Source organism: Onychostruthus taczanowskii, unplaced genomic scaffold (assembly GCF_017590055.1).
Source record: "Onychostruthus taczanowskii isolate IOZ18803 unplaced genomic scaffold, ASM1759005v1 scaffold103, whole genome shotgun sequence".
Taxonomy (NCBI): domain Eukaryota; kingdom Metazoa; phylum Chordata; class Aves; order Passeriformes; family Passeridae; genus Onychostruthus; species Onychostruthus taczanowskii.
Window position 1 is genome coordinate 691,391 of NW_024496858.1, and position 70,808 is coordinate 762,198.

Sequence of the window (70,808 nt, forward strand, 5' to 3'; positions counted from 1 at the left end):
TTTATCTATTATATAGTAATAAATATATATACTTGCAGGAGAAATGCAAAAGTGGGTTTTTTTGAAAAAAATAAAGAAATAATAGCTCAGAAATAGCTCAAAAATAGCTCCATATTGGGAACTATCCTCTTTTCCAATCGGAAAGGTCATTTCCACATTGCCATATGCAATGTAATATTAATTTATGTATTGTATCTATTATATATTAATAAATATATATACTCGCAGGAGAAATGCAAAAGGGTTTTTTTGAAAAAAAAAAAAAGAAATGATTTAAAAAATAGGGGTAATAATTTTTAAAATAGCTCAAAAATAGCTCCAAATTGGGAACTATCCTCTTTTTCAACAGGAAAGGTCATTTCCACATTGCCATATGCAATGTAATATTCATTTATGGATTGTATCTATTATATATTAATAAATATATATACTCGCAGGAGAAATGCAAAAGGGTTTTTTTGAAAAAAAAAAAAAAGAAATGATTTAAAAAATAGGGGAAATAATTTTTAAAATAGCTCAAAACTAGCTCCAAATTGGGAGCTCTTTTCCAATCGGAAAGGTCTTTTGCACAGTGCCATATGCAATGTAATATTCATTTATGGATTGTATCTATTATATATTAATAAATATATATACTCGCAGGAGAAATGCAAAAGGGAGTTTTTTTTTTAAAAATTAAGAAATTATTTAAAAAATAGGGATAGTAATTTTAAAAATAGCTCAAAAATAGCTCCAAATTGGGAGCTCTTTTCCAATAGGAAAGGTCTTTTGCACAGTGCCACGCGCTGATCTGAAATAAACAGGCAGCTCTGGAAGAGAGCAAACCTGGCTGAGAGCGGGGTCACAACAAAAATATCCCAAGGAGTGGGAATATCTGGGGTCGGGAGCTCGGTCAGGACCAAGCCCCACTTGGTATTCAATTGACTTTCCAACTCGGGAGACAGGACTTTCCATCTTCAAATAGCGGGAATAGATTGCATTCCTGGCCCTTCCCTTTGAACGGCTGGGGAGAATAAACGGGCAGCCCGGCCGTGTTCTGGTGATCTCCCTAATCTCGGTTGCACTTTGTCAGGACGAGGTAACTGGTAGTTAAGTGAAATACCTTAGATCAAAGGGGGATTAATCGCCAACTGAATCCTTGCTGAATAAACCTGTCATTCAAGAAAATTATTTCCACTGAACTTAGCAGAGGATTGAAGGTATTTGCATAACAGGGACCCCACCGTACTTCAGCCAGGTTAAAAGGTTCAGAATTCAGGCAGTGTTTGGCTTTTTGGCTCCTTTTCCTTTCAGCGGCCCTGTACAATGGTTTTTAATCTGATAATGCAGCTAACTATCTAAATGATGTCAGAACAGGAAAGTATTGCAAAGTTTGGCTGAGGGATGGATCAATTTCACTTTCAGTAACTCCTAAATCTGATTTGTTGGAATTTAAGATGTAATCCTTAAAAAAAAAAAAAAAGAAAAAAAAAAAGAAGGAAAAAAGGCCCTTTAAATGGAGGGCTGTTTATTAACATCCTTTTTTTATTTGACCTTTGTCTTAGGAACACCAGGTCTCGCCTGCTGCCATTCCTGGGGCTCTTTGGGATGATTTTGGGGCAGGTCTAGACCAAAAGTGATGCCCACGGATCCGTGTGCCCAAGGTCAGGTGGATCTGGGCAAACACACCAACAGATTTTCAGATTTTTCTCTTTTTTCTTTTTTTTTTTCCCTTTCTAAGCCCAGCTTTCTGAGGTCACGCTGAATTTGAATGTAAGTGAGAGGGAGATAATTAAATAACAGGTCCCTATAGGCTCCCATCATTTTCTAGGATCAGCCCTTGAAGGATATTTAAGCACCACAGCCTCGCTCAGGGTTTGTTGTGGGGTTGTGGCAATAATTTTAAACCTCATGAATTATCCCTGTTTTTAAGGCAGGTGCTTTTGGCAGTCACTTTTCATTGGGAATTCATTTCTCCAAGAGTGAAGAGAGGCCCTTCCAAGACTGGAAGGCTTCTTAATCTGTGCTATAAAAATTGGGAAAAGCTGTTAAAAATATATCTATTTCTGGAGAATGCTTTGTGCCATCTCCCTCCCCAGCCTTCCTGGGGTTCATTTGCAAGAGCTTCCACCTCTCCTTCCTCTGGGGCATGTGGAATGATGTCAAGCTAGATGGAGGACATCAGGTTTCATAATCAGATTTTGACAATAAATGGAATTTAGGCACTTCTGCATCCAGCCCGAGCCCGACACCATTCATTCTTTCGGTGGGCGCAGTTCATATTCATCACAAACTCAAAGCATCTTTCAAGTTAAAAAAATCACAAAGAATGGTTATCAAAGAAAATGAATAAAATCCATATTGAGATAATTTTTTAGAAAATGATTGAAGTTTTAACCCAAGAAAGGACTCTTAGAGTTTCTTATAGCTTAGAATAAGAACATGTCAATCACGATTAAGCTTCTGGAATTGGAATCCCTTTGAAATGCAGCTGTTTCTTCTTTAATTGTGGCAGCAGACTCAAAAGAAAAGAAAGGTCCAGCCTTAAAGATGAGTAAGGAATACAAAATAGCTCAGGATTAGTTGTGGAGTTCAAAGGTCGCTAATTACACTAAGGAGTTCCCAGACACAGGGAAAACATTAAACAGGTCACCTACCAAACGGGAAACAGACTTTGACTTCAAAAAAATAAAGAAAAAGGAAAAAGAAAGGTCCTGAAGAGATAGGTTTCTAGAGAAAATCAAATGTGACCAGCTGATCTCATTGGGGACAAAATGGGTTGGGTTTAGTTCTCTGCTGTTACGTGTCTCTCCAAATGGCATCAGGCTTTCAAAAAATTGTCTAGAGCTCGACCAGGTTTCTTGGAGGCCTCATAAATGCAAGAAGGAGAAAAGGGGGCAGGCTTAAAATATCTGATTTTCAGTTGCACTGTGGGTCAGGAGTCCTTAGGAAAAAAGCATCCCTGAGGGGTGAGATCTCCCTGTAGTGTTTGGCTTGATTTGTTGAGGGTGTGGCATCCTGGGGGACAGGTGCATCTTTAATGGGAAGCCTTTGGAAGAGCCCTCTGCCCCCTCTGAGGACAGTGAGGTTTGGCTGGGGGAGCAATGGGCCATCCCAGTCCCTGGGAGAAGCACAGCTCCTCTGCTTTCCAGCTCCTCCCTGGCCCCCTTGACTTGGGATGGAGTGGTGGCACTGCTGTCCTCCTCACATGCAGCACTGCAGTTCCAGGGATGCTGCTTTCCTGGGAAAGCCTCTTGGGAATACTGGCTGGGTGTCTTGCCTGCTGCAGGGCTGCAGTAACGACCCCACAGTCCTTTGGATCTGGGTGTGGGTGGAGAGAGACACTGCTTTAATGCCAGCTTGCTCACAGGAGAGAGAATCCCCATTTTTAGGGGAAAAGAGCCTTTTTTACTCTCAGGTCCTGCTCACCTGCAGGGAGAATTACCACCTTAATGAATTACCACCTTAATGAATTACCACCTTATTGAATTATCACCTTAATGAGTTATCACCTTATTGAGTTACCACCTCATTCCTGCAAAAATCAGCAGACTGGTGGTGCATCTTAGGGCAACAGGAGATTTGGGGAAATAAGGAGGAGGAATTTTAGGTGGTCAATGCGTGGCACCTGTCCCCATGCTGGGGGTCCCCAGGATGTCCAGGGGAGTCACAGTCAGAGTTAAGTCTCTGTTCCCTGCACCTGAATTGTTGTATTGGGTTTGTGTGGCAAGATTTTGGTAGCAAGAAGGGAATACAGGCATGAGAATGAAATTTAGAAACAATCCCAAAGTGCCCCTGTGGGATTCCCACTGGAAGCCATATAGAGCTGCAGCAGCTTTTCCAGGGAAACTTGCACTTTCCAAACTGGGATCAACAAGATTCTCACCTAATGTCTCATTTGGGGTCGAGGGCTGCAGGGATTTCCCACCATGGTGCTCTCAGGATGCATTCAGCTTTGTGTGGGCTTCGTTTTCCCCACTGTAAAAGTGGGGAAATAAAAGGTGTTGAAAAGGTGTTAAAAATAAAAACCTTTCATTTTGTCTGTCCCCTAAGGATGAAAGAACAGGGAGGTGGTGGTGAGGGAGTCAGCAAAAGTAGTGAGGGACAAACATGGACTTACAAACTCTCTTCTGGCTTGAGTCTCAGCAGGGCTTGTACAAATAGGACAAAGTGTGGCCAATTCCTGGGACAGCATGAATAAACTGGGGACAGCCATGGAATGTTTAGTGCCTCGTTGTTTCAGTGTTTACTGTAACAAATGGCCACAGCAGTTAATGCTGGTAAAAACACTGAAAAAATGCAGAGATGGGAAGGGCTGAATTACATGAAAAAAGTGATGACTTCCAAATTATCTAAAGGAACAGGATTTACCCCAAAGTTCTTGAGGAACTGGCATAAACCACCTTGGAGCTGTCAATAAATACCTTTGGGGAGAAAAGGGCTTCCAGAAAATTGGAAAACTATCAAATTACTCAGTAGTGATCAGTGACAGATTTGACAACATGGGACTGTGTCAGGGGGACTCATTCCCCTCTGTGGTGAGAGGAAGAGGAATTGCAGCTTCTCAGCCTCTGGGAACCTCAGTGCAAATTCCCCATTTCCCTCCACACCTTCCACAAGTGTTAAACAAAACGTGTTTGATGAGGGTTTCCCAACACCACTGGATTTGGAAACCTCAGCCATTTTACTGTTTAGTGGGTTATACATGGATTTTGCATTATGTTAATTTCTGAGAGGTCTGTTACATCAATTCTCATTGTCAACTAATGTTCAGTCTCACCTCAAAAGCTTTGACAGTGTGTTTGCTTTAAATTAATTTTAATCACTGTTTCTTACATTACTCCCAAATTTTAATGAAATGAAACAAATTAATTTCACTAATGATGTGAGTTCCATGTTTAATCCTTAATATTTATACCCAGGTTTTTTGTTTTTTTTTTGGGGGGGGGGGGGAATGTCAGGTTTGCAACCCATTGTTTAAGTCCTTACATTTATTGATTTCAGTTCTTTGCATCTTAGTTTTCTTCTGGCTCTCTGAAACACAATACAAAGTCTGGAGACCTCTTTGGCCACTTCTTTTGGAAAGTCTTTGTGCAAAGTTACCTTCACAAAGATTTCATATCATCTATGCCTGTGACAAAATTATAAATAGAAGCACTTCATGCAGCAAAGACTCTGGTAGAAGAAACAGCACTCTGTACCAAAATAATTTTTTTTGTTTTTTCCCGTCAGGCTTGCAACCCATTGTTTAAGTCCTTACATTTATTGATTTCAGTTCTTTGCATCTTAGTTTTCTTCTGGCTCTCTGAAACACAATACAAAGTCTGGAGACCTCTTTGGCCACTTCTTTTGGAAAGTCTTTGTGCAAAGTTACCTTCACAAAGATCTCATATAATCTATGCCTGTGACAAAATGATAAATAGAAGCACTTAATGCAGCAAAGACTCTGGTAGAAGAAACAGCACTCTGTACCAAAATAATTTTTTTTTGTTTTTTCCCTTGAACACATTTTTAAGCAAACTGTTGTATTAAAAACTTGTTTATTTTATTAAAGAGCTAAAGGAATGCCACTGAACTTGATCACTTTTAGAGCCCACCAGAACCTCTGTTAGGTACCAGCTCTGCCCTGGGTGTCCTCAGGCTCGTGTGAGCTCTACATCAGATCTTCCTGATTTAGGGTTTGAAGGGCTTTTCTCCTTTCATCAAACAGGACAAGTGGTCAAAGCACATCAAGAAACAGTGAAATTATCTGGGCAACTACAGAGGGAACAGAGAAACACAGAAAGGTTTAATCATTTGTAACTCCTTGAACTCTTCCCACGTTATCTACCCAGTGTCCCCTAACTCAGTGAGTTTACTAAGCTGACTTTACTACTTTCCTACCTCATTAATATTTAGGAAGGATCCATGAGCATGAAGGATCCATTTGGGCCCTTCTAAAGGCCAGGAGGAGCTCCCCCTCTGGCTTCTCCCCAGCGTGGGTGTCCCACAGGGGTTGCACGATGCTGGGTGAAGCTCTGTGCCTTTAACCTGCTGTGTTTTGCTGCCTTTCCCATGCCTGGTGCTTCCCAAAGAACTGGGTGTGCTGCACACTCACAGCTGCACAGAGATCTCTGCCACTCTTACAAAGGCAGGCAGGGCTCCTTCCCCCCACTTTTCTCACTGCTGAGCTGTCCCTGAGCAGAGCACTGCAGCAATTACAGAGCAAACCCTGATAACAAATCAAAACAGGTGATGGCTGATGTGAGGTTGTGAAAAACTGCCCAGGGCTAGGAGGGAAACATCACCTGCCCACTCCTTCCCTCCCTCCAAACCTGCCCTGCTGACAGTGTGCAAAGCAGTTCATAAACCCAGTTCATAATTTCCATTCACTACATTCAGCTTCTGTAAAATCAAAGGCATTTTTAGCTTACCAAAGCCAGAACCCTCCATTCCTGAGCACCTCAACTCCTCTAGGCATGAGAGAGTCATGGGCGAGAGGGAAACACAAAGGATCAGGACACCGTGATATTTTTATGAAAAATCCTTTGCCAGCATTTTATCCTGAGAAGCCTCAGAAAAGAAATGTAAACAATAAGTATCTGATGGCTGTGGAATGTGGTCTGGAGATGGTTTACCAGCAGGTGGATCTGTGATTGGTCTCATGTGAGTTGTTTTTACTTGGTGACCAATCATGGTCCAGCTGTGTCGGACTCTCTGTCTGTCACCAGTTTTTATTATTCATTCTTTTCCTTTCCTAGCCTTCTGATGAAATATTTTCTTCTATTCTTTTAGCATAGCTTTAGTATAGCATTTTTAATATAGTATCATAATATAATAAATCAGCCTTGTAAGAAATATGGAGTCAGATTCATCTCTTCCCTCGTCCTGGGACCTGTGAACACAATGACAGATCAGGATTCAGAAGAATCCCTTTTTATTAAGTGCAAAGAATCTCCTAAAATACCACTAATTTAGGCAGTGCCATTGCTTCCCAGAATTTACTGGGAGGTGTTTGAGTAAGAACAGCCATTCCTGCAGAGTGCTGCTGTGCAGAGCAGAGTTCCCACCTTTCTCATGGGTAGGTGGAAGCCAAACCCCGTGGCCTGGTGTCCAGAACAGGCTCTAAACCTTTCCAGCATAGAGAGCTCCTCTTCCCACTCACACCGTGGTGTCCAGGCACGTGGACAACTCCAGCAGGGAGGGGCTGGGTCCTGGGCAAAATCACAAACTCACTTTGCAGCTAAACAAAGCAGACACATCATCTGTGTGAAGCAGGGCATAGCTCTAAGTTTGCACAGCAGTTTCAGCTCAACAGTGTCTCACAAGAAGGAATCCACCCTCTAGAACATTTAACCAACTCGTCAGATTACTCTATCAATCTAAGTATTTTTCAGATTATAGCTTAAAACTTCCCTCCTTGCACAATCCCTGATCTGAGTTACCCCACAGAGCACAGTGAAACATGAGGCAGGGCAGGAGCAGCTCTGTTAGGAATCAGCATCCTCTGCTCTGCTGCTCTCCAGCTTCTGGCACCTCCTCACCAGCCCTTCCCTTCAGAACCTGCACATTTCCTGATAACTCTCCTAAAGTCCATTTCCTGTGTTCCTGCAGATCTCAAAATTAGAGGTTTGCATCTGTAAATTGAGACTTTTTCCACCTCATTTCCAGCTCAGCGATGGTTTCTGGAATCTCCAGCAAACTTAGCTGATTTTGCCTCCTCAGGACCAGTCTTGTGAGCTGGAAAACCCAGTTCACACCTCTGCTTCCAGAGCAAGCAGCTCACAGGCACGTGTGCAAGGGAACTCACCACTTCTGCTGGCAGAGGCAATGAAGATTCCTTCATTAAAATTGCCTCTACTTTCAGAAGTGCTGCTCATGCCATATTCTTCCTCTTGACAATCCTTGTGAATTATTGACTGGTGTGTGTTCTGTAGACATCTTGTAAAAATAACAGAACTTCTGCTTTGAACTGTTCTCTGAATCTGGAGTTTGATAAGATTCTTGTGACTTCAGGACAGGAATGCTGAAACCTTTCCCATCCTGCAATGGGAAACCAGTGAAGCAACTGGGAGTAACTGGCAATCTCAATGTCTGCACCTGTAACACCAGGAACATATTTTGTACCAATTAAAGTTAGAAGGGAAAGTAAAACCAGCCACAGTAAATACATTTAAAATTGTCTTCTCTAGGCTGAGCCAGAAAATGGTTGAGCCAGAACTCAACCATTTAAACCCAACTCATGTTTTTAAGACAAGTGACCTCTTGTTTTCCATCAACAGAAATTTTTAAGAACACAAAGAAAGCAAAAGTGCTGAAGAATATTTATTTTACTGTATCGTGACATAAATCTCATTAACACTGTGCTTTGTTTAAATATAAAAATTATTCCCAAGTACATTAATCAAGTAAGGGTTTGTACACCATAGGTGCTGGTGCTTTGGAATTCCAGATGTAGTAATCAGAAGAAATCAATTCCCGGGCTAAAGGGAAAAAACAGGCAAGAAAAAGAAGCATTACAGGGTGCCTCACAATCAGACATTCCTTCATCCAAGTTAAGTGACTACTAATCCATCCTTACCAGTTTACAGAAAAGGTATAATGGCCTCTTTAAACTGTAAGACTCTTACTATTATTTGAAAATCGTTTCTGATAATGAGACATTTAAAGTCTCAGCTTCAATTACCTTTACTAATGTATCAGTCATGAGCTTAAAATTCAAACAGAGGTTAAGTCAAAAGCAGGTGGATGGCTTGGATTTTGTTCAATGAATATAAATTGCACGCTCAATATAAAACATGAAAATGCTGCTTTTTCTGTGTTACAATTTAGGGCTGAGTGTGACCTGTCACAAAATTAACAGTGTAGACCATGCTTTTCAAAAGGCATTTACAGAGTTCTGCTACCATGACTGGCAGAAGTTGCAACAGAGAGACAGCTACAAATAAAAATGCTTTCATTAGGCAAAGCTGTTCAGGTTTAATGAGTGGTTTCTGTGTGCCATTTAGGGTATTTTTGGTGCAGGCTTGGCAGTGCTCATGTGTTAACAAAAAGCAGATTTGGGTTCTGCTTCACACATTCTGTGTAGAGCCACATCCACCAAGAGGTGCTGGTGTGGTGACACTGACAGCAGCAGTGTCACCTTGTGTGCAGGAGCTGAGTTCTGTTCCTGGGTTCTGCCAGCCCACCTGAAATGTCTCTGACAAAGGTGTCCTAAACAAGGGCCCAGGTTAGGGAGGATCATTCCCTGTGTCCTCCAATAAAGTTCTGCCCCTATGGAGAGCATAGGAACCAGCACTGGGCAGAGGGAAGAGAGCCCCAGAGAGAGACTGACTTTGTAAGAGCTCTCATTTCAAAGGGAGAAGCCTGTCCCTACTCCAGGGATGCACCAAACATCACCAAAAAAACCCCAACTCAAAAGCAGAGAACAAAAGTCCAACTTTAGTCATGTAATTTTAGTCACTGATACCCAGTTCATAACTTCAATTCAATTTTAGCAACTCACATGCAGTAATTTTGGGCTTCCCTGGAACAAAGATCTGAACAGAATGCTGGTCTACGTAACATCCAGTGAGTGTAAAGTCTGGGATCCTAAAGTACAGCTACAAAAAGAGAGGGAAAACACAATCAGATGCACATTGTCACCCTTGCTGTGCAAATCCTGGCAATCTGCGTGTGCAAGGATACTCCAAAGTGACAGGAGGTCAAATCCTCTAGGCAGGAAAACAAAACTCCATGCTGAGAAGATGAGATTTTAAATCAATGTATCTTCAACTGAAAACAATGAAGAAGTGACTACTAAGGCCTCTTTTCCCAGAGCCTGTGACTTACTTTGACATAAGCAGTGTTCCCAGTGCACACATAATCAGTCGGGTGCTCTTTGCCTGCGGTGCCAAAAGACACAGTTCCAGTCAGGGAAACCTCCAAAGATTTGGGGAACTTCTGTCCTAAAGGCAGAGACAGCATCCATTAGATGTCACACAGCTGTGCCCAGGCTGCAGAGAAGGGGCTGGGGAAGGAAGGGGGGAGGTCCTTACCAATGACCCAAACCAGGAGGCTCTTCTCCCGGGACAAATCCAGCTGGCCATAACTAACTTTGTACTCTAACTGAGCAATGGGGCCCCTAGATGGGAGAGAGGAGAAATAAAACCACTGCAATTACTATCATTCATCATTTCTTAATGCCTGTTTTGTTACAGAAAGCCAGGAAAAGCTGACAGACATTATTTATGTGCATACAGACCAATCACACCTATCTGAGCACACTGCTAATTTATGAGAAGAAATTACAGAGCAGAAGGAAATCACTGTGCTCTCAGCCCAGTAATCATAAAGGAGCTGTTGATGTTTTAGTTCACTGATAGTGTTTTACTAACACTATGATCAGCATCAGCAACTTTGTATCATTCCATCTTTGAATTTTCATGATAATTAGGTGGCAGCACGGTCGTGGCAGCTGTCAGAGAGGCTTAGATGAAAACTATCGTTTTAATTTGAAATAACTGTATTTTTGATAAGCTGATCTGTGGTTAGGATTAGCAGTCTTAAGGAACAGGTAACCCTGGGTTGGAAGTGATCTCCAGCTTAATCCACCTGGGGGATTGTGGCAGTGTTTCATGTGAGAAGATGCCACAGGGAAACAGGATGAACAACTAAGAAGTGTTTGGAATGTTACCAAATATTCTGGTATAATTCTGTATTCCACCTCATTTCACCAAGGCTGGTGCTCACTGGTAGCACTCTGATGGAGCATAATCTGTTATATTGACTCCTGACAAGCTCATTTTGGGAAGATAACAGAGAAATGGAAGAAATTTTTTAGGCTTTCTTCTTACCTGTTGAAGAAAGGTATACGAGCTTCACAGTACTCAAATGAATTCTTTATGCTTTCATGGAGCTTTAAATTAACAGTTATTTTTATCTGTGATCCCTCTTCAACGAGTTGGTAACATCCCAAAATTGGTGGAACAGGAACCTGGAAAAAACTATATTCATTCTCAAGATATATTAACACCATCATCACAAGATCGGTTACATACTGTGTTCATTGATGAAGTACTTTAAAAAAGACCCCAAACACATATTAATTAGTGACTGTGCTAAACTCTTCAGGCTGCTTGTGATAACACAGACTTGGGGGTCATGCACTTGACATCCCAGCCTGGATATCATTTCCCTAATTCAAGCTTTTAAGTGGCTGATTTAAAATAACAGCAACATTTCCAAGCAATGATATCAGCAATTCCTGAAGGTGACTCAGACAACTCAAGTCCTTAAGTGCCTTCCAAGCAGTTTATTACATAAAAACCATTTTATACAATGTTTTGCTGTCTATATTGGACTCAAACTCACTCCAGCATGCTCATGTGGGCTGATGCCCACACAGGTGTTTTCATTTCTTTTTGAATACTGGAAAAAAGCATGGCTTGGGAGTGTGCTGTTACCTGGGAAGTGTAGTAACACAGGTCGAAGGAGTCTGAAGGAGGAATGAAAGGGAATTTGTAAGGTCCATTGTACACAGAATCATGCAGGGGCTCAGCACTGGTGGACATGAGCATGGCAGGGTCCACGGAGGTCACACAGTGATGGACCACGATGTCCTGGAGCGGGGGCGCGTTCGTCGGGAGTGTCAGGCTGAGGGTGACGTTTGGTGCACATCCCTCTATGTCACACTTGGCAAAAGGAAGTCAGGACATTATTCTAAAATACCTGAATCAAGTCACAATGAGATGTTCAAAAATAAAGCACATTTTCAGCTTTAAAAATAAATAAAATCCCTACCAATTTTCAGTTGGCTTGGATCATTAGTACTAACCACCAGTACTAAGACATCAGTCTCACACCCTTGCTGACAATTTAATTAGTTAGGTTGTTTTCACAACATCCACTTAATGGATTCCAGCATGTTCTGGATGGCCTCTGTGGTCTCATGCCAGCTCTATCACAGCAGAGTGTCCCTTGTCTCATCCCCAGCAGGCCACGATCACACCTGGGCTTTCTTCTTGTGTAAGGCCATCCACCCACCCTGCAAAATGACCTGGGAATTGTCCCTCTGAGAGCAGGAAGCTGCTCACCCACACAATCCCTACCAGCATGGCAGGTGGGAAATGACCCAGGCTTTGGAAGTGCAGCATTTAGGTACAGCCTCCTTTGGAGATGAGATTCCCACTGCATGCAAATAATTAAATTAGCACTTTATTAGCAGCTCTCTGTCCTTGTAAAACACTGGCAGTTATAAATACAGTGTGCCAAGATAATATTGTGTGCTTCCTAAGCACAATTCAGAACAAATAATGCATTACAGTATGAATTACAGTTACAAATTTTAATATATTTCATAATTATTATGGATGTATTTAGTCAAAAGTCCCGAATTTGCAATATTAAACAATGAGATATTTTAACATTAAAAAATACCCAGGGAAGCCCATCTCTGGAAGTGTTCAAGGCCTGGTTAGACAGGATTTGGAGCAACCTGGGACAGTGGAAGGTGTCCCTGCCCATGGCAGGGGGGTGGAATGTGATGATCTTTAAGGTCCCTTCCAACCCAAACCATTCTGGGGTTCTACAATGAAAACCACTGTCACATACAAACCATCCAGAATAATTATACAACCAGGTTCTTTATCAACTGTTCTTATGTCATTAAACACCAGCATTTGTGGGATCAAAATGCTGATGTAGTAGTATAAGGAAGGACAGATTAAACTTTCATTTGGCAGGAAAAATCATTAAAATGCTCATGTAAAGACACTTGTAGAAGGCACTTAGACATCTCAGCCTGGATATATTTTGTCTAATTCCGGCATTTCAGTGGTTCATTTGAAGTAAGGGCAGTGTGGCCAAGCAGTCAAACGTACCAGTAACTCCTGAATGTGACTCAGGCAACAAAAATCAGGAAAATTTTCAACTCAATATATCATTTTACATCAAATGAGTATTTATTTTGCACATCAAACGCTCTCACCTTGCAGTTCACAGCTCCATAAACTTGCCACGTGTCCACCACATCCCTCTGGTCATACTGCATACACTTGACCTTCTCAGTGATGCAGACATGAACCTGGGGTTTGCCCTTGTAGCTGCTGGATCTCCAGGCTGGCTGCTCCTTATCCGCGGGCATCTCCTGGATGTCCTCGAAGGAGCTGTTCAGGCTGCGGATGTTGGTGTTCAGGGGGGTGCCCAGGGGACAGGCCTGGATCAGCAGATTCCGGAGCTGCCCCACCTTGGTGCTCAGCTCAGCCTCGTTTTTCCGGCTGGGAGACACGTAGTCCATGATGCCCAGCAAGAGAGCCAGTCCCTGCGAGAGCCCGCTGACGGTGAGGAGGGGCGGCCGTGGCTCCAGGCTGCCCTCCACCAGCGGCACGCAGGCGTAGACGAGGCCGCTCTTGTGGAAGGCCAGCACGGGCCACAGCTCCCCCGCGGCGCTGGACACGGAATGCACGCAGGAGTGGTTGATCCTGGTGCAGGTGTCCCGCTGCTCCACGAAAACGTGCTCGTCCACCAGCCTCAGCTCGAAGAGCAGGGCCTTGAGGAAGGCGCTGTCCGACGGGATGGGGACGTGCGTGGAGCCGTTGAAGGTCTGGGCGCGCAGCTCGACCGTGGGGTAGCGCCTGCGGGGAGGGAAGGGAGCGCTCAGTGCCACGTGCTGGGGGAACCCAGGGCACAGGGAATATTCCTCTGCCTGCTCTGAGGAAGGGTCCTGACTCCCAGAGAAGCACTGCTTCTCAATGCCACGTGCTGCGGGAACCCAGGGCACAGGGAATATTCCTCTGGCTGCTCTGAGGGATCCTGACTCCCAGAGAAGCACTGCTTCCCAATGCCACTTGCTGCTGGAACCCAGTGCACAGGGAATATTCCTCTGCCTGCTCTGAGGAAGGGTCCTGACTCCCAGAGAAGCACTGCTTCTCAATGCCACGTGCTGCGGGAACCCAGGGCACAGGGAATGTTCCTCTGGCTGCTCTGACGGATCCTGAGTCCTGGAGAAGCACTGCTTCCCAATGCCACGTGCTGCTGGAACCCAGGGCACAGGGAATATTCCTCTGGCTGCTCTGAGGGGTGCTGACTCCCAGAGGAGCACTGCTTCTCAATGCCACATGTGGGAATCCAGGGCACAGGGAATATTCCTCTGTCTGCTCTGAGGGATCCTGACTCTAAGAGAAGCACTGCCTTTAACCTTTGCCCACAGAGAGGGCTTCCAAGACTTTGGGATAGACTAGAGTCTGTCAGAGTGTGAAATAGATAACAGAGAATAGTGTAGTTTGTCACAGGGTGAGAAATTTAGGTTTTGGGGTTTTATAGTAACAAAGTAGATAGGAAGCAAGGTGGAGGATTTTGGGTTTCTTCTTCTTCATCTACTCCATTTGCTGCAGTGCTGGTGGCACAAAATAATTGGGTGAGGAAAGCCACAGTGCAGAGGTTATGTGGACAGAAAAAGGATGAGTTACTGGTAGAAAGGAGGAAATAAAGTATGTTTAAAGAGTTAATTGGATGAAACAACTTTAAAACACCTTGAAACTGTACATCTGTAGCCATTTTGTGGTGCTTTCCTGTGTGCTACGTCTGGTGTAGATGGCATGCCAGAAATTTTTATAAGGTAACAATAAACAAGCTGAAGACCAAAAAAAGTTCCATGCATCTCTCTAGCCTGGCACAGAATTGTTACAGGAGGGTTCCCCCATCAGGGGAGACCCCTGTGGGACCCAACAAGAGGGGCAAAACCCGTAAAGTACCTTTATGCCACCCAAAATATCATCCCAAACCACAGCTTCCAGGGGCAGAACCACCCAAGCCTTCTTCTGGCTGCAAAAGCATTATGAAAATCTTGGGATTACTGATATTGGGTTTCTCTTTGTTGTTCAAACAACTCCCCAAAACCCGCTGGGCCTAAAAATAACCTCGTGTACATGGAAGCTTGCAGCAACTTGATAGAAGCAATGGTGGGATCAGAACATAAATCATTGCCAATCAAACCATTTCATGAGTAGTTAGGATTCTTTCTTGCAAGTCTAAACTTTGAGTAAATACATTCTCATGAGTAAGTACCTATTTTTTAAACTAAAATATGAATCTGTCCATCTATGCTGGCTGTCACACAAAGGTACAGAATTTTTGTATGACGCTAAGGAATGACTCCCACCAGTGCAGAACTTCAAAATATTTCTAAGAGGTGAGATCACACTGAGGACAAGTTCTCAGATATTTAAGAAAATGGATGCTCTATGTAACAAAATGCAACTACAACAGCTTTTTGCCTAGATAGAGTATACTAGTGCTACAGCTTTGCTTCTATAACAATAACACTAACACTAATAATAACACTACTACTACTACTAATAATAATAATAATTATTCCACACTGCACATGCAATATATATGACTAAAAGCTTTTATGACTTTTTCATAATTTCATTTTATGAAGTATCTAAGATGTAATGATAATGTCATGGACAGAGGTTTTGTACAGTTTAGAATTGCTATGTTGTACCAATAGATATATTTAATTTAAAATTTTCTGGAGATAATATCTGAGGAATATTATTTAACTGTTCAAAACTATATCTGGGACTTTTTTGTCCTGCAGCAGTATTGTTTTTTAAAGGGGAGTGCGATGGATTTCTTTTCAAGGTAACCTAAATCCATCAAGAGGAACTGAGGAGTTGTCTTTTAATAAATAGCTGAGAAAAGAAGAAAATATTACCTCCATCAATGCATTGGTTTTGCCTTGGTTTGGAACTGCAGACGCTCCTGAGTGTCTCTTCCATGAAGTTTGCTGACAGTCTGCCTTTCCTACACTCTGTTTTGTGGATTCCCTCAGTAGTTATCCACAGACCCTCAAAGTGCCCCTCACAGGTCACACACATGAAATTAAATCACTTTATGGATCATCTTGTAGCAGATGTTCTCAGATGTTTGTTTGCACTCATGCTCGCACGCCAACATGGAGAAAAAAACTGCACAGATATATAAAGGCCCTCATTTGGTGTCCTTTTTTTACCACCTTTTTAAGGACACATTGGCAGTCTGCTTCCTAAATTGCCATGGAATTTGCAACCCCAGCAACGTGGGACTTTGTTATATCTATGACCTCCATCTGCAGCACTTCCCTCCTGCTCCTGAGCACTTCATGGATCTTATCCTGTTGCCTCTAAGTCCCACCTACATCATCTTCTCTTAACTGAGTAGCTGCAGGCAGCCACATTTCCTCAGGCTTATTTTCAGTGACTGTGCTTTTTTTTTTTTCTTTGATTCCTAATCAGGCATCAAGGGCTTTTGGGGTTTTTTTTTTTTTTTTTTTTTTTTTTTTTTTTTTTTTTGGTAAGGGAAAAGCAAACATAGAGCAAAGCCAGAGCTACAAAACTTGTAAACAGGATACAGATGAGAGCAAAATACCTCCCTGTGGTCTCACATTTTGCTCTGAAGAGCAAAGAAACAATATGGGTTTACAGCTCTAAAATTTATGAGGCTTTGCAGAGCCAGGGTGTTGATAAGAGGCTATGTGTAACCTTGGTGAGCAGTTCTTATTTTTGGCCAACATTTCCAAAACAAGGGAAGAGGAGATATTTCAGTCTGGTTTTGTCTTAGCCAAGTCCCAGTCTCTCTGCTCCATTTGCTGAAGCTGTCCCCACACCACAGCAGCCTCCTCCTCCTCCCACTGAATTTTACCAGTTGAGTCATTAGATCACTAGTTAGCCCTTCAGATCCCAATTTTCCAGTATTCCCTTCTAAAAGTGATGCAGACTCAAAAAAAAAAAAAAAGATTAAAGTTTCCAGGGATGAATGAACTTCGGTGACTCAAGAGAGAGACCATCCTTGTTGCCTGAATTAAGTTATGATCAGCTCAAAAAAAAAGAAGAAGGGGGGGGAATGCTTTGATGTTCCTGATGTCTTCCCTGAGGTCAAAGATCAGGGCTCACGTATCTCCAGCTGAGTGCCTAAGTCCTGAAACCAACAGTTTCCATGTGATCCGGGCATTCTTTATATTGTCTGCGTGCTTTGTTGAATTTAAGGTCAGTTAGGAGGATAAACTTGGGGCTTCCACAGCCCTATTATTTCCTCTGGGAACTTGAAAGATCTAAGTCTGGAAATCACTTGAAGCATCGAGGATAGTTTGCCCTTTTCAAAGGAGTGCTACTCCTTGTCTCTGCCGCTCACTGCGTGACAAGTCACTTCAGACAGCCCTGTCACCAGCCCCCCCTGCTCCCTGGTGATTACACTCTCTGAGGTTTTGGGGACAAGACTTTCTCTTTATCTGTGTTTGTAGAGGGGAGGCCTCATCTCTAGTCCTGTAGGTAATACAAGGACCATAATACTAATCCTAAAACAATCAGAGGAGTGTCCAATGGAGAGATCTGTCTGCACCTGAAGATGGAAGATAGTCTACTTACTCTTTTTTTGGTTGTTATTTTTTTTTACTCCTAGGTTCTCTCTTTGGTTTTACTGAATTCAGACTAGGACTGTAGGTCACTTGATCCAGGGTTTTGGGTTTTTTTTCCCTCCACAAACTTTCCCTAGCCCCAGTTATTTTTCTTCTCATTGTCTGGATTTCTCTGAAGTCACAGAAGAAAAAAAAAAAGGGCAACAAATCCTGCCAGCCCAGCAAAAGTAACCTGCCTAGCCCAAAGTTTTCCTTTATACCATGTTAGGAAGCAGAAGAGCTGGGCAAAATGTTAACAGTGACAAACAAGAAAGAGGAACAGAGCAAGGAAACTCACGTGCAAAATGCAGAAGCTGTGAAAAAGCTCCCATATTTAGTTAAAAACACATTACGTGACTCTGATTCTGAACTTTGGAAAATCGGAGTCAGAAATGCACAGCATCTAGCAGCACCGGGACGAGACGAGGCATTTCTTCAGTATCAGATGGTTTTGGTGTTTTTGCATCTGCCCCACAGGGCAGCAGTGTCCCCCCAGGACACCCAGACCCCCAGAGCACCCGAACCCCCCAAGGTACGAGGATTTCCTCCAGGGCATTGAGACCCCCCCAGAGCACCAGATCCTCCCCCAGGGAACCAGGATTTCCTCCAGGACACCCTGACCGCCAGAGCACCCAAACCCCCCAGGGCACCAGGATTTCCTTCAAGACACCCAGACCCCCAGAGCATCCGCACCCCACAGAACACCAGGATTTCCTCCAGGGCTTCCAGACCCCCAGAGCACCCGATCCCTCCAGAACATCAGGATTTCCTTCAGGACACCCAGAGCACCCGAACCCCCCAAGGTTCGAGGATTTCCTCCAGGGCATTGAGACCCCCAGAGCACCCGATCCTTCCAGGATACCAGGATTTCCTCCAGGACACCCAGACCCCCAGAGCCCCCGGGCCCCGTCAGGAACATCCGCGCCCCCTGAGGGCATCCGCTCTCCGCAGGGCGCCCGGTTCCCTCCACAGCACCCGGACTCCCAAGAGCATCCACTGCCGCCAAGAACACCCGGTCCCTCCAGGGCACTCGGCTCCCTCAGAGCACTGGATCCCCTCTGGATCACCGGGACTCCCCAGGGCACCCAGCCCGACGCTCAGACCTGCCCAACCCGCCGTGTCCGCGCCCTTCCCCGGTACCGTCGCTACCTGGAGAAGAGCACGGCGCCGCCAGCTGCGGGGTCGTGCCTGAGGAGCCACAGCGCCCGCAGGGCCATGCCGATGGTGGCGGTGATGCCGATGGTGCCGATGGCAGCCGGGGAGGAGCCGCGGCCGCGCCGTGACCGCCCGGCGCAGCCCCATTTCCGGCGGGCGGAGGCGGCGCCGCGGCCGCCGCTGCTGCTGCCGGGGCGGGGGACACAATGGGCGGCAGCGGCGGGGCGGCGGCGGCGAAGGGGCGCTGAGGGGCCGCCGTCCTCCTTCGCTCCCTCCCTGCGGCCATGGCCACCACGGCCGAGCTCTTCGAGGTGGGTGCGGGCTCCGCGGGCCGGGTGCGGGAGGTGCTGGCCGGGCCGGCTCGCTGAGGGGATGCGGCGGCCTCTCCCTGGGGAAGGGCGGGCGGTGTGTGGGGCTGGGGAAGCGGCGGAGCCCCGGTGCCGCCCCGCGGGGTGCGGTGCCCGCCTTGCCCCGCTGCAGGGCCTCCCTCCCGGCCGGCTCCCGGGCGCTGGTGACAGGGCCACGCCAGGCCCGGCCCCGCGCTCCTTCTGCCGAAGGCACCGTCTCGTCTGACCCCGGCGCGGGGGTGTCAGCGGGGCTGGGATGGAATAAAGAAATGACTTTGCCCTCCCTTTACCTGCGGTGGAGGCGAGGCACGGAAGGAGAATAGCTCAGCCAAGGCCACGCAGGAGCAGGGCAGGAAGAGCAGGAGTCTGTCAGATTCTTCCGTGGCATTACAGAATGTCCTAAGTTGGAAGAGACGTGCGAGGATCATCTCCCTCCTGAAGGGAACCTGCAAGACAAATGGAGAAGGGACTGTTTACAGGAATGTGTAGTGACAGGACAGGGAGGATGGCTTCAAACTGAAAGAGAGCAGGTTTAGGTTAGACATGAGGAAGAATGATATCACCCTCTTGACTGTGAGGGTGGTGAGGCCCTGGCACAGAGAAGCTGTGGCTGCCCTGTCCCTGGCAGTGTCCAAGGCCGGGCTGGATGGGGCTTGGAGCACCCTGGGCTAGTGGAAGGTGTCCCTGCAATGGAACAGGCATGGAACGAGATGATCTTTGAGGTCTCTTCCAACCAAACCCTTCTGTGGTTCTGTGGCTTCAGCTTCTGGCCTGGACCATGAGCTCTCATGATGTGACCTGTGGCACACAGAACGTGTGTGGTGTCCCCACTTCCTCTTCGCAGGGACATGGTGACATCCCCAGGTGTCCTGTGTTTGCTCTCCAAGCCACTCAAGAGCTGGTTGTTCTTCTGGTGGGTTATCACTGGGACTTTGTCCAGCCTTCAGGAAAGGGTCTTCCTGTTTCTCTGGAAGATCCTATATCTGGGGTTTATGTAAATGCATTGTGTGCATTTGGGTTTATGAATCATTGTGATGGCACACGAGTGTTATGACTCACGTCTTTTGGTTTGTGTGGCTTTGAAAAATAGCTGGACTAAAATACTGTGCTCCTGTAGCTGGGTGCCAGGTTTTGTACCCTCCCTACTCCACTCCAGGAGCCCCTTGATTTCTCAACATGGTGACAGTGCCATTCTGTTCTTTGTGGGGTGTTGAGTGTGAGGTAATTTGAATATGGAAAGAAAACTGTGTGTTTTGGCTGCTTTGGGTCGTGCAACAACTTTTTCCATTTTGCAATAGCAATAAAGATGAAATTGCAAATTAGGTGAGACTTTTGCCTGAAGTTTGGGGCTAGAAATGATGTTTTTTCCAGCATGGAATCCAGTATTTCTGTCTCTCCTGCTTTCACTTCTCTTTCACTCCAAAGGCAAGAGAGTTTTTGTTGATGTCTGCTAATTTAATGTCGCCTACTTGGTTAGTTTGAAATTTCTGCCTTATATAAGAACACAAAAAATGTGCTTGTTATGGGAGTAGCCCTTAGCTGTTTGCTGAGGGTGGAATTTGATGGCCATATTTTCATGAGTGTGTGTTTTAAGTAAATTTCAGTACAGATATGGGAAATTGTGTAGGACAATCTGTGCTGAAAATGTGCACAACGTGGACTGAATTCTCCCTCACATAACTTAAAGCATAATTTAACAGTGGATACTTCTAAACTGGTTTTTAATCTGGCTGTGTCCAGTGTAGTTTCATTTGTAAACACCAGATCAAACCAGGTTATGACCCACTTCAGGCATATCTCTTATTAAATCAGGAGTATTGGCTGAATGGATGGGATCAGGTTAATTCATCTGGAGCCAGAGGGAAGTTCAAAGCTGAAGAAATTGACTGTTGGGGCTCATCTGATAACAGGCAAAGGACTTGCAAATGACATTTGTAATAGCTGATTTTCAGCAATTTCTGCAGAACAGGATAGGGGACTTAAAACAGGAGCTAGGCTGTCAGCTATGAGTAACCCTGTTATCAAGATAGCATTTAAAAAAGCAAATGTGTTTGGAAGGTACAAACTGAAGTGAGAACTTTTGGATCTGCAGTGGAACCTGGAAGATCATGTGTTAGAAAGACACTGTTGAACTTCATTAATTCCATATAAATCAAGTAGATTTTTAGCATACCCTCTGTGGAAAATTGGAAGAAAAAGCTCATTTTATTTCTCTGTTGATCAATATCCTCCACGTAATATCCACTCCAGTTAATATTTCTGAAATAATAAGAACAGTATTTATATGATAAAAAAACTGAAGGACAAGTATCTTGTTCTTGGGAGAACAGGTATTTTCCAGGAAGGGAGCTGCAGGTGATCTGTGTACATGTGCACCCAAGGAATGTTTAGAGGTGTATAGAGGCATGATGGGTGGAGAAAGATTGGCATTATAATATTTTTTTGGAGTTCTGAGGCATCTACATCAGATTTCCTTAGGAGAAGAGGCTTGCAGAAAAACTTTGTAAACGTTGTTTGACAAAAATGAAAAAATATTCCAAGCCATTATATGTGTGTAGGTGAATTATCTTTTAGAAGGGAGAAATGTGCAAAATGTTGTCTGCACACACAGGGTGTCAGTAAACCCTTTATTCAGGGTTCTTCCATACTTGGCTTTAGTATCCTTGTAACCAGAGTGGGGCCTCAGCTGAATTACAGGATATTCAGAGGAAAAATTGTGGATTTTCATATAAAGGAGGAGTCCTGCGAAGAGCCCTGAGGTAACTGGGAAGCTGGAGGCCTCCCCTGAAGGGAATGTTACTGCACTGAATGACTCATTTCACCTATAATTAAATTACAAAAGTGTTCCAAACTTTTAGATACCAGGGTGGCACAAGGAGGGAATTTACACTTGGCATGGAAACGTGGCATTGTGGCTTTTGATGAAAAGGATTCTTGTAAAGGCAACTTCACGTTGTGTATCAGGAAGGACTTGGTTAAAGAGATGAGTGACTTGTAGGGAAATTGTTTTTATGTGGTATCAACCAGTTATTTTTGAAGTTTAGCCAAGGAGGCTGAGCACAACATGGTTACTCAGTCAGTCTGTGCATGAGGAGTTGCTGAGTGATAAAATTTCTGCCATGTCTATCAGGATTCAACGTGTAACAAAGTATATTTTAAAACCTTTTATCTTCCTGGTTAGTGGCTGACTGGATGGGGCACAATTTGTTTCTGAGGAAACAGACCTTGAACAGGCAACATTTGCTTTTCAACCCTTGGTTTTACTTTCAAAACTAACTCTGTAATGCTGTTTTTTCTCTCCTTATTCCTTGTGACAAAGTTTGAGGCATATTGATACAGTAACCAATGTAATACCTGTTGAGATCTGTTGTTTTCTACTATTTTCATTTTTTTCCAACCAAGTTTTATCAAAAGCAGTGGTGGCATATTCAGTTGTTTCATCAAATGCTCCTATTAGCCAGAGCCACTCCCAGCTGTTTTTTGGGTTTACACTTTTAGAACTGTTGCTGCTTATAATTCAAAAGCTTTCTATAAAATCCTGGTGCTTGTGAAAATACTTTTCTTACTGGTCTTAGAAGTGCTGATGTTAGCACCTAATCACTGCTGCTGAGTAATAAATACTATTTTCATTAATGACAGAAATTGGACTGTGTTTAGGGTAATTTAGTATTAACTACGTGATAAAATGTTAGAGCTGTAAGTAGTGGCCAGCTAAAATTGGGTTTAAAAATGAGGCCTCTGCCTTCAGAAAATATTGTTGGGTGGAGAAATAATCTTAGCTCTTTACCCTTGAGTGGTGTTTTTATGGAAGAACCAGCAAATATGGAAGAAACTTGTGTAATTTTGAGTTTTAGTATCACTTATGTCTGCTTTTTCTACTTGTGGAAATCAAATTCATCCTCTGTTTTTATGCCTTTTTTCCTCATTTTTATCTGCTCTGTTTCTGCAGTTGCACTTGGGCTGCATCCAGTGGCATCTCATGCTGGATTTTTTGGGCTGGGTTTTTTGATCAGTTCTGTGTGTGATGCCATGGTGTGACAGAGAGTTGAACAACTGTAAAAACCCTTATTTTGCCACATAATTTTTGTAGGCAGATAAATTCTCTGATGTGTTTTGCTGATGGCTGGCTTGGGTGGTGTAACCTCTCAAATCAGCTGCTGGGCTCAGACACTTTGGAATGACAAGCCACAAACTCACAAATAATGACTTTAGAGCCAGCTCTTCACAGACCTGCAGCACGTCCTTTGCAAGCAGTCTGATAATATCTAAACTTGATGTTCCAACTCATCATATTAAAAGCTGTGTTCTCAACAATAAATATGTAAGCCCAAGAGGTGATGGAGCAATTGCCAACACTGTACTTTTGATTATAGTAAAGCTTCTAAACACTTTCAAAATGAGGTGTGAGCACCTGCTGAAGGAATTGTAAAGGGTTTTTCTTCTGTGGCCAGGAGCCTTTTGTGGCAGATGAATACATTGAACGGCTGGCATGGAGAACACCTGGGGGAGGTTCCAGAGGTGGAGAAGCTTTCGATCCCAAAAGGTAAAAAATCAAATTGCACAATGGTCAGAGTGAATGTATCTCTAATTGTACTGTTTTATTCCACATATAATAACAGAGCTGTGTGTCCAAGGAGGTTTTCATGTGGCAGAATTGCTAACATTTGTGACCATGAGCCGATTATTCAGAACTAATTATTCAGTAATGAGTAGGGAAAGTCACTTTCTGATTGAGACCTTTTGAATGAAGGAGAATTGGTATTGTTGGTGCTTGTCAGACAATTGCTGGATTCAAGCATAATATGAGACTTCACTGCTATGATAGTTAAGCCAATTTAATGAGATTCTTACTTTAGTTTCCTGAGCTGCCTTGTTTTAAGACTCAGCAGTTTGCAAATAAGAGACACAAAAAGGTAGAACAGCAAGAGAGGCAGCTCTGGGGATGAGATCTCGTGATAAACTAATCTGACTTACTAAAATGTCAGAAAATTAACCTGACACAGCCAAAGGACGTTAATTCTGGAGCACCTGGCTCTTTGGAGGCGTCTGAAAAGAGAAAGGATATTGTGGAATTTCTAGCAAGATGCTGAACTCTTGACATTCAGTCTGAGGCCCGTATCCTCTGCAGAGCTTTACGTGTGATTGAAGCAGGAAGAAGCCTGGAAATACACAACACTGTTCCCTGGAACTCTTTCTGTGTGCTTGTGCCCAGTATATACATTAGGGTAGTTCATGATTTGTACAAATTCCTACTTAGTTAAACAGATTTTCTGCATTTCTGCTGGTTTGCTTGGTGAACTTCTGGGAGGCACTTCCACATTTTTCAGGACAAGCAGGTGAAACACGCAACAATAAATATTTTTCTTGTGGCATCTTCTAGTATTGGGCAGGGAGCCAAAATTAATATTAAGAAAGAAATATTAAGAATATTAAAAAAGATGCTGCTTTTGTTTTGTAGAAAGAGTACTGGAGTCTGTATTTCTTATCTGTAAACCTGACTAGCAGCTGCCTCTTCTGCTTCTTTCATTTCTCAATATATTGAGCAGTGCTGCTGAATAAGTGCAGAGTTGACACAAGATCTGTTTAAAAAACAAACCCCAGCCTGAATGAGTTTGTTGAAATTAATAGAGATTGCCTGAATTTCTCTAGGCTTCTGTTTGGAAGAATGCTGTGTGTCACTGTTGTTTAAATTTGATTTTCAATATGCTTCTGTAAACTTAGATGTGTTTTTTCTGGTTTTCTGTGAAATCTGCTGCCGTGTGCAGATTGCTCTTGGGCTTCTGGCAAGCAGGGAGTGAAGGAGAGGAATCACCAACATCTGCCTCAGTCCAGTTTTCTTTAAGAAGTTGTGCCCTCAAGTAACTGACTGGACTAAAAGCCTCTTCTGACATTAAACCTGGACAGCAAAGTTCTGAAATGTTTCAGATGTTTTCAGTTCTTAGCATGAGTTTTATGGCTGTGGAGGATCTGCGAGTAATCCATTCCTTGACCAGTGACTGGGATATTTAGAAAAGAAAGAGCTGAAAATATGACTGAAATAGGACAGAATGAATAAAAACAGGAATGAGAAAGAGAGATGTTGAGAACAGAATGAAAAGAGCAGAGGGAATTCAAGAATGCATTCAGATGTACTGTGGTTTGGAGGAGTAAAATGTGAGTCTGAAAGAAAAGGTGAAGTCAGTCAGAACAACATTATGAAATGATGGCTGTGTCAGTTCCTTATTAATAATTACTCTTTGTAATGCTGATTTCCAACTTTACAGTAACATGTAGAGTAGAGAATATTCTTCTGTTGTATCCCTTACACTGAAGGGATGTAGTGGCCTAAGCTTTCTTTTTCCATGTGAGATTTGTTTAGGGAAGGTGGGGATGTAGGGATTCCTGCATCTGTGGCAGAGCCACGTTCTTGAGGGATTAATATTTTGGTGTTCCTTTCTCCTTTGGCCCACCATGCACAGAGTTTTTATGTTGTCGTAGAATGGTACACAACCAGGGTGATGCAGTTTAAATCAAAATTTTAGAAACAGAATTTGTCTAAAATATTTAATGTTAAATAGTAATCATATATAAAATATTTAAATTTAAGATTTAAATGTATTTATTTATTTAAATCTTCAATCTAGAAACATTTCTAAGTTGGACATGGTTAGATTAGCCTTGTGTGCAAGTTGCTTTTTTTTTTTTTTGAGAGGCGTTTTAAGCACTTCAGAAAACACTGTCTTTCAAACTAAAATCTGTTTTCCTGTATTTTATTCTAAATCAGATTATTGGAAGAATTTGTAAACCATATCCAAGAATTACAGGTAATGGATGAAAGAATTCAGAGGAAGGTGGAGAAGCTAGAACAACAGTGCCAGAAGGAAGCAAAGGAATTTGCCAAGAAAGTACAAGAGCTGCAGAAAAGCAACCAGGTAAATCCAAGGGCTAGAGTCAGTGGGAAGCTGTGCAAGTTTTCAGAGCATCCTGTGCTCCTTCAGCTTTTCTTGGTGCAGGGTGTTGCTGTTTGAGATAACAATAAAGAGGGTTTGATGACAATTTCTCCTGTCAAAGGAGGCTCATCTGCATGTTCCATTAAGGAGTGTTAGCAATGCTGAAAGTGGGGAGTCTTCACAATAATTTAAAGGAGTACACTAAACTTTATTTGGGTTGTGTGTAATTAATTAATTAGCAGTTCTGAAATGCAGCACCTGCATTCACTGGGCTTCTTCCTGAAGGAAATCTTGTGTTTCCTGAAGTGCACGAAATGGAAATCATGAGTTTAGTGTCTGTGTTCTCCAGGTTGCCTTCCAACATTTCCAAGAGCTGGATGAGCACATCAGCTATGTAGCAACTAAGGTCTGTCACCTTGGCGACCAGCTGGAGGGGGTAAACACGCCACGGCAACGGGCTGTGGAGGCTCAGAAGCTGATGAAATACTTTAATGAGTTTCTGGATGGAGAGCTGAAGTCTGATGTTTTTACAAACTCTGAAAAGGTAAGAGCTGTCAGCGGGATGAAAGCAGTTCAAAGCAATAAGCGGGACTGCCCTAATTACAAGCTGCTACCATGACTTACCATGGTCAGACTTCAAACCACTGAGTGACTGACTTGTTAAAGTTTCATTGTTCTGAAATGTAAATTAACAACACTGGGCTGCAGATTGCTGATAAAGCATTTGTATTCAGCGATGCTTAATGTGGCAATGTTGGCATTTTTCATTTTATGAAATTATCGGAGATTTGGGAAACGCTGGGAGGGCAACTTTGGAGTGCAATACAATATCTGCCTGTTTCCTTTGAACCCCTTGCCTCAGATCCATCCTGTAAAGCAGAACGTTTCTGAATGCAACTTCTTTGTGCAACTTTGCTCTGTTGGGTCAGTCCACTGGCCTTGGATACCTTTTTGTCACAGCATGCCTTTGGGCTTTGTGTAGTCCTGTGGTTATGTCTCCACCCTTGGAATTTAGAGGAACCAGGCAGGAAAACTTCAAAGCAATGTTCAAGCATTTTGTTTTTCTTGTGCTTCAAGAGTATGTTCATGAAGCAAATACAATCTGAGTGGTGTGACAAACAGAAATAAACTGAAGGAAAATAATCCAGCTCTAAGCAAAAGGATGCATTGGATTTCCCAATGCAGTTTAAGTAAAGTTGTTGGTTTGGGTTTGTTGGGGGTTTTTTTTAATGTGATGTATCCTGAAGAATCTTCCTTCCCTCCTTAAATTCTGTGCAGTGGTATGGTTGTAGTCAGGAAAACAATTATATGTGGAAACAGCAAACACTTGATTTGCACATTTAGCAAAAAAATATGTGCTTGAAATGCAGCTCATGGAAGACCTGAGAACAGGTTAATAGTCACCCCCTCCCCACTGAGCTGGAGGTGTCTCTCAGGGAAATGAAAAGCTAATCATTTTATATAGTTGTATTCCCAAGGAGTCACTTGCACAGTGCCTTTTGATTCATGGTCTGTGGATATATGGTAATTACTAGTTGATAGCTTGCCCTGATTCCAGAGAGAGCAGAGGAAAAACCTCCCTGATTTCCAAGGGAAACAGAAAGGTTTCAGCATAAGGGAAGTTCTTCTATGGACAGCCTTTCCCAGAGCTGCATAAATTTTTTCTTTTCTTTTTTCCTAAGGAGTAATAAAACATGCATTTTACAAATATTTACTGGCAGCATGGTGAATTACAAAACGTAAGTTAGAGAATTGTTGTCTGCTCAAGAGGCTCAAAGAATTCAACTTTCACTTTATTTGTAAATTAAAGTTTCATGATACATCCTGTTGGAGAACCAGAAAAATTTAGTAGTTAAATAGGGTGAACCTGGAAATTTGTAAACAAATGAATCTCTGTGCACCCCAAAGAATAATAAGATACTCATTCAATCTGTAGGAAGACAAATGTATAGGCCTTAACTCTTGTGCCAGTCTGCAGGAGAAGGGTGTGGGAACACAAACAAGAATTTCTGGATACAAGTTATCTTACTGAGGCTAATTTCAGCCAGGTGGAGTCTTGAACTTTTTCCCTCCTGATTTAAACAATAACTTGAAGAAGTGTTTGTAGAAGAGCCTGCCCAGACAGGAGCTGTTACATCTTAGTGAATCTTTGTACTAAAAATACTTCTAAAGTATGAGATGGTAACAAATATTCTTAAATGTAAAACCTTAGTTCTTAGTTCTTTGTCAATGTCTTCTGATCTTCAAACTGATGGGGGTTTTAGATAATGTTTTAGAGCATGTTATGATTTTTTGTGCTCTGCCAGCCCTCACAAATGTGGGCTTTTCTTTGAGACATTGAGGGGATACTGTGAAAGGAGAGGCACAAACAAGAGTATAGTACAGTTATGTTCTAATTGATACTTTTCTCAGTAGTGTCTGTTCTTAAAATCTGTTGGATTCCTTTCTTTCCCTACACTCCATTTGTTGCTTTCCACTTTCTCCCAGCCACACTGAGCAATTTCTGACTTACTTCTGTGAAGGTTTTCCTTGCTGGTTTATCCCCTTCTGTGCATTGTGTCTTCACCCTCTGAATCCTTATAATTTCCCTTGTGCTGCTAGCTAACCAGTCTAAAGATTCCTGAAGTGAGCAAATCACTCCAGCACAATTAAACTATCAAAATGATCAGCAGCCCACTTGTTTATCGTGCAATAAAATCATCCTGCTTAATATGTTTGCTGTTATTTTCATGTCCATTTCTCTATGTTCTGTACTTAATTTCATTATGCCTTTTCACTTGTGCATGTTTTCTGTTAAAATTCTCCCTTGCTATTATTTCTCCATGACTTTTCAGTTGTTTTTTCCCAGATACATTATAACCCTTAAGTTGTATTTTACAAAATCAATATTTATTTTGGTTTTAATGGTTTACAGAAGCCTGATTCATTTAAAAATTAAAGATGTCTGGGTTTAAGCAGAAACTGTGGAGAATTGATTTGTCATGGCTTCTCTAGTGCATAGAAAAAGTCCTGAATTCAATAAAATCTAAGTTAGTTAACAGCTATTGTGTGAAGAGGAAACAAAGAAAATGTTGTGTTTGTGGGATTTCTTGGTTGGTTTTTTTTTTGTTTGTTTTGATTTTGCAGCTTTGGTGAATAACTGCTAATATATAGACAATTGTATAGATCCCAGGTGTTAGGTATTAATGTTGCTGCAAGCTAATAGAAATAACTGCTCTTTCATTGGATTTATTTGAGGAGTGTAGCAGCTTCTGCCTTAAGAGGCTATTGTAAGCTGACAGTTCAAAACATAAGCTGCTCTTAATAGTCAGAATGGATCACTTTGAGTGCCCCTATTTTTGCTGAACAACCAGCCTGGTGTGATTCCTGTGCTCTCTATTCTTACCTGTGTGTCTGCTTCTATTCTTGAAAAGTTTTAATCCAGCCTGCTCTAAGTGGTGGCAGAATAGGATTTCATTACTTCCTTCCCTCTCACTTCAGTTCCCTGGATCATCACTAATTGGAAGAACAAGATAAACTCCAAATTCTGCATGTTCTCCATTGTGCCAGCTTATAAAGCTTTTAGTCATCAAACAATTCAGGTTGCAAAAGACGTCTGAGACCCTTGAGCCCAACCGTTCCCTCAGCACTGCCAAGGCCACTGCTAACCCATGTCCCCAAGTGCCACATCCACATGGCTTTGAAATCCCCCAGGAATGGGCACTCCACCACTGCCCTGGGCAGCTGTGCCAGTGACAACCCCTTCCATGAAGAATTTTTTTTCATGTGAATTTAAACCTCCCATGGCACAACTTGAGTATTTTTCCTCTTGTCCTGTCCCTGTTCTTTGGGAGCAAAACCAAATCCCTCTGGCTGTCCCCTCCTGTCGGAATTGTGGAGAGTGAAAAGGTCCCTCCTGAGCACCCCCCAGCCCCCTCAGCTGCTCCTCATCAGATGTGCTCCAGCTGTGTCACGTTTGGCCCAGTCAGCACTGCTTAAATCCACACAAGTTCAATTACAACCAGCTGCCTTCCCACACTTTGAAATTTGTCTTTTCCGTCATTTTATTCAGCATAACGAAGCAGTCACCACTTAGATGCACTTCCTGTGCTGCCTGGTGGGGAAGAATAATTGATAAGAGGTTCTGCATGTTCTGTTTTGCATGCTGTGTTACCTGTTTATTAGCTTTTGTATTCATGCAGCTATTCTTATTTTGTAGCTCTGTAATTATCTGACTTCCATCTTGATTTTTGCTTTGGACCTCAGAGTTTATAATTTCTAATACATCTTCCATTTCTCTTTCTTTGGGAGAATGCTCTGCTTTGATCCCTTTTTTCCCCTTTCTCCTCTCTCCATGCCAAGCAGGGTCATGGCTTTTTTTTGGTATGAGCTTTGTCCAGACAGTTCCACACTTCCACAGACATCCCCAGTGGGAACATGTGATGTGACTTTTCATCATATTTTGACCTATATTACTTTATGTTAAAGAAAAATACCTTAAGCATCTTAAAAGTACATATAGGAACTTGGAGGGGCTGATCTCTTCCACGGGTATGTCAACTCAACCAGCTTTAGAGATAGGAACTTTGTGTATGAAAATTGGACAGTGCAGGGGGAGGAAAGGAACAGCCCAAAATCAGACCTTCTTTAATGACTCTGTCATGTTTTCTTCTCACCAGATTAAAGAGGCAGCTGATATTATTCAGAAACTTCATTTGATTGCACAGGAACTGCCTTTTGACAGGTAAAAATCTATCTGAACATCTTTTTAAGAAAGTAAATCTTCGCACAGCTATGATTTTTCCAATACTTCCCTTGTCTCCCCTTTTGGGCTGTGCTTAGGGATTCATGGAGCTTTTGAGCTGGATTGTGTGCTTATTTCTCTCTCCTCTATTCTCAAATTTGTGTTCACGCACTCATGTTGTAGGATCATCTTTACATACACATCCTAAACTGCTTAACAGACTTTTAATGGGATAATTTTGCTTTGCTGACTTAATGCTAGATTTGAATTAGATGCTTGTAGGTTTTTAGGGATATAAAGCGGGGAACTTTTCTGTCGTCTTTGTGCTGCGTGTTTTCATTTTTAAGCAGAGTGCCTGCTGTTCATGATCCAGGATGCCTGTGATTTCTCATGTGATGTGGATTTGAATTTAATCATGCTATTTTTTTGTTGTTAACAGGTTTTCTGAAGTAAAATCAAAGATAGCAAGTAAGTTATCTATCCAGTTCAATCCATATTGCTGTATTTGAATTGTTAAAGATGATTAAAGAAATAAGCAATACTGTCAGTGTTGCAGTTTTTGCCTGAATTATGTAGCCTGATGGGTTTTTGTTGTTATCCCCTTTCCTCTCCAGGTAAGTACCACGATTTAGAGTGCCAGTTAATTCAAGAGTTTACCAGTGCTCAGCGCAGAGGAGAAATCTCCAGGATGAGAGAAGTAGCAGCAGTTTTGCTTCACTTTAAGGTAAAAACTAAGGGGCTTAATTTGAATATGTGAATAAAACCGACCCACGGTACAATAAGTGCCTGTTTTGAGTTTAATGTATTCGTGTGGGCACAGCCCTCATGTCAGATAATGTGTAACTTCAAGGGTTCAATCTGAAATCAAGTGCAGGGGAATAAAGGAGGCAGATGAGGGGGATTGAGGGCAGCATCAGTGGAGAACTTTCTAAGGTAATCTCTTCTTGCATGGGTGTGACCTGACTTTCATGCTTGAGAAAGAATGATGAAACTTGAGGTATAGATCCATGCAGAGTGGTGGTAAGTGGAGTTATGTTAGAAACATAACAAAAATGGGTTTGGAAAAGTCTGTGCTTTGAAGGAATTCTGTTTGTTTTGGTTTTGTTTTTTTTTTTACTTAAATTTTTCACAAGTTTTATGTTTCTGTGATTTAGTTTTGTACTGAAAACATGAACACCCTGCTCTAACACAGAGTTATTTTGCTCCTTCCACAGGGCTATTCCCACTGTGTTGATGTGTACATAAAACAGTGTCAAGAGGTAACGCAGTTTGTTTACATCATTTTTTTATTTACATTACATTGTTGATTTAATTAGTCCTATATAGGTTGTTGGAAATATATTCTGAAATGTGTTTCTCAATCCCTAGGGTGCATTCCTGAGGAATGATGTCTTTGAAGATGCAGCCATTCTCTGCCAGAGAGTGAATAAGCAAGTTGGAGAAATCTTCAGCAATCCAGAGACTGTGCTAGCCAAACTCATTCAAAATATCTTTGAAGTTAAACTTCAGGTATTTCAAATTTTAACATGTTGAAGTTCATTGAGGAACCTCTTAATAAAAAAATATTTTATCTAGGGATAGCAATTAATGAGAATTTACAGCGTTGGTAATCTTTGTATAAGGGTGTAGAATCAACTCATTGCTCTGTAACAATTAGGACAGATAATCAAGCCCATATCAAATAAATCTCCTTGTGCTCTGAATACAGAGCAAATACTCAAATTCAATATGTAAAATTATTAGGGGATTGCTGTGTTCATTGGGTAATTCATGAGATTTCATACACGAGTTTGATTTGTTCTCTATGCCCCCTACCAAGAATATGTCAGGAAAAGAACTTCCACATTTCATATCTCTAATTTGCTCATTCTTGGATTTGGGTGTTGTTTGTGAAGTTAGCATTGAATAAGTGAAAATCATTTATGTTGTGGGTAGTGTCTTGCAACTAATGCAATATTTATGAAAATCTAAAGTAATTGAAAATACTAAGTTTTTCATCCTGCAAATACACCCACTAAAGTTCTTAAAGTCATCAACATGACTTTCCTTGCAAAAAGCAATTTCCCTGTAGATGTTGCTCTCATAGTGTAGAGATTGAGCTTGTGTTTCAACCCCAATTTTGTGTGTCAGTTTTGAATTAGTATTTTATGATAAATAATACTTTTGTCCAAATATTCAGTGATAAGAAGGGCTCTAAGCTTGTATCTGCTTTGTGTATGTATTATGATAAGCAAATATGTAACCATCTTTTTGCCTTGTCAATGGCAGAAATGCTCTGAGACCTCTGATGCTTTTGATTCTTAAAATGAGGGGATTTTTTGTTAGTTGGTCAGACATAGTTTCAAAGCCATCTGTCTTTTGTCTTTTCTTCACACATTACTGTTTTGTGTTATTAAATCACTTCCTTCTACAAGTGTGTTTAACCCCCTCTGTGGATAATGGAGGAAGTGTAAATTAAAGATGTAAAACCAAAGGAGAGATGAATTTCCTTTAAGTAAGATCTACACTTTGCAGGAAATTCCATATAATCTAGGAAGTAGTGAGAGTGACCTGTGGTTGTCAGTTTATCTGCTAACAGATGTACCAAATTTTGCAGAGTTATGTGAAGGACCAGCTGGAAGAACACAGGAAATCAGATGCAGAACAGTATCTTAAAAACCTCTATGATCTATATACAAGGTATGTATATATCAATGATTAAATTATTGGATTGAAGCTATTGGAAAATAAACAGATTTATTGTCAAGAAAAAGAAGCCAAAAATGTAAACTTCTCATAAAAGCTGTAAATTTTTTATGTCTATTAACCTTTACAATGATGGGTTTCCTAAGGAAAATTTAAAATGGCCATTATTATTTTCAGTGGGTACTATTGTGATCTTCAAGAGTAATTTTAAAACTGTGCAAAAGCCAGTCCTCCCCATCTCACTGGCAACTTGATTGCAGTGGTGCTGTGTGTAATTAAACATGAATTATGTGAAATTCTTTGCTTAAATGTGAAACTGCTCCAAGTCTTAATCACCATCAGGGTTCTGTTGTGCTGTGTACTTTACAAACGTGTAATGCTGTAATTCATCCACATTCAACCTTTTCCTCCCCTTCCCTTCTTTGTTTCTTTTGCATAAAGAACCACTAATCTGTCAAGCAAATTGATGGAATTTAACTTGGGTACTGATAAGCAGACTTTCTTGTCTAAGCTTATCAAGGCCATTTTCATTTCCTACTTGGAGAATTACATTGAGGTGGAAATTGGCTATTTGAAAAGTAGGAGTGCTATGATTCTGCAGCGCTATTATGATTCCAAAAACCACCAGAAGAGGTCCATTGGCACTGGAGGGTAAGTTCCTTTTGGGAAGTTTGATAATTTTGAAGTGGAAGGGAGGTGGTGAGGGGAGAAAGGCTGTGTTTGCCATGCCAGATGCACAGTGATGAACTGTCAAAGACCTACAGCTTTTTATAATTTGCTTTCACTTTATGTTCTGCTCAAAAGTGTGTTGCTCTGAGTACATGTGAAATGTACTCAGTGCATGGTATTTGTACATACTGGAAATGAAAAATACCAGTTAAACCTATGTTTCAACTTAGGATCCAGATCCACAAAAGGACTGAAGCAAAACTAAGGTACCTAAAGCATGTGTATGTGTGTATCTAAAAGCATACATTTTTTTTCACCTGCCCAGGTCTTGTGGTCCCCTCCCAAGACCTAGGAAGGGGAAAAGACCATAGCAATGTCAGTGAGAAAGCTCTTAGTGAGCCCAGAAGATGCAATGGACTTAGAGAAAGGTAAAACAAGACTTCATTATCCTCAGGGTAGAAAAACTAATGAAGGAGTAGTGAGAAGTGGGATAGGAAGTATTAAAACTTGTGTGAAGCAGAGGTGCTAAGACTGCTGCACCTTTCAAAGAGCTGCTGGGTTCAGTGTGTCAGGAATGATATGGAAAAAGCAGCAGTGAAGTAATTTTAAAAAAAAGCAAAGATGCAAATTTAATTTTCTTGGGGAAAATTAAATTTATTGTAGTGCGTAACTGTATGGGTTGTTTTATGCATGGAAATGTGTCGAAGCATGCTTGACTAAATAAAGAACTGCTGAGATAATGGATGAGGATGAGAGGATTTGTGGGTGTGGATGAGATAGGAAGCTCTCATTAGTGTTTGGAAAGTGCAGTGTGACAGGGAGGATGGAGGCTGAATCTGTCCAGAGAGCAGAAGTGCTGCAGGATTCCAGTGAAATCACTCATCCCACAAGGGGAATGAATAACTGCTCCCATGTGTGAACGTGCCATTCCAGAACACAGTTGACCATGGAATCAGAGGTGGTAGTTTTGCATCTACTGCCAATTTTTGTTTGTAAAGCTTGCAAGACTTGTCTTAATGCTTGCACATCCTAAACTGTGTCTTGGGTCCTGTTTTTGAGTTAACAACTACAAGATGCTAAATTGTTGTTGTGTTTGAGTACCAAAATTTCCACCTGGTGAAATCTTTTTGGGGTCTGTCTTTGTTCCAGTATTCAAGACCTCAAAGAGAGACTAAGGCAACGAACAAACTTACCCCTGGGGCCAAGCATTGACACACATGGGGAAACTTTCCTGTCACAAGAAGTGGTGGTTAACCTTTTGCAAGAAACCAAGCAAGCTTTTGAAAGATGTCACAGGGTAAGTTTGCTTCCTGTGACCTCCCTCAGTGGTGAGATTTGAGATGTTGTGTGTGAGATTAAGTCTTGAGCTTAAGTTTTTGGTTGAGGTGTGATAGGAAGAGGAAAGGACATTTCAAATTGTCTCTTGTGTTTTTCATGGAAATGGAGCCACAGTGGAGGCTGAGGGTTTGTTTTTCCACATGGATCTAGTTGTAATTTGTGAGTATTAATGCTGGCTGTTTTTGGAAGAAGTGGTGATCATTAAACCTACTGGCTGCATTGGTTTTCTTATTAAATTAGACCCAAAACCTGAAAAACCTTTAGTGTGGTTTTCTTTTCCTGCTTTAAAAATACACTGTTCAACAGTTGCTTTCGTGCCTCAAGTGTAATTTCTTCTTAGATTAGTGAATGATCACCAATAAAATACTGAGAGGAATAGTCTTAAACATTATTTACCTTGGTAACCCTCTACAGTTTTTTAAATGCTTCAGTCTAACATGAAAAAGGTATTTTACTTCTGATTAAATTGCTGGTTTTGCTGCCTGTCAATCATATTTGCCTGGTATTTGGTGTAAATGAAAACCCTTGAAATTTAATTGCAGACTTAAATGTGATTTTTTTTATTAGCTGATTTCTAAGAAGTTTTAATTCCTTTAACATTCTCAATGAGCTTATGGCAGAAAAACTTCAGATATTTAGATGTTTTCATATTTTGTAAACTGAGTGGAGCCAAAGACAGAGCAGGGTACAGACACAAGACTTTTACCTGCACACCCTTGGGATCACCACCTTCCTCAGGGTGAGAATCAGTGCCTGTAAGGCAAGCAGGTGGATCATTATTTTTCTCAATATCATAGTTGCTAGGAGCAGTTGTTAAATTCATGATAAAAACTGGTTTTTTCCACATGTGTGCAACCTTTTGTTTCTGCCTTTCTGTTGGGATCAGATTTAATATAAATTATTTTAGAAGAATTGTATTTGAGTGGAAGCCCCAATGGATCTTGGCACATAAGGAGATTTCCAGAATTAGGATTTTAGAATTTAGGGGTTTGTGGTCAAAGCAACTCACTGTGCAAAAGATAAGTTAGTCCCTGGCTAACTAATTGTGGTATTTATGTCACATAGCAGATGTGTGCAGGGTTCTGCCAGCTGTGACTGCTTTAGGAAAAATAAATTGGTAATTTTGACGTAGTCATATATTGAAACATTTCACTGTTTGGAAATTTCTGTTGTTGGGTTTTTGAGTTTTTTGGGGGGAAATACAGCAGAACATTTTGAGTGTTGTGTAAATTACCTCCAGTTGCAGTAGTAATCTTTCTTCCTTGAAGCTTTATAAAAGTCTTCACCTAATTCCTTAGGAACCAAAGCTGTTTTTCCTAGGTACAAAAGCCCTGTCACATTTTTCTTTAGAAAAGGGATTTACTGACAGGTTGCTGTCCGAAATCCCATGTTGCTTACAGCTCATCAAAGTCCAGATGCTGAGTGTAAATGTGGCCATTGCTGCACTTAATAAAAGTCTTCATGCTCCATTGACTCCAGCTGAACTGTGCTAAATGTAGCCCAGGTTCAGCTGCATTATTTTTGCTGCAGTGCTAAAAGAACACAAACTGGAGCTCCAGACAACCCAGTGTCCTGCTTCTCACTGTGGCCAGTGCCAGGAGGGTGTTAAATGAATAAAATACAGGGTATGCATAGAGTAATCTCTTCTGAATGCATTTTCCCAGCATCCAGTGGCATGCAGGTTAGGCAGTTCCTGAGACTGCATCTGGAAAACTGTTGTGAGGACTGTTAATTAATATATTCTTTTATTATTACTCTTATAGTTATTATTAGAAACTGTTAATGCTTTTGCTTATTGTAGCATCGTGTGGCAGCTTGAGTTTACTTGTAAATGCTGAAGGGTTTGTTGATATTTTAGGCTGTTCCTGAATAATTCCCTGTATGGATACTTTTCATTTTGAGTAAAATTCCAATTATTCTGGAGTACTTGTTACATTTTAAGCTTATCCCTTATGCAATATCCAATAAACTTTCAAATCTATGTAGAACTGACCTTTAGGACATTTTTTTTTCTTTTTCTTTAAAGCTCTCTGATCCCTCTGACTTACCCAAGAATGCTTTCAGAATTTTTTCTATGCTGGTAGAGTTCTTATGTACTGAGCACATCGATTATGCATTAGAAACAGGCCTTGCTGGTGAGTACAGTATTTCCTGAGCATTTCATCTCCTTGGCCTTTCTGTGCAGATGATCTTTGCTGTGCCTTATTGATTGGCCTTGTTCAGGATGTGTTGGTTAAATTAAATCTGTTTCGTGTGTTTGGGGGTTGACATTTAATGGCTTCTAAAGTGTAACTTTCATTTGGGGAATTGATGCACAGATGAAAACGTGCTTCTGTCTTTAGAAACATTTTTATCATAGAAATTGGGACATCAGCATTCCCTCCTTCTGTGTTCAGTGTCATAACAGGAGAGTATTTTTTTATTAAATCTTAATGTTTATAGGAATTCTGTGCTTGTTTGTGTATTTGTGTGCTTAGAGTGACAGTAAATAGGAAAACTGCTTGTCTAAAGAAGTTAAAATCTTGACAGTGAGAACCTGTCTGTCTTGTAAGACAGCATCAAACTCAGATTCTGAAGGAGTTTTTAAATTGACTGCTCTGTTTTGCCATCAGAAATGTTACCAGTTAGATATTTCTGTGCTTATGCTTCTTACCAATATAGCTAGGAGAAGAATTCTATATATGGCACCGTGGTAAATTTTTGAAACTCTAAATCCTGTGATTTAAGCATCATTCATGGAAAAAATCTGCATATTTAAAAAGTCATCATGCTAATTATAAGAACTGCATATGGTTACAATTCTAATGAAACCTCCTTTGCTTCAGGCATTCCCTCTTCTGATTCAAAGAATGCAAATCTTTATTTCTTGGATGTTGTCCACCAGGCCAATACTATTTTCCATTTATTTGACAAGCAGTTCAATGATCATCTGATGCCACTGATCAGGTACCTTTGTTTTGATTAACGTGTTTCCTCTGGTCTTTTTTTTTGGTGAAGAAAGCAATTTTTTTTCATTTCTCATCTCTTTCAAGAGTAGTTTATGCTTGGAATAGTTCAACTTTGATGTTGTGGGAGGGAGAAGAAGAGAAGTTTAAACAAATTGGTTTCTTTGGAAACAAATGGGAGAGGGTGGGCTCCAGGAATACTGATAGGAAGGAAAGACATGGTTTTCCATGGAGATTTTGCTGCTGCATTCCAGGTGGGACTCAAGGGGGTTTGTGGCTGTGCCCTTTTCCTGCTGGGGTGGGAAATCTACACTAGATCCTTTTGGAAGCAGAAAACCCAGGAGACAAATTAGTTTTTATGTTTTAATAATTCACATATCTTCTATACTGTTGCAGTTCTTCTCCTAAATTATCTGAATGCCTTCAGAAGAAAAAGGATATCATAGAACAAATGGAAGTGAAGCTGGATATGGGCATTGATAGGCAAGTAGAGAATAAAACTTAATCTTTTAAACCACACCTTTCTGATATGTTAACTGGCCTTTTAAGCATGAATTATTCCTCAATTCAAAATTGATATTTTAATTTATTTTTTAAAAAACAGATAAACTCCATTGTTGTGCATAGGAAATTTAGATTTTGTGTGGTTAGAGGGTCATGTTTGCCATGGCACATTCTGACCCAAAAATGCTTCTAGAAGGATGTTAAAGGATTTTGCTTATGTTGAAAGAGTGCAATAATTCACTGTTACCTGATTGTCTCAAACTGGTGTTTTTCTACTTTGAAAGAGGGAGAAATGATGATTGAAATAGGTTAAGCATTTGCAGGATTTCCATAGGAGCAAGGTTTGACAAAAATAGGTTAAATGATTTGCTGGGATCTGTGCAGTGCTATGGATTAGACCGAGTCGTGGAAGTCTGGAGACCTGGAATAATTTTGATTCTGACATTGACTTGCTTTGAGGTTGTGACTCATTTAATCTTTTTTCTATTTCTCAGAATAAAAATGAGGGGATAGCTATAAAAATTGCAAATTAAAATCACAGCTGTTTTTCAGCAGAGGAAAATAATAAACGAACGAGCTTAATATTGGGAAATGGAGGTGTTGTGTGATGCCCTACTTCTGACTTGGTGTATTATTTTCTGCAAGTGCAAGGAGAAGGTGGAAATAAGGGATGTAAGGTGGCAATTGAGATTTTAGCTGCTCCTGCTGCAGGTGACCTTAGAGATTTAAACATGAAGTTGGAAGCACTTGAAGCACTGAGGCCATAAGCTCAGATGTAGATAGATACAGGTCAGTCATCAGTATTACAGTGGTTTGTATCTGTTTGTGTTAAATAATTAATTTCTTAAAGACTTAGGAGAACAAGTTCTTGTCAGAAAACAGTACATTCAAATGTTTGTGGATAAGAAATTGAAAAAAAATTGTGCTTCAGCACGTGAAAAAGAGAGATTAGTTTTGAAATAAACATTACATGTAAAATATGTTTGTGGGGCTGCTTTGTGGTGCCACTGATGCTGTTGAGAATTGATTGTCCTGCTTAAAGGAATGAGTTTAAAAAATAAAGGAAATTTTTGAAACGTTGATGGCTTCAGTTTATCAAATATTGAAAAGTGCAAGTGCAGATTCTTGAAAACCATTCACAGCATTTATCTATCTCAGTAAAAGTGATTTATCAGCCAAACAGAATTAGTTCAACTGGTTTTCTCTGAGTATGTATTTTGTGTAAACAGCCTTGTGGGAGTATTTATTCCAAATGGAAATTGAGGACAATGCAAGATACTATTTCTTTAAGTTTCTGTTGTTATGTGGACTTAGAACAAAGTAAATCTGAAATACAAGCCTGAGCTGTATGCACAGGACAAAAATGAGTTTTTTCCCTCTCTGGTTGCATGTGTTCTTCTCTACCTTACCCCAGCTTGAATCCTTCAAGGCCTGGAATGTCCCTGACAGTTGTGTTTGGGAAGGTTGGGGGGATGAGGGGGGTGAAGGAGAGGGGAGGGGAAGAGAAGAGAGCCAGAGGATGTTCCTGGCCAAGGTTGAGAGGGTTGCAGCCTCTGTCGCCTGCTTTGCTGTTTGACCTTTGCTTTGGACTTGAAGGAAGGCAGAGCCTTGCCCTTAGATAATGTTCTGAACAGGTAAATCCTATAAAGGAGAAATAATTGATGCTGAAAAACTCCATTAGATTTCTGGGAGTGAGAGAAATACCAAGCTCTGGCAAAGGAAGAAGTTTCTTTTTCCCCCCTTACCCTTCCTTCATTTGCCAAGTGTTTTCTGAGGCTTGCTTCTGACTCATATGCAATGTGATCTAATTCTGCTAAACTCCTTGGAATGCTTCCTCCTGAGTCTCTCTGAAGGATGCTGTCCAATTTCTCTGAAGAGCTGGATTTGAATGGATTACCTCACAATTCATGTGTCCCCTTTAAAAGCAGCAGGCTGCATGCTCTGCTCCAAGACACTGAACTTGGTGGAAAGACTTTTTAGAGGGTTTTTTTTGGCTGATGCTCCTTCTTCTAACTGCTTTCATAAAATCTTCTCTGTAGAAAAATGTTAGATGCTGGGTTTTTTCCCCTCATTGCTTCATGCTGCTTAGTTTTGTCCAGAATCATGTCAATATATATAAATATAAAAGTCAATGAAATGAAAAAGTTCCTTTCAAAACCCAATCTGTATTTGTAACTTTAAAGGACACTGAATTGTATGGTTGGACAGATGAAGCACATCTTGGCTGCAGAGCAAAAGAAGACAGATTTCAAACCAGAAGATGAAAACAATGTTTTGATTCAATATACAAATGTAAGTAACCAAAGTCTCAGCCCATGAATGTTATCAGGTACAAGATGCTCCCTACCAAACTCCCATTAGACAACATGTGCATTTGCTTAATTTACTTCCATCTTGCACCAAGCACCTCCAAACTCTGTTGTGGACTATTTTCTCAAGCTGAAAAGGAACAAGAGTAGTTTTTATCTAGTGTCAGACACAAATCAGTGGGTGCTGGAGGAACTGGAACATTCTTTCCCCTCCCAAGAGGCCCAAATTTGGAGCAAAGCTTTTAGCTGATAATTAGCTTTAAGCTATCAGTTTCAGAAAATCAATTACCAGGTATTCTCCAGTTGCTGGGTGTTTTTTCCTCTCAGAATGGCAGGAACATGGCAAAGCATCACAGGTACAGCATGAACATTTTACTGCACAGTGTTGGCTCTCCAGTGAGTGTGTCTGAATCCCAGCCTAGGGGCTGCTAGGGTGGCTTACATTAGGGAAAGAGGCAGGGAGGAGTAGGGAAAAAACTCAGTGGGAAGAAGTGAGAGCATTCTCTGAGTGCCTGCAGCCAGGTGGGAATGGGAGAAGTGCAGCAGTAGGTAATAGAGTGTGGGAATGGTGAAAATCCCAGTATGGCTGTTAATTAGGATTTATGATTGTGACTTACAAGAGGTTTTTAATCACACACCCCTTTGGTGGATCACTAAATTAAAAATCAAGATTAAAATGTTCTATTCTGAACTGATACAAGCTATAACTTATTTGAATATTTTCTTGCATCTGTCCTTCTACTTGCAATTTTGCATCTTTGTGTGGCAAATAGAAATGTGGAAAATTATTAATTGAAGAATAAACTTTTACAACAGATCATTGAGATTAATCAGCGTTAGTAACTGATGTTCAACTTACGATGTGGAAGAAAGTAGATTACCTAATTCTTACTTATTTCTTTTTATTTTTGAATCTAGGCTTGTGTGAAAGTGTGTGGGTATGTTAGGAAACAGGTGGAAAAGATCAGGAACTCCATGGATGGCAAGAATGTGGACACGGTTTTGATGGAGCTCGGGGTTCGTTTCCATCGCCTCATCTATGAACACCTACAGCAATATTCCTACAGCTGCATGGGGGGAATGCTGGCCATTTGTGACGTGGCTGAGTACAGGAAGTGTGCCAAAGACTTCAAGGTGAGCCTGTCCAGCAGGAGGAGTGATGGTGTAAATCCTCTCTCTCCTCATCTTTTGAAGATATTGTTGGAATCCTTAAAACCAGAGGGTTTTGGGAAAGCTGCAAAAGGCACGCCTCAGAGACAGCAGAACTGTGATTGGAGCTAAGCAGTAGCCATAAGATGGTTCAGCAGAAAAATTATGTAAGAAGTAGAAAAGTAAGGACAAATGGAACAATGGTCTGTGTGTTAACACTTGTCTAGAATAACTCCCTAAGCTGTAGGAAAGTATATCTAGCTAGATATTAGGAAGTTCTAAGCTTAATAATAGAGCTCTGTGCATTGTGTTTTAAGGCTTACAAACAGATATTGTATTCAAAATAAGCAAGCATTAAGTGAAGGTACGTGTGCTTATCGTGGTTGGATGGAACTACTGTCAATATGCTTTTGCTTTGTGTGATTGGGCAAAAAAGTTTTAAAGTTGTAACACGAAGTTCTTGGTCTGCTGCCTGAGATGTGAGCTGATGGCATCTTCCCATTGTCAGAACCATGTAATGAGAGTGATGCTGGAAAACAAACAGCTCAAGGCACGTTCCTAGCGGTCCCATCCTGTTTGGGATTTGTACACAGCCCCGGTGGCAGATGTAGATGGATGTTCTGGTATAAGACTCCAAGCAACTCTAATTATTTCTGTTTTTTTCCTTTGTTTCCTCTTGCCCACAGATTGCACTGGTCTTACAGCTCTTTGATACTCTGCATGCACTTTGCAACCTTCTGGTTGTAGCCCCAGATAATTTGAAGCAGGTTTGCTCAGGAGAGCAGCTTGCTAACCTGGACAAGAACATCCTTCACTCCTTTGTCCAGCTGCGTGTCGACTACAGGTCTGCTCGTCTGGCTCGCCACTTCAGCTGAGAGCATGGCAGGAAACCTTGCACCTTTGGGCAGCCTCAGTTGTTAGAAAGCACAGGGAATTATTTCTTACCAACCATGGGTGTAACTTTTGTGGGACAGTGACTGTTCAGGATAAAGCAGCAGCCATATTTAAACCTGGCCATGTAGAAGGCGAGCAGGTAAAAATCTGGATGATGTTTCATGTTAGCTCAAGTTCTCCCAGTGAAGAATTTCACAAATCTACTTGCTACTGATTTTTTTTTTTTTAATTGGAAACATGTTGGTGTAGGAGAGCAAATGGTGCATTGAAAGTATTTTAGTCTTCAATATTGAGTTATCAGATACCATTTGTTAGACTTGAACTACAGAGCATAGCATAGGTAATGGATTACATAGAATAGACCAGTGTAAAAACATTCTTCATCAATTTTAATGACTTAGACTTCAGCACAGCTAATCATAATCAAATTATCTTTGATTGGTGTTTCTAAGTCATTTCTTTCATTTAGAACGTTATCCTGCTCAATGTAATTTCTTGCTCTAATTAATTAGCTTGGAATTTCTTTGAGATGTAGGAGTAAAACACTATCCCAGAAAGACATAATTTATTCATTGTGTAGCATTCTAAACAGAACTAAAGTGGTGAAAAGTTTTGGATTTTTTTTTTTTTTAATTTTATTTTTGGTTCTTTGGCTTTGTTTTGTTTTTTTTACCTAATAGTCAAGGGCCCACTGGAATGTACTGGCATTGTATGATCTGACATTATTGTTTCTGTTTGATACCAGCACACTGAATTTTATATATGCTCCTGAAGTAAATGCAGCTGCTTTGCCTAAGGCATCCTTATTACAAGGGAAGGTGCCCATTGTTGGGTTACTATAAAAGAACTTTTTCTCCTGTCTTATTTTGTATGTAAATAAATTCAAATTCTAATGAAGTGAAAGGATAAAATGTAGCCCAGTTTTTGCTATGTGGCAGGAATGGCTCCAGCAAAAACCTAGAGTGGCAAATTCTTGTGCTGAAGAGAATTGATCCTCAGTGCCTGAGCAATATAAAATGTTGAAGTGTGTGAAAGCTGCTCTTCCACTGATCAAAACTGATATTGGACAGAGGTTACTCTGTGTCTGTTGTGCTCCAGGGTGTATTCAGGAGTTCCTGACACGAACCCACAGTGTGCACACAGTGAACTGAAGCAGCAGTGGTGTTTGAAACCTTTGGGGTGGCTTTTCCACAAGCAGCTGGGAATTGTTGTAAATAGACCTTTTTTTTCAGAGTGGGCTCTTGTGGAAACCAGGTTGGAACTGCAGTGGAGCAAATGCTTTCTAACACCTTCCTTCTACTGTGGGCTCAGCACATCATGGAAACTTCTTTATCTCCCATTTCCAGAGCAGCATTTCTATCCATTCACTTTATGGGTTGGTCAGAGAATTGTATTTTCCTCTTCTGTTAAAGAATTCCCAGGTGGAGTCAATATTGACAAGACTTGTTGGAACTTCTCTTGCTTAGCTGGGGTTCTCCTGCTTCATCTTGGATTTAGGGGAGCATTCTGTCAGTAAACAAGGGAATGGTTGCCAGCCTGGCTCACAGCATCCAGGGAGTCTGGCTGCTCTGCTGGGCTGCTCTGCTCTGTTCCTTGGCCATGGCAAAGCCACAGAGGGGTTTGCACTCTGGAGGAGGCACCTGCTTGTACTGCTGCCATTTTTGTTCCAAAAGCTCTGATGTGAATTCAGATGATACCTCTCTGTTACCTCTGTAACTGAAAGCCAACAATTTTAAGGCTGTGGTTTTATGAACCAATACAAAATCTTTCTACAAAATAAAAAAGTGTCAATTTGCTAACACTTCAGAACAGTGAACATCATCTTGAGATTGCAGATCACAGAAGTGCTTCAGAATTTGTTGTATGACTGTTTGAATTTTTTTTAAGGTTGTATGAAATGTATTTACCATATTCCTTGCTTTATTAGCTGTGTTTTCCATGCATATGCTCAGTGCAATATTCCCATTATGCCTGTTAACAGGAGGCAGCAAAAAGTAGGTGAACACTTAGATATGTAAACTCTTCCTCAATAAAAAGAATTCCTTCCAGATACTTTTTTCATTTCATTTCCATGTTCCTTGAAGATATTTATACTCAATTGTATAAGCCCTTCTATTTAAAAGAAAAAAAAAAAAGAATAAAAGTAATTTTACTGACCAAATTTATCACTGGTGTGAGCTTTCTCCTTCCTTTAAAAAACCTCCCCATGCACACACTGGAAGTTTCTATTTCTGGAGAAGGCTGCATTGTCAGTAAGTTTATTTTATAATACAAGTTGGATTGGGGTGGGGTGGGGGAACTGTAATTTTCACACATTTTTAAGTTTAGAGTTCTTACAGCATATAATTTAGAAAAATATTTCCAGTGGCTTATGAATGCAATAAAATAGTATCTAAAATACAAATATGCCTTTTAATGTTCATCTAATGAGTTAAAGTATTGCCTGTCTAATGTTCCCTCCTACAACATAGGCATTTATTTATCAGGCTGGCAGCCAAACCTGGGAGGGGGAGAGTGTGTGTGTGTAATTATGTTGTCTACAATTGGTGAAAATGGCTTTGCAGTAAACTGTTGTAGGCTGGAAAAGAAGCTGTGTGTTTTTTTCAAGTCCTGTAATTTATCAAGGTCACTTGCTATTTTGTTCTGTTTGTGTGTGCACAGAGGGCAGGAAGGAATTCTGTAACAATCCTTCACAAATAATGTAAAAAAATGGGGAAACAGCAGTGCTGGGAAATATAAGATAGAGAAATAGAGGGTAAGAAGTGAAGAAGATATGAACTAAAAAAGGATATGGAGAAGGAGCAGCTTTAAATGAAGAAGCACATAAAGGAGGAGGTTAAAATAGGAATGATGGAAACCTGACCCACACATCAACCTGGGAGAAAAAGCAGGATTGGCATTGAATTTCCACAGCTGTGTCCCACCCTGAAATGAAATCAGCCTCCAGAGGAGAGGGACTGGCTGAAATACTTGGCTGTGGAGCTGTTCACTCATCTGGAGAGATGGATTCAACAGGAGGAGAATCCAAAGGCGGTGTGTGTCTGCTGTGAGGGACAGGTGCTGATGTGGGAGTCTGAAGGAGTGGAAATGCATCAGCAAGGTGCAGCCTCTGTGGAGGGAAGGAGAATTTGCCTTCGTTTGTGTCCAGAACCACAGAGCTGAGCTTGGGATTCTCTTTGAGGACCACAGTGAGCTGGAGGAAGGTGAGTGACTGCTGGGTTTGAGGGTGGCAAGAGTAGACAGAGGGAAATTCAGCTATCCTGACTATGGTGAGAGGACTTGGGTTGGGTTTGGCGTTTGGTTTTATTCTCCTGTTCACAAAGTCATTTTAATTCATTGGTGTTGTGATGGAGTGTTGCCTGCATTGACTGCTCTGTTTCTCTGGGAGATTTTGTGTCTTGCAAAGTGCCTTGGTGAGGGTGAGGCCCCTTGGGTCCCTTCCTGGGCTTGGGTACACCTTGTCCTGCCCTTCCAACCACAAAGTTCCAGGTTTCTCAGTCCAGTATGTGCATGGCATTAAACATTCTCATTTCTGGATGTCATGACAAACTCCAGAGCAGGAGGTGGCTCTTTGGATTAGGTTTTCATAGCAGTAACTATCTTAATTCAGATTAGCACTTGAGTTGAGCCACTCATAGTTTGAGGCTATAATTTTTTTTCTGTACAAAAGAAGATCTCTAAACAATTGCTTGTCTAACTTTAAATGCAGGTAGCAGCCCTTACCTTTGCCCTTCTTGTCCCAGGAGCAGCAGGGAGGACAAGCCAGCCACCAGCTCTCTTCTAGAGCACAACAGAAAGGTAGGAGCACCTTTCTAGTCCTCATGTTCTGCTGAATTTTGGCTTCTGGGCATTATTTCCTCCCCACCACCTCCTCTGTGGTAGCTGTAAATGGAGACAGATTTCTACTTTGCTTCTGCATCAAGGCTGGCGTGTTGTAGGTTTTTATTTTTTTTCTTTCCTGATGTTTCTACACCAGTTTTAAGGAGGGGAGGGAGGCAGATCTGCCCAGTGACATTCAGTGCTTTGCTTGCATTTTTTTCTCCTCCATTCTAATTTCTTTTGGTGGTAGGAGATTTCTCTACCACATCTTCTGCTTATCTTGCAGTGGGGAAGCAGCTGTGTTTGCCTGTCGTCTTTTCTCTTGTGTGGGGCACAGCCCTGTGTCAATACAGCCCTCAGTGTGTGTGGAAACCTTGGTTTCTACTTTTATTCTCTTAGCTTTATGTCCCTGTGCCCTGTTTTCCTTTCAGATCTCAGGACTGCACTATCCCTTCCCCTCTTTGCCAGAGAGGGAAAAATCTTTAACTTTGCAGTGTGGCTTCTTGGAGACCTTTACATATTATCTGGTTCTTCTTCATCCATGTGGAGCCTGGTGAGAGAAGTGTAGCTCCCTTCCCTTTCATCCCTCTACCTTCCCCAAATTCTGTCATCTCTGCAGGTCCCTGTTTCCATCTCTTTTCCCCTGACCTGTACATTATATTGAAACTTCATGTAAGTGGCCATGGAGGGAAAACTCAGCATTAATCTTTCGTTAATGTGCAGGAAAGTAACATGAAATGCAAAGTTGAGCCATTTCCAAAGAGTATCAGCTTAAATCAAAATTACTTGTTTTCATACTTGATTGAAGTTTTCTTAGTAATTTATTTATTTGTAACTTCAGTTCATCCTGATATGGGATGAAACTAAATCTGAGGCTTGCTTGTAGCAGTCCCAAATCCTGCTCATCTGCACTGCTGTTTTTCCTCTGTGGAGTGAGGAGACCTTGGAGCTGAGGCTGTGGCAATTCCCACCCTTGCCATGCCTTACCTGGCCTCATCCCTGCTGGGAGGGGCCAGCCTCTGTATTCTCTGCCTGCCCTGACCAGCCATCCCTTCAGTGAAAAACTTTTTCCTAATATTCAGTCTCCCTGTGGGTCAGAGTTGTTCCACCGCACTGATTTAATTTTAGATCATGTGTGAGCATCTGGAGAGAGCCACAGCTGTCAGTGCTGCCTTGTTCTGCTGATCTCCCAGTGTGCAGCATTCTTTGAAAGTTGAAATTTTAAAACTTTTCTTCTTGAAGTGTTAAACCTCCTCTCTCTCACTGAACCCCAAAATCATCTGCAAGGCTGCTGCAGAGTGTGAAGGGAGAAGTGCTGGCTCAGGATCCCAGCACTGCAGCAGTGGTGCTGCTGAAAGCCCCTCACGCTGTGTTTTGTTGTTCTCAGACCTGGATTTAGCAAGGACAGAGGAGAGAACAGACTGAGAGGTGTTGGCCCTTCCCATTTGTCCCCTCTGTGTGCACAGTGGGGCTCTGTAAGTTTTGGGGCTGTTTCTCCTCCCCAAGGAGGCTTCCCTTGAAATTATTCACCTGAACCCCAGCTGATCTGTCCTCAGGGCTGCCCTGGCCCCTCCCAGCCCCATCCCAAGGGTTTATCCTGGCACAAAGGAGCCCTGGCAGTTCTTGGATGTGCAACTGCTTTTCCATGGTGGCCATCACTCTGCTGGGGACAGGAGCTGTTCTTCTGTCAGGGGTTCAGCCTCATCAAGGGCCTCTCTCTGCTTCTGAAGAGACTCTGGGGAGAAGATGTGTCCAGAACCAATTCCAAGCTCCAGGTGTTAGGATAAACAGTTCAGGTTCACCTGGGTTCCACATGGCCATTGTGAGCCCTCCACTGATACTTAACTGATGTTTGAGCATTGTGGAGAAGCCAGTGAACACAAGCTTGCATTTGAAACATTTTTGTAACATCCACTTTACTGTAAACAATTCATTAAAATGACTTGCTAAGTCTTAGGCAAGTGGATTTTTGAAGGTTGCTCATTTTACTTATCCACCCAAAGTCAATTTGAGTATGAATATATAACATTTTACTCATAATAGCAAACAACTTCAGAGAAGAGACATTTATTCTGGAGGCAGAGATTCAAACTAGACAGCAATGATGCATTACAAATATATAATTATTTGCACTAATATTTGAGCAGGTGGAATGGATTAGTACATGGTCAACATTGCACTGCTGATAACATGTATTTTTCTATATTAATATGTACTGTGCAACATGTATTAAAATTGTCAATAATTCATTTTAACAGAGATAGCAATATTTATATTGCTGTGTTCTACAGACAGCAGAGTGAATTGTTAAAATGTGTAAAGCTGGGCTAGATTTAACTTAACTTTGTTTCCCAGCACGTGTGATTTTAATTTCTCATTAAGGAAAAAAAACCCAAAAAAACAAAATACCTTTCAATCTAGAAAGATTCTTGCTCTTCCATGGAATTTCTTTTCCAAATCCTTTCTTTCTTCCTCCAGCCTGTCAGGGAAAAGCTTGAAATAAGATCCCCAAGATCCAGCTCAGCCCCTTGTAATAGGTGGATTCCTTCAGTGGATTTTCTGAATTGTGTGAAGCTCAGGTGTTTTGGATTTTTTCCTGTTTTTAAGACCTATTTTGTCTTCTGCTGTACTGCTTGTTGTATTCCCTTCTTAATGCATTTTTGGAAGCCTCTGAGGGTAAAGTTAGTGTGTTTAAGCAGTGAATGCATCTCTTTAGGATTCCTTCAGTGGATTTTTCTGAATTGTATGAAGCTCAGGTGTTTTGTATTTTTTCCTATTTTTAAGACCTATTTTGTCTTCTGCTATACTGCTTATTGTTTTCCCTTCTTAATGCATTTTTGGAAGCCTCTGAGGGTAAAGTTAGTGTGTTTAAGCAGTGAATGCATCTCTTTTTATAGTGAAGGATCAAGAGGAGACGTTCTGGGATAAGCAGGAAATTCTGCACGGTGATGAGCCACTGAGATTTAGAGGAATATCTTCAACTGTCAGAGGGAAGGGTTAGGTTCAATATTAGGAAGAAATTCACCCCTGTGAGGGTGGTGAGACACTGGCACAGGTGCCCAGGGAAGCTGTGGCTGCCCCTGGATCCCTGGAAGTGTTCCAGGCCAGGTTGGATGGGGCTTGGAGCAACCTGGGACAGTGGAAGGTGTCCCTGCCATGGCAGAGGGTGAAATGAGATGATATTTGAAGTCCCTTCCAACTAAAACAATTTTGTAATCTTGGATCATGTTGTCTGCCAGTGTTTCTTGACGATTGTTTTGTTCTGACATGCAGATCTGGGGTTGTATTTGGGGGGAAAAAATAGATTTTGCTGGTTTTTTTTTTCCTCCTGGGGAAATCTGTCTGCAGGGAGGCAACTAAATTGCAAGCAGCAGCAATTCAAAGCAGCCAGAATCTCTGCATCCATCTGAAGATTTTAAAAGAATGTCCCTGACCATCCAGACACAAGTTCAACTGGGCTAGTGAATCTCTCAATTTTTGTATCCTTTTTTTTTTGGATGTGTGGGGGTGTTTTTTGTATATATGCTGATATATATCAATCTCAGAAGTGGCTGTTGGGATGGATTGCTCCTTCCTCTTGTCTAGGCAACTCCTTTATTCTGAAATAGCATCTTACATTTGAAAAGCTTCTTTAAATGTGGAAAGACGTCTTTCTTCAGTGTCAGAGCATCTGCCATAAATGTCTGTGTGAACTGAGCCCCCAGTTGAGACCAAAGAGAAGAAAACTCTTGCTTAGCTGTTGAGAGTCAACTTGCTGCTTTTTTATTTACTTTTTTCTTCCTGCAACAGTGAAAGCCTTTAATAGTAATTTTGAGGCAGAGCTTGAAGTCCAGGTCTTCTGAAGGAGACCAGAAATAGCTGGCTTGTGTTTGCTCAATACATACGGCATAGTGCCAAATTCACTGCTGGTGTGAGCAGTTGTAATTTTGCCAGCTTCAATGGAAATATGAATTTTTAAAAGTCCATAAGCACGTTAGACACATACCTTTGTCTTCCTACAATTAGTTTTGTTGCCTGCATAGCATGAGGCTTTCTGTAGCACATAATCCAATGCCTAAATATAGTAATTCCAATGCACTTGAGATCAATTAGATTTGTACTTTTAAACTCAGTTTTGTCTATAAAGATAATGTTATGTTGCTGAAGGGATTTGGTATTTAAGGAGTCTGAACAAGTCTAAGTGGCTCTTGGGCATTATAATTTTTATTTAGCTGCTTTTAGCCCAATCACTAATCAAATTAAAACCTACCATGACTGGTGTATAACTCTGAGGAGACAGTAGAGTGTCTTTAGCTAATAGCACTTAATTTTTTGGTGACAGGGGTGCTAAGGTGGTGCTTTTGTTAGCAAGAAAAGACTCCTCTTTTCTGCAAATTGAAAAATAAGTTAAAGTGTCTTTGGGGAAACAAATACACATAGGTTCAAGGTCTTAGTAGTCCCTGCAATGATGGGCAAAGATTTCTTTGAAGCCTTTACACTGTGAAGGCGCTTTGCTTTAAAGGAAATGGCTTTATTTGGTCTTTACAAACAGCAGTCCTGTAAAAATAATGCTGCTGGTTGTGTGGAGGGAGGAGGGGGAGGGCAAGAAAGAGCTGTCAGCTTCCCTCTAGGACATTTATCCAGAAGGGACCTTCAGATCAGGCCACTGGAGGGACAATTCCTTGTGCAGCAGTGCTGTGATCCAAAGCTGGGTTTGTTTCCGTCAGGAAAGCCAGAGCCATTCTTTTTACAACGTGTAATTCCCTCCATGTTGGTGTTTTCCATTCAGACCCACCATGTGAGGTGAGAAACAGGAAGGTGGGCAGTTTTCTGCTTTGTTTCATGGAAAAATGGCACATTTAGCAACGTGAGGGGCCAAGCTGAAAAAGAGAAGGGGGGAAATAATGATTCAATGGTAGCGCTGAGTGTTCAGTCACGTGGCGAGGGCAGAAATCAACAGGAATGTCAGCTAAAGAAGAGAGCTCATCCTGGGGTTTTATTTCCAGGACTCACTAAGGTCCTAATCAGGCTCAGGAAATAGCTGCTCTTAGAAATTCCTAAGAGTCTGTCAACTTGATTTTTTAAAAAAATTGGCATGAGTGTCAATTGTGCTGTCACACACACTCTTACACTTGTCTCCAGCTTTGAGTTGGAGTGTACTTGCTTTTAATTGTCAGTGCCAGAAAATTGCTTCATGCCAAAAAAGACAAGGAATAGCTTCCCTGTACAAAATAGACCCAGAAAGAACTAGATGTGCTGAGAAAGCTATGGGAGAGTGACAACATTTTAAAAGTTTTTGGTTTAATTCTAGTGGGTAGTTATTTTTTGGATCTTGAACTATGTGGATTCCAAGGGGAAATGGAACAGAGCCAGTTATGTGATGGAACAAGATTGCAGAAGACAACACAGCTACTCTGCAGTGCCACACAAGGCAGAACTGGAGCCAAGAGAAGCAAAAGTGGAGCAGTTCCCCAGGCATGGTAACATTGTGGGGGACATCACCAAATTCCCATTCTGTGAGTTTAAATGGGCACTGTGCTCATTGTGCAGGCTCTCTGTATCATGGACTGAGAGAGAAGGGATCTGTTTCAAAGTCTGATCCATCCTGGCGTGGAACTAAATTAGGACAGATGGTTTGCTTCCTAGAAGAGTCTCAGTTGCTTCATCATTCCTGAAGGGATGCAAGCAACTCATTTAAACCAGCTAAAATGAGGTGCCTAATGAGTAAATGAGTAAAATGAGTGCCTAAGATAACCTCACCTACTTGCAGAGGCCAAGAAAGCCAAGGGCTACTTGTTAATTTGACCCCTGAGAACTATCTGTAATGAATTCAGCTCGTGTGGCTCACTGGATTTCACCTTCCCTGTTAACAGGAAGAACCTCGAGATGACTTTTCTTCCCTGCTAAGTCTGGTGGTAGCCTGGAGAGCAGAGAATTTGATAGCAGGCAAATGCTTCCTTTCTGTGTGCTTCCTTTCTGTCTTTAGGAAAACTGCAGAGCCCCTCTGGCTGCTGTGGCACTGCTCAGGGGTTTATCTCCCATGGCAGGGCTGTGTGAAGGAGCACGTTAGGGGGATGCAGGCATGAAAACTGCTTCCTGAATTGCTTTGATCTTGATCTCTTTGGTGATCACAAAGCCAAGGGATGAGCCTCTTCTGGAGGAGCTATTCTGTTGTGACTGATGAAGAAAACAAGCAAATGGAGGAGTAAGAGAAAAGAGGTTAAACTGGACAAAAGGCTTGGACTGAAATCTGAAAAAACGCTTCCTTTATTTCTCCTTGCTTTACTCTAAACAAGCCTTTGATTTCTTTAATCTGACACTGGCTAACTTCAAACAAAATGAGTTTTCTTCTAGCTTGGTTCCCTTCTGCTTGGCATCTCTCTCCCTGCACACCTGCTGGTCCTTGGCAGAGCAGATCAGGGCCCTGTCCCTGTGCCCCCCCGTCCCAGCCCTGCCTGCCTGGGAGGCAGCTGCTGTCTGACCGTTCGCTCTGATGCTCCCTCAGCTGTGCTGCAGCTCAGACCATCTACAGATGCCATCCATCTGTTCCATCCCTGGCTTCTGGGAGCAATGGTCTTCCTCCTGTTCTCCTTGCAAGTCTCTATCCTGATTCTTTTTCCCTGGTGAACTGCCCTTCGTAGGTGGAGTTCTGCAATGCTGGGTCTGAGTGGTTTCTCAGGATTTTTGGTATTTCAGAGCTGCTCAGGCAGTGTTGGGGTGCACCTCATGCCTGCCTGCTTTCCTGCAGGGCTCTGCTTATGACCTGCCCTCCTATGTCCTCACTGCTTTCACCCTTTTGTTTTCCAGGATCCATTTCTAGCTAAGGCTTATCAGGCCACAACAGAAATAATGTCTGTTGCCCTTCCCAGTGCAGCTGAAGAATTAAGAGATTTTTTTTTTCCCTGTGCACCATGGAAGGTTATTTCTAGCCATCCTATTTGCCCTTCTCTGTATTGTGAACTGTAAACCACAAAACATCTTTTTTTGCCCCATCAAAGGATCACTTGGGTTTCCTGATCTATTTATTTTTTTTTAAACCAGTTCCCTGAGTTGGAGCATCTCTAAAGCTGAAGGCCAGCACAAACATCAAGGAGAAATTATTTATCTACTCCTGAAGAAAATCCTGGGTTTGGCTGGACATCCTCCTGGATGCCCATCTCTTCCAGGGTGCTTCCATCTGACCTGCCATTCTCTTTGAACTCTGCCTTGGGTCTACCTTACCTGGAGGCACTTCTGATCCTCAGCACTCCCTCCCCTCTCTTCATCCCTCCTCCCAAGCCACCACACACTCCTCAGCCAAGGCATTTTTGGCAGGATAGGCAGGAACTGTTCCAAGAATAGGGTCTTCACCAGTCAAACAGTTGCTTGTCATCTTGTCCCCTCCTGATTTGCAGGTGGCTTTGAGTTTCCCCGTCTGGCAACACAGGAGGCAACAGCTAGCAGAGCCTGGATGATTGAACTCAATGTAACAGCAGAATTTAGAATGACAGCATGAGAGATCACCTTTTTGCACTGTGGTACCCTGAAGGCAGGCTTCTCATCCTGCAGAATCCTGGAAATTGTGGTTGACATCAGCCTTGATGGAATGAAATAGGTGTCACAACCAGCTCGAGGTTGCCTTGTTGTGTTCAGTGTTTGATTAGTTGGGTTTTGGCATCACTGCCAGCTCCTGTACCTGTTGAGGGTGTGATGTAGACCCACTGTGTCAGTTTAGAATCTGGGAGTTTAATCTTTGCTCATGTGGATTTTTCTTTAGTGTAGCCTTTGCAGGTGGAAAATTCACCTATGGCTGTACTGAGCTGCTTGTGTTCCCAGATGTAGGATGGACATGGGATAAATCAGATTGAAAGGCACCTCAGGAATCACCTGGTCCTCTCACCCCCACTTTTAAAGCAGGATCAGCAGTAAATTCAGGTCATGAAGAACACTACATTCAACAGCCCAAAAATAGGTGCAGAACCTGATCTACTGGCTGTGTGCATTTAAACCTTGTTTTGTCAGGGAGAGTGTTAATTACTTTTATTGTATTTAACACTGGAGTAAACTAAGCCTAGATCAAGCCTGTTGGATGCCCAACATCATTCCTCTGCTCAGTGATCTGAGAGGTCTTTGCCACCCTAAATGACTCTGTGATGCTGAACTCACAGAATCCCTGGGCTGGAAGAGACCTTCAGGATCATCGAGTCCAACCCAGCCCCAGCAGCTCAACTCAACCCTGGCCCCCAGTGCCACATCCAGGCTTTGTTAAACACACCCAGGGATGGTGACTGCAGCACCTCCCCGGGCAGCCATTCCAGAACTTTATCACCCTTTCTGTAAAAAACCTTTTCCTGATATCCAACCTGTATTTCCCTTGGTGCAGCTGGAGGCTGTGTGCTCTGGTTCTGTCAGTGCTGCCTGGAGACAGAGCCCAGCCCCAGCTGAGCACAGGCACCTCTCAGGAGCTGTGCAGAGTGATGAGGGCACCCCTGAGTCTCCTTTTCTCCAGGCTGAGCACCCCCAGCTCCCTCAGTGGTTCCTCACAGGGTTTGTGTTCCAAGCCTCTCACCAGCCTCGTTGTCCTCTTCCGGACGCTCTCCTTTAAAATCCCTTTCCTTTAAATCCCTCTGGACACCCTCTGTGCAGTCCCACAGGTGGATGAGTGGCTGTGTGTGCTGTGGATCCTTGTGAGACACACAGCATCTGGCACATCTCCTGTATATTAACATATGTTCTAACTGGACACCAGTTCACACATTTCAGCTGTCTCCTTTAAATCCCTCTCCTTTAAATCCCTCTGGACACCCTCTGTGCAGTCCCACAGGTGGATGAGTGGCTGTGTGTGCTGTGGATCCTTGTGAGACACACAGCATCTGGCACATCTCCTGTATATTAACATATGTTCTAACTGGACACCAGTTCACACATTTCAGCTGGTCAACAGATGGGATAAACAACAAACTGCTGCTGAGCTGCAGCCTGCTTTTGGTGATGCACTGATTTGGATTTCTGATCTTTGCATTGAACTTTCTGCACAAAATTTATTGGATAATTTTTTATTTTTTTTTGTAAATCTGTGCCTTGGCACTTTTGTTTAAAATTGAACTAATGTGCCAACCTGAGAAATTAATAGAAACCTAGAATGGTTTGGGTTGGAAGGGACCTTGAAGACCGTCTCATTCCATCCTCCTGCCATGGGCAGGGGCACCTTCCACCATCCCAGGCTGCTCCAAACCCCATCCAACCTGGCCTGGAACTCTTCCAGAGTTGGGGCAGCCACAACCTCCCTGAGCAACCTGTGCCAGGGCCTCACCACCCTCCTGGTAAATTAGAGAGAAGAATCACCATGGCAAGATCTTGAGCTCACCTACTGTTTTCAGTTTAGGAAAAAGCTTTAGGTTTAGTCCTTAATTTAGAGAATTGTGAAGTCCCTTTCTGCCTGCCATCACTGACATCTCACCTGGTTTAAAGCTCAGCTGGATAACTCTGCTTCTAAGAGAGTCAGACACTTTCTGAGATACTTGGGGTTCTCTTGGCTGGATGAAACAGAGACACTGAGCTCCCCATGGAAAGTAATCCAGGGTTATTCCTGTGCAGAAATACAAAGGCATAAATCTGAAGTCACTGGTCCCAAAGCTTGATGGATTAATCTTTATTACAGTGTCCTGCAGCAGCACAGAGCTCAGGGTGGATTTGCTGTGCAGATTTTTGCCTGAAATTCTTCATGGGAGCCCTCTGCTCTCTGGGTACCCTCCCAAATATTTATGTTCTTCTTGTACCAACGCAAAACACAAAGAATACTCCCTAAAAGTCAAAGGAACCATGACAAAGGGTTCCTTTGTTGAACAGTGGAAGATGGTTTTGGGGACCACATCATGCAGAAAGGGAGGTGTTGTGGAGCTGCAGAGGGACTTTGCTCTCTGGAAAGAATCCTGTGGAAGCAGGGCACTGCTGGGAGTGTCTCTTTCCTCCTTTTCCATGCCCAGGTGGGATTCAGTGCTGTGCTTCTCTCCTGCTTTCTGTCCACAAGGTGAGTGAGGCTTTCTTGGTCTGTGTTTCTGACATTCAGCTTGTATAGGAATAGAAAAATAGCTTTAAATCACATTTAGAGTAATGAGTTCTCATTCCATGATGGAGACAAGTAATTCTTTAACTTCCTAAGCAAGGATGGAAAATGTTAAATACTTCCCTAAGCAGTTTAGCACTGACAGTCTTGATTCTCCAAGGAAAGCTTTTACCCCCACATACCTCTGTGAAATTGGGTTTTGTTTTTTTGGGGGTTTTTTTGCAATGTGGCTGTCATTTGAGGTCAGTGCTCCAAGGAGGGAAGGTGCCTCACTCACAACCCAAGCAGAGAAACAGTTAAGCGTCTTAAGCTGTGTAAGCAAAAAAAAGAGGGGAAAAAAGTTGCCAACATATTTTTGACAAAAGACAGGAAAATGACAGGCTGTTTGGGGTATGTAAAAAATTTTTCCTTTCATACATATTGACAGCCAGAGGGGGGTTATTATTGAGAATATGGGTAAAGTTACTGCCAGTTTCTGCTGGTACTCATGTTTAAAAAGAAACTATGGAAACCAGGAGTAGGAATATTAATTAAGTTCAAATTTGGAATGCCTTTGCCAGGACTGGCTGCATGAATTCAATGAAGCAGCCTGTTGGGTTGCAATTCACTATGTTGTTTGCAATTTAATAGAATGCTGAACTTTTCATAAATTAACATGTTGTTTCAATAATCTGATTAAAAGGTTATATGTTGATAAGATTAGCCTTAGCTGAGTTTTTTCCCTTCTTGCTTAAAGAACCAGTGTATATTTTCTTTAATCAGTTTGCAGCCATAAACTGCACCTTATGGGCAAGATCTTTGACTCCTTTAGGTTTTGGAAGTGAAGTTGGAGTCAGTGCAGCTGTAAATTTCCATCAGTGAGGATGTTGCCCTTATCCCCAGGTTCTGTGACCATCTCAGTTATAAAGGTGTTCCAAAAATACTGATTTTGAAAAAGGCTTTTATTAGCTGTGCAACATGACTTAATCCTATTTTTATGCAACAGGATGGGATGTGTGTTGTCTCTGGTAGCAGCCAAAGAATGGAAACACAGAATGCTGGCTGGGAATGCCTTCAAACAGAGCAAACAAGTCCTTGTTTGTGCAGGCAGGCTCCCTCTCTGCCCCATTCCTTGTGTGATTTCTCTCCTTCATCCATGTCCAGCTCTCCAACAGAACCTGCATGTCCAGGTACATCAGTTGGCACCACACTTGTTGGGCAGAAACAATGAAATGCCCAAAAATGACCTGAATTTACATCAGGTAAGGAAAACCATAAGAATCTGGAAAATCAGGTAATCAATTATGAGTCAGGGCCCAAACAGCAGCCACTTCTCTTAACTACTCCCATAAATTATTCCTGCTTTATGTCCCAATCCTGAGCTCAGCTCACTGAGCTCACATATACGCTCAGTGTTAATGTTTATTGACCAAATCTCCCTGTCCTATCCCATTTCTGACAGGCAAGGAGAGACTTCCCAAGTGGCAACTCTCACTTTGCACAACTTGTAGCTCAGCCAGGGGAGGGTGGGGAAAGTGCTGGAGACAGAGGTGGGGGACAGAGCCTGAAGGCTGAGTGCAGCAGGACAGGTGAGTTATCCAAGGGATGCTGCTCTGCTTTCAGGAGCACCATGAAATGCATTCCAGGTAATTCCCTCAAAACCCTTCACCAGGAAGTCGGTGGTTCAGGGAGGCTGCCAGCTCCGTGGAAGAACAGAGCAGCTGCTCCGGTTTTTAACTGCCTTACATCTTTGTGGTAAGAATGGGGACTGTGTTCAGAAAGCGCTTATTAAGCCAAAAATAACCCCCCATTCTTCTGTGAAAAGCGAGTTATAAATATAATCACAGTCAGCGGTAGATCTCAAATCTAAATTGCATGCTTTGCCGAGGGTTTTTTTCCCCAAGCAGAGGTGAGGAAGTGGCAGGGATGCACTTCCCGGAGGTGGCAGAAGGGAGGCAGCCTTGTTTCAAGTAACGCTGCTTCTGGGCGATAATCCAAAATGCACAGTAGGCAGAAGTTAAAAGGAAGTGCTTGCTTTTAGGTTTTTAAACTATATCCCTTAATCCTGGGTGATGATTGACAATCATGATTTAGAGTATGAGGTGCCCCTTTCTAATCCGGCAAGTTTGATGTTATTTGCGTATCTAGTATGGCTTTATTCAACTAAAACTAAATGGGAGCCTGTGCAATTGATGCCACATTTCAGAGATGAGTCCTGGACTGGGAGTCTATTTACAGATTAGTGGATACACAGCTTCCATAGTCGTGGCCCTTTTTAATGCTTGTGTGTGTGTGTCATTTAAAGACTCCAAAAGGCAAATTTACAATTAAAATGTTTCTTGCTGGGTAAGAATACTGGTGGGAGACTTTTTACATAATTTAATTCACCGTGAAGGGAAGCAATATACAAGATTATATTAATCCTAGTTTGATAATTACAGTAAAATAAGAATACATGTTTGTATTTAATAGTGATAAAAAAGCTATCATTTATTGGCTTTGTGTTTTTATTATAACATATGTGCCTGATCTCAGCTCCAGCAGAAATGCTTCTCCTCTTGCTGAAGTTTGCAGCAAGTGAATGTAAAATGAAGAGGACAAAACAGTTAATGAGTATATGCCCAGGTTTTGTTTTTTGTAAAGGTGAGCTGACACTTCCTATCTCCTGCGATCAGCAGCTTTTAAATCATTTTTACTTAAAGAAAAGTAGTAATAAATCATGATACATTAGAAATGGCAAAGAGAGGAAACATCTGGGGCGGGGGGGAAAGCTGGATATAACTTAAGCATGTAAAGCTTTGCAGCATCTTCTGCATTTTCTAGGGTTTACTGTTGATTTACCAAATGCAGAGCAGCTAAGATGCACACTCTTGCTGATTGAAGCTTTGCATGTATATGTTTAGTATTAATCAAAAGCAGCTGTGGTGGAGGGAAACCTTATTTCTAGCCAGCCAGATTATATTAGATTAAAATGATCCATATGTAAGGTGTTGCAATACCTACTACTGGGGCAGGAGGGAAATCACATTATACTTGCAACTAGATTAACACAGGGATTGAGCTGACAAATAATTCTCTCCTGCTTTTTATTTTGTCATGTGGGAGAAAAGAAAATGTTGCTAGACCAGTGAACTGCCTCGGCAGGCACAGCTCTGAGATGGCTTTGGCCACACTTGCCAGCTCCTGGAGTTGACAGAAGATCCCAGAAGAGCCTGATGCCATGAAATCATTTATTCATTTAGATTGGAAACGGCCTTTGGGGTCATTGAATCCAACTGTTAACCCAGCACGGCCAAGCCACCATTGACCCATGTCCCCAAGTGCCACATCTACAAAGTTTTGAAGTCCCTCCAGGGATGGGGACCCCACACTGCCCTGGGCAGCCTGTCCAGGGCTGGACAACTTTTTGATGAAGAAATTTTTCTTACTGTCGAATTTAAACCTCCTCTAGTGCAACTTGAAGCTATTTCACCTTGTCCTGTCCCCGTTCCCTGGGAGCAGAGCCCAGTACCCACCCCTGGCTGTCCCCTCCTGGCAGGAGCTGTGCAGAGCCACAAGGTCCCCCCTGAGCCTCCTTTTCTCCAGGCTGAGCCCCCACAGCTCCAGCCCCTTCTCCAGCTCCATTCCCTTCTATGGATACACTACACCCCCTCAGCATCTTTCTTTTTGTGAGAAGCAAAAAATTGACCCCGAGATTGGAGGTGTGGCCTTGCCAGTGCCCAGCACAGGGAATGGTCACTGCCCTGGTCCTGCTGGACACTGTTCCTGGTCCAGGCCAGGTGCCATTGGCCTCTTGGCCATCTGGCCACACCTGGGCTCACATTCAGCTGCAGTCACTGCACAGCAGCTGCAGTCACCAGCACACCCAGGGTTTTTCCCTCTGGGCCATACATTTCCGTTTCAGCCACTCTTCCCCCAGCCTGGGGCTGCAGGGATTGTTGTGACCCATGGGCAGGACCCAGCCCTGGGCCTTGTTGAACCTCACAGCACTGAGCTCAGCCCACGGGTCCAGCCTGTGCAGATTCCTCTGCAGAGTCTTCCCTGGTCTGAACCCCAGGGACAGAACCCCTCTGCAGAGCCTTCCCACTGGAAATTCCCCTGTGCCTTGTTGAACCTCACACCACTGAGCTCAGCCCATGGGTCCAGCCTGTGCAGATCCCTCTGCAGAGCCTTCCCTGGTCAGAACCCCTCTGCAGAGCCTTCCCACTGGAAATTTCTGAACCCCAGGGACAGAACCCCTCTGCAGGGAGCACAGCTGCCTGGAAACCATGACAGGCCCACGGCTGGATGGGGTTGGGTGCAAAGTTTTGTCCTTTGGATGCTGGAGAAGCTGACAGCCAGCTGGGAATGGGATCCCCCTGTGGGGACAATGCCTGGGGTAGCACCAGCTGGGCAAACAGGCTGCCCTGGATGCTGACTGGTGTGCCAACCTTGTGGGTCTGTGGCACCAGGAATGGGATCTAAGAATTCACAGAATCACTGGGCTGGAAGAGACCTTCAAGATCATCGAGCCCAACCCATAACACCTCAACTGGCACCCAGTGCCGCATCCAGGCTTTGTTAAAAACATCCAGAGATGGTGGCTCCACCACCTCCCCAAGCAGCCATTCCAGAACTTTATCACCCTTTCTGTAAAAAACTTCTTCCTAATATCCAGCCTGTATTTCCCTTGACGCAGCTTGAGCTGCACGTGCTGTGTGCTTGCATACCTCCTCTGTGAGGGCAGGGATATTTTCCTTTGTGGTCTCAGACTGTCAGCAGAGAAAAATACGTGATGTTTTCTGTACTGTCCTGGAGAAACAATAGCTCAATAAAATATTGCACAAGGCTCAGGAGTGGGGAGCAGGGGGGGCTGGGCTGGATTTGCATAAGGCCAGTGTAGGAATTTGGCTGCCAGAGGGGCAGGGGGAAGCAGGGGGCTATAGAATTCACTCTCTTGATCGTGAATAGCACCAGGGGCTCCACGCTGAACTACTGGGATGGAGCCGTGGTGGGCCTGGGCATGCTTCCAGCATGCTCTGTCACAGAGCAAATTCCTCCCTTCAGTAGTTTTGTCTGAGCAAAGAGGACAGGGATCCTGATTGTCTGGGACCCTTGAGGAACCTGTCTATATTGTCATCTTTTTATTGGTTTTGCTGATTTTGAGAATTGTTTTTCTTTTATTTTCACAGAGCCTCTAGCGGTGTCGGATTTGGGCCAGCACAGGGCACTCTGTGATGAAACAGGTCGTCTTCTGGCATCCAATCATTCCTACGCTAAGATCACCTCCCTGATACTTGTCTGCATTGAGTGGGAAGCTCTGAAATGATAATCTGGTGTCTGATGCTCTATCAGTGCTGCTGCCCCATGCTGCTCTCCAACCTCATGAGCCAGCTGTTGACCCCTTCACCCAACATCAATCCACATGCTTTCCTTTTTCTTCTTTTTGTTTGCTTTGTACCCTTCTCCCACAGCCAATTCGCTTCCTTCACCCTTCTGCTGCTCAGGTTTTCTTTTTCCACCTGCCTTGTTTCACCTGAGATCTGGTGGCACAAGGAGTTTGAATCCTGCCACACTCAGAGAGCTCTGTCACAAGAGGTGTCATTGTACCTTTCTAACATAATTTGTCACATCTTTCAGAACCGTGGTAGGGTCTGAAAGTTGTTTTCATGCCTGCTGAGCCAGTATGGTCTTCAAACAAATCCTGTGGGTGATAAAGCTCAAAGAGGCATTTATTTTACCTTCAGTTTTCTGTACAATAATAGACTTACTTGATGTGCCCAAAATGTCTGGGTAGGAGGTTTGATGTTTCAGATCACTTACATGTGAAAAATGCAGGGAATACTTGGTTTATACCAGGACTTAGATGTCTGCAATTTTTTTCTAGGCATTTTTTATGAGATCTTGGGCTGCATCTGCAGCTGAATGCTGCAGCATCATTGTCCTGCATCAGTGCAGCAGCTGGAGGCAAAGCACGGCAGGCACTGCAAATCACTCTCAGTAAGTCAGGAGTGGAGAGATCTGAAAGGCATCAAGGTTTGGACTCCTGAATCCACTCAGGAATCCTTGACAACTAAACCTGTTGAGCTAAGTTAAACCCTTTCCTGTTCAATGAGTACTCTGGGTACCTGGAACACATGCCAGCGAACCTCAAGAACATATTCCACAGCTTATAGCTTTTTGTTACCTTCCCTTGAATCCCAGAGAATGCCAGCAAGGATCAGATGGACAATGTTGGGGTAGCAGCACTGTCTAGGTGTGAAATCAGGAAAGCTGTGAAGCCACTGTCTCCTCAAGATGTATATTTCACAAACTGAATTGGTAGCTGGGGGGGAAAAAAAAGCCCCATACTTTCCTGTTTGAATTTGGGCTGGTTTTAGGATTTGTCTGCCTGTAAAGCCACGTCTCCTCATGCCATAGGTGCAGTGCCAGGGCACCTTCCCTGGGGTGGAAGTGATAACTACGAGTGTCCAGAGCAGCTGTTACAGGTTATGATCTTCCATGTCCAGGAGTCTGATCTCTGTGTTGGGAAAAGCAAACTCTGTGATGGTGAACTGCTGTTTTCTCCAAATGTAGGTCATAACTTGAGCAGGACTTGTCATCACTCTCAGATTAAAGGCTGCTACCATTCTTCTAGGATAACTCTGTTTTCCACCCGTGTGCAAACCATCTGTTTCTTGTAAATTTGTAGATATAAACCGTGGCTGTTTGGACAATTGATGTCTTTAAAAGATGTCTTGTTCTGTACGTCTCAATGAGATTTAAAAAATCAATCAAAGCCTGAAAACTATATACTTTCTCCAACCCTAATGAATGCGTGTCTCTAAGCGAAATTGCAGCTTGCATTATATTTTGAATTAATTGGCAAACAGTTACATAAAGAGATCATATTAAGGTCTCTGAAGAAGGAAGCTGGGTTAAGAATGAGCTTTCATCTCTAAATCTGCTTTTTCTGACTTTTTAAAAGCTTGATTTGTCAAGATGTAGTTGACTTCTGTTTTGTGTATAGATTTTCTGTCTTTGTTTTTCTTTTAAACAAAACATGTCAAGGGGAAGCCAATATAACATCAAAGCACTAAAATAAAGAGCTTTAAGGGAAGGAAAAGAGAGATGTTAAGATTAGGTGAAGGAGGGAAGGCAAAGGTGTGGAGGAGATATAAATCAAGTAAATAAAGACATGGCAGTGAGCTGCTCTAATGAGACACAAGGCTAATTAAGGAAAGGGAACAAATTTAATTATTCTCAGATATTTTACAAGGCGCAAGAAAGAGGTTAGCTGTAATCTCAGTCCTCCAAATTATTTTTCTTTTGCATTTTTTTAATCTTCCCTTATGAAGGCACTGAAAGTCTCCCTGAGTTCTGGCCTCGTGAGTCATGTGCTATTTTCCTGGTGTTCCAGGGTGTAGTAATGTTTTCCTGGCCCTGCTTTCCACTTGGTGTTCAGGGAATCATATCTGAGACCTGGTTCTCACACGTATTCCTGGATGAACCCCATTTTACAACTCAAATTGTGGCCCATACCATGAATTCCCATTAATCCAAACTGAAGGGCAAATAGGACAGTGGAGCTGGGGAAAGGTCTGGAGCACCAGGAGAGGCTGAGGGAGCTGGAAAGGGGCTCAGCCTGGAGAAAAGGAGGCTCAGGGGGGACCTTGTGGCTCTGCACAGCTCCTGCCAGGAGGGGACAGCCGGGGAGGTCGGGCTCTGCTCCCAGGGGACAAGGGACAGGACAAGAAGAAATGGCCTCAAGGTGTGCTAGGGGAGGTTTAGTTTGGATAGCAGGAAAATTCTTCACAGAAAGGGTTGTCCAGCACTGGCACAGGCTGCCCAGGGCAGTGGTGGATCCCCATCTCTGCATGGACTTAGAAGCCGTGTCACTTGGGGACATGGGTCAGCAGTGGCCTTGGCAGTGCTGTGGGAACAGCTGGATTCGATGATCTTAGGGGGTTTTTCCAACCAAAACGATTTTATTCTTCTCTCACCTCTCACTCTTAACAGTGTTACTGTTTTAATTAAGCATGAGCTGCAAAAGACTCCTCAGCCACACTGAGAGGCCTCCAGCTCTCCCTGTCCATGACAAAGCACCCAGGCTCTCACCGTGGGCTGAGGGGCTCTCCTGGCACCAAGGGCCAAGCTTGGCTTTGCAACCCCTGATCCATCAGTGCCTAAACTGGGTCAAACAGGTGTGTTAGAAGGGACCTAAAGGCCACCCTCTGCACATGGCAGGGACACCTTTCGCTGTCCAAGGTTGCTCAGAGCCCTGTCCAACACAGCCTGGTCTGTCAGGAAATCCCAGAGACCCTGGATCTTTGAATTCCAGAACCCCAGAATGGTTTGGGTTGGAAAGGGACCTTAAAGACCATCAAGTTCCAACCCCCCTGCCATGGGCAGGAACAACTTCCACTGTCCCAGGTTGCTCCAAGCCTTGTCCAACCTGGCCTGGAGCCCTTCCAGGGATCCAGGGGTAGCCACAGCTTCTCTGGGCATCCTGTGCCAGGGCCTCAGCACCCTCACAGGAAAAAATTCCTTCTCAATATCCCCTCTAGCCCAGCCCTCTGGCAGTTTGAAGCCTTTCCCCTTGTTCTGCCCTCCAGGCCCTTGCCCAAAGTCCCTCTCCCCCTCTCATTCAGGCCTCATTCAAAAAAGGAAAGGCTGCAGTAAGGTCCCCCCTGAGCCTTCTCTTCTCCAGGCAATCTGGAGAGGAGAATCTTCATCTGCCTTACCTGAAGAGGAAGCAATTTTTAAAGATTAAATCAGGCCCATTCCCACCCAAAGCTGGGGGGCATGTGGCACGCAGGCACAGGAGCTGCCTCTGCAGAAGTCAATGGCAAACCTTCTGTGGCCTTCCGTGGTCCAAATATTTGCCCACATGTTTTGTCATCACCAAAAAAGAAAGAACGCTGTGACAGGTTCAGCTTTCAGACACTGATGCCTTGTGAAGGCTGACTTAGAACAGAGACTAGACTGAGCTAAAGAATAAAGAAGGATTTATTAAGGGGCCTAAATAGATCCACCTTGGGCAGCACAACCCAAAATGGCCACAAAAATTAACAACTGGTCAGAGGGTCTCACACTTTTATAAGTTTTGGTCCATTTGCGTATTGCAGCTAATTGTCCAATTACAGCTTTAGGTTATGAAGTCCCATCCTTCTTGTTTTTGTCTCTTCAGTCCACGTGGTTTATGCTCTTGTGCCTGAGATTTGGATCATTTGTCCTTGGTTCCCAGCTGGAGAAGGAATTGTTTTGTCTCCCTGCTCTGTGCAGAGAGCTCACCATCCCCTGCTATGAAACCTAAACTTACACACAGCACAGCACAGAATCTGAAAAATACAAAAGTTAAACCTGAGGATCACACGATGCCTTTCTCCCCCACCACATTCCTCACCCCCTCCTCCTTCTCCTCCTCCTTTCCAACCATTCCCCTCATCCTCCAAAGAAAACTTGTGGCACTCGCCTCTCACGCGGCCTTGGCACCGCATGAGAATCCTTGCAGCAAAGGGAAAGAAAGGGGAAAATCCTGAAAGCCATGCTTTTCCCAGCAGGTTGGCACCACCGCTCCGGCTTTCATCCTTGGGAGCAGCGTGCCAATCTCACGCCAGCACAAACAGATGTGACTCTAGAGCTTTGAGTGCCCAGTGAAAGGGGCATTGCTCGCTCTGAAAGCCGCCAGAATGTACCAGCCTGAGGATTTTCCATTGAGACAGACGGTTTTCTCAGAGCTCGGCTTCAAGGTGCCTGGATTTGGGGTTGACTTGTTTATTTCCTTCCCCTTTTCCTTTGTGCCCTGACATTATACCGAGGCTCAGCACACGATGCCTGGCTCAGAAGAATGTTATCAGACCAAGTTAAGAGCACGGTGAGGCCGCTCTGTACACACAGTGCAGGGATGGATGGGGTGAAATGTATTCCACGTGCCCCAGGAGCTCACGTGTGTTGAAAACTTGTGCAACAGATAAACTGCATTTTCATTTTCACAAACCCAGCCCGTTTTCGTGCCATTTGAGGTAGATAAAGCGGTAAGATATGTACGATTCCGTACGCGCCGCTGAACCAGAAAAAGGAGGTGCTTAGTTGGCAAAACCCCTTAATCCAGACATCTACAAGGGAAATCATGTAAGTCCAACGGTGCTTAGTGGCAATGAGTGCCACTTATTAGGGATTGCAGTTCTGCTTAACTGGGACACCTCCAGATATTTAGGAGGCTTAGCAGAATGGGGTGAACAATTTGCAGGCTGTATTCTTCCAAACACCACATCCTTTTTTCTTACATGCAAAAGAATTTCCCCAACTGGCCTGCAGCGTTTGGGGTGGTATTTTCTCCTCAGAATTTTGCAAAGGCTTCTAAAAGGCTGCTCCTGGCATGACCTGTGAGGGTGGGCAGGCCCTGGCACAGGCTGCCCTGAGAAGCTGTGGCTGCCCCTGGATCCTTGGAACTGTTCCAGGACAGGTGGGACAGAGCTTGGAGCAACTTGGGACAGTGGAAATTGTCCCTGCCCATGGCAGGGATGGAACTTGATGGTCTTTAAGGTCCCTTCCACACAAAACCATTTTGGGATTCTGTGTGTTGGTACAATAAGAAATCACTGCTTGCTCATGAATCTGAGCTGAGAGTTTTCCACAGTGGATTGGCCAGATTTTCGTAAGACAACAGCATCTACGGTGATCACCTGTCCTGACACCTGGCTGATTTTAGCCAGAGAATGCAATCCTGAAGTCTCTCCATCAGGCCCATCAATGTTTGGTTGCAATACAGTTCAGCTTTTGTCATAGTAGGAGCCACAAAACTGTCTCCCCTCCTCAGTGACGCCTTCCTGGTGCTCAAGCTTTATGTCAGAGATTAAATCCATTCAGACCCAGGAGCCTTGTGCCAGGGTGAGAGAAGCAGCAGCTCTTAACTGATGAATCCTGCTAGGAAGAAATAATGTAGCTGAACTGTGTACTGCAAGACAGGAACATTTTTGTTTGAAACATTCTGGAGGGTTTTTTGACTAACCTGGCTTGAAAAGCTGGACACATCATGATCTCCTTTGGCACTATTTCACCAGATTTCACTATTACTGCTTAGGGGCTCCAATGGCATTGGAAGTCCTGCTCCACAAAGCAAAAGGTAAATATATGCTGAGAAGCTGTTTCCTAAATAACTTGGGATTTGGATAGACTGAACAGACAATCAAAAGCAAGTGGTGTTATCCCCATTCTACACAGGGAAAGCTGCACCTTGGAGGGATTAAACAAGTTCTTCAAAACTCAGAAGCAGGATCAGGACTTGAACTCTTGTGACTTTGCTGCTCAGTCCCATCTTAACTGCGAGTCTCGCTCCCTCCTGAGATAAGGAATGCTCAGGGTAAGATTAGGCTCAGACTGGGAAGCAAACCCAATGCTGAGGCGTCTGACAAGATGTTCTTGTGAATTTTTAATCGTTGGCTGTGTGGACACGTGTGTAAGGCAATAACCTGAGGAATTCTGTCCTACATTTTGGAAACTGTTGTAGCTTTGCAGCTCTTGGAACGAGTTTTGAGTGAAAAATCTGCTCTGCTGCGTGTTCTCTCTCATGTTCCCTCTAGATAAAGCTTTGAATCTGTGAACTTAGCGGCTGTTATTCCAGGAATTTCTCCTTGGAACCAACTGACAGTGTCCCTAACATTTGGCTAGGAAAAAAAAAAAAATCTTTTCTGGAAAAGTCTAAGATGGCGCAATCTGATTTCAAATTGACTGTTGCCTGCTCTTGTGTTATACAAATACATGTACATATCCTCTGTGATTTTAATACCAGGAAAAGAAAAGTCAACATTTAGCTAGTCCCTTACAAAATAACTTTGAACCTTTAGCAGCTTGAAGATAAAAATTTCTTTTTCTTTTTTTCTTTTTTTTTTTCTTTTTTTTTTTTTTTGTAAATCTGGTTCATAGGTATTGGTTTCTTCTTAGAACTACCAGTGTGAGTTCAATTCCAGGGAACAAGAACTATGCTTAGTTGTTTAAAAAGCACATAAAATGAAAGTGGGAGCAAATGGAGAGCTTTTCTTTTCTCTTAAAGGAAAGGCAGGACAGGTAAGAAAAGCTGCAGTTAAAGGTAATTCCTATTTTTCCTATGAAATTGGTCTAGATCCACATTGTATAACCTTTCCTCCTGTTCTTTTATTCACCTCAGACTTGAAATGGTTTTTAAGGTCTGTCCAGTGGGAGGCGAAGTCCATATTTCTAGACAAGGATTTTTACTTTGATTCGTTTGTCTTAAGGGCTCTGCTGCTGAAATAGAAGGAAAAGTCAAATTTTTGTGCATTGCAGTCTGTAAATTCTTGCTCTGTAGTCAGCTGCCTCCACAGCTGGCACATACAAAACAAATGCCTGATGGTTTCTGTGATTTTACCTTGGCCCTTGGGACAAGTCAGGAGCTGGGCCTGGATATCAAAACTTTAAAATTGTGTCCAACTGTGAAACTGGGAGGAGAAATAACTGGGAAAATTTAGGAGCTGGTCTGTTGGAAGTCAGCTACAAAAGAGGAAGTTTTAAAGAAAAGGAGCAGAATTTTGCATTGACTGCATAAGCTATAACTCTGATGATTTAACCCCTTCTTTTGGAATGGTGTGAGTTGTTTCATCAACCACTTATTGATGGAGATCTGAGAGACAGCAACTACCCAAGGCTGGACCAGGAAAATAAATCAATAATGATTAATAGCCCAGAATGATTTTCATTAGCTGTTTGGCAGGGAGGGAACCTAAAGTGGGTTGATTCACCAGTAGGACATGGAGACCCCTCATGGAACTGGAGCCACTGAGGACAGGAATCTCCCAGCCCAGCTCTCCCCTCCATTTCCATTTGGTGACTGGACCAGTCAGAGCAAAGTTACTCAACCCCTGCAATGTGAGTCAGCACATTTTGGAAGGGCTCTTGGAGTGTCCTGTGCTGGGCCAGGAGTTGGCCTTGATGATCCTTGTAGGCCCCTTCCAACCCAGGATAATCTCTGATTCTGTGACGATGACATAATCCAGGGCAGAAGGGCAGAAATATTCTGCATCCAGTGGCACACTGATGTGATCCTAATGGTAAATGGCATGCAAAGAAAGGGGCTGGACATGGGTGGCCTGACTGTCACCTGGAAACTGCAGATTTTCTTACCCTTGGGTGGAATTAGTCCTGATTTCCATGAGGGAGGGAAAGACAGAGGTGTTCATGTACAAAACGCCACACATATGTTCCAATCCTTGTGCAGCACCAGGGGAAATGTGGCTTTGTAGAACTTCCATCCCACAGCAAATACTGTAATGTGCAATTGGCATTTGGTTTAATAATGAAAACAAAGTTTTATGCCACGATGGTCCCAATTCCACAGCCAACTGCATGGTCATTTAACAAATCTTTCACGAGCAGGAGATCTCTGTAATAAAACTCTCCCTTTTCTCTCCCTTTTGCTGATGCTTTAACAGTGAGACAAACTGGGCAATCAGTTCACATGAACTTAAAGTCACTTAAAAACCATTGTTTGCAAGGATCAACTGCTTCCCAAGCCATGACAGCAAAAAGTTTCCCTCTTAGTCCAGAGAACATTTTGGGGTGGGTTTGTTTGTTTCGGGTTTGTTTTTTGCTTTTTTTTTTTTTTTCCCTGTCATTTCTGTCCTGTTAATTTGAGCAGAAACTGTAATTAGATGTAAGTGGTCTTGTTCCCACAGAAATGAATGGCAGCATCTGGAGAGAGACAACCGTTCCAAATGCTTTTGGCTACCAGCTCTCCACAAGTCACCAGGACAGAGCAAGGGCCGGAATCCAGACTTCTGTCGGCCTAATTTTGTATCTGTGGAAGCACAGCACTAAATCCAATATTCAAATGCCTGGCTGTGATGGGTGTAGGAGAGAGCACATTCCAGGCTTTTATGTTGTCTACTCGTCCTGGGAGTCCAATCCCTGCTGTGTCCCTGGGTGGGACTGGATGACCACAGCTCGGAAAAGGAGGGATGCTGGGCAAAGATTCCTGGTGCGTTTGGGGTT

At 42.8% G+C, this 70,808-nt stretch overlaps 2 protein-coding genes across 3 annotated transcripts; one reads left to right on the forward strand and one right to left on the reverse strand.

The window, feature by feature from the left end:
• Positions 1–8,270: 8,270 nt before the first annotated feature.
• On the reverse strand, positions 8,271–18,624 carry AP5M1 (adaptor related protein complex 5 subunit mu 1). The gene is made up of 8 exons (XM_041413317.1): positions 18,524–18,624; positions 12,926–13,571; positions 11,403–11,630; positions 10,794–10,933; positions 9,996–10,081; positions 9,790–9,905; positions 9,464–9,560; positions 8,271–8,441 (listed from the first exon to the last, which is right to left on the reverse strand). Exons 1-8 carry the CDS (start codon positions 18,589–18,591, stop codon positions 8,359–8,361), a joined length of 1,464 nt encoding a protein of 487 aa, XP_041269251.1. The 5' UTR covers positions 18,592–18,624; the 3' UTR covers positions 8,271–8,358.
• Positions 18,625–18,692: 68 nt separating this feature from the next.
• On the forward strand, positions 18,693–45,178 carry EXOC5 (exocyst complex component 5). Of its 2 annotated transcripts, XM_041413452.1 has the most exons (19): positions 18,693–18,840; positions 23,328–23,419; positions 25,640–25,787; positions 26,155–26,349; positions 30,464–30,528; positions 30,968–30,996; positions 31,143–31,252; positions 31,743–31,787; positions 31,897–32,037; positions 33,125–33,207; positions 33,655–33,864; positions 34,113–34,148; positions 35,032–35,179; positions 37,247–37,355; positions 38,046–38,166; positions 38,562–38,648; positions 40,853–40,961; positions 41,897–42,112; positions 42,814–45,178. In XM_041413452.1, the coding sequence occupies exons 1-19, from the start codon at positions 18,814–18,816 to the stop codon at positions 43,000–43,002; spliced, it is 2,160 nt and encodes a 719-aa protein (XP_041269386.1). In that variant the 5' UTR covers positions 18,693–18,813; the 3' UTR covers positions 43,003–45,178. The 2 variants fall into 2 exon arrangements, with proteins under 2 accessions (XP_041269386.1, XP_041269392.1); XM_041413458.1 differs by lacking the exon at positions 34,113–34,148.
• Positions 45,179–70,808: the final 25,630 nt, after the last annotated feature.

Coding starts and splice junctions, on each gene's coding strand:
- EXOC5 (XM_041413452.1), top strand. CDS start 18,814: ATGGCCACCACGGCCGAGCTCTTCGAG. Junction 37,356..38,045: donor ATTAGAAACAGGCCTTGCTG/GTGAGTACAGTA, acceptor CCTTTGCTTCAG/GCATTCCCTCTTCTGATTCA. Junction 42,113..42,813: donor AGTGTGCCAAAGACTTCAAG/GTGAGCCTGTCC, acceptor TCTTGCCCACAG/ATTGCACTGGTCTTACAGCT.
- AP5M1 (XM_041413317.1), bottom strand. CDS start 18,591: ATGGCCCTGCGGGCGCTGTGGCTCCTCAGGCACGACCCCGCAGCTGGC. Junction 11,631..12,925: donor ATGGAGCTGTGAACTGCAAG/GTGAGAGCGTTT, acceptor CCTTTTGCCAAG/TGTGACATAGAGGGATGTGC. Junction 9,561..9,789: donor GGAACACTGCTTATGTCAAA/GTAAGTCACAGG, acceptor CTCTTTTTGTAG/CTGTACTTTAGGATCCCAGA.